The 72,089-nt window shown below is 34.6% G+C and overlaps 3 protein-coding genes, 1 long non-coding RNA gene and 1 other non-coding gene across 8 annotated transcripts; 3 read left to right on the top strand and 2 right to left on the bottom strand.

Moving 5' to 3' along the window:
• The first annotated feature begins 8,285 nt into the window (after window positions 1–8,285).
• Window positions 8,286–8,389, top strand: LOC127900494 (small nucleolar RNA R71). The gene has a single exon (XR_008052677.1). It is a non-coding gene; the product is annotated as a small nucleolar RNA R71 (small nucleolar RNA).
• Window positions 8,390–28,696: 20,307 nt separating this feature from the next.
• LOC102626262 (isoprene synthase, chloroplastic-like) lies at window positions 28,697–32,359 on the bottom strand. Its single transcript, XM_052434937.1, has 6 exons — window positions 32,095–32,359; window positions 31,568–31,837; window positions 30,844–31,252; window positions 30,090–30,308; window positions 29,543–29,744; window positions 28,697–29,435 (listed from the first exon to the last, which is right to left on the bottom strand). The coding sequence occupies exons 1-6, from the start codon at window positions 32,357–32,359 to the stop codon at window positions 29,106–29,108; spliced, it is 1,695 nt and encodes a 564-aa protein (XP_052290897.1). The 3' UTR covers window positions 28,697–29,105.
• Window positions 32,360–34,154: 1,795 nt separating this feature from the next.
• Window positions 34,155–35,061, top strand: LOC127900369 (uncharacterized). Its single transcript, XR_008052427.1, has 2 exons — window positions 34,155–34,471; window positions 34,530–35,061. It is a non-coding gene; the product is annotated as an uncharacterized LOC127900369 (long non-coding RNA).
• Window positions 34,857–36,839, bottom strand: LOC102626558 (60S ribosomal protein L8). Its single transcript, XM_006469679.3, has 2 exons — window positions 36,308–36,839; window positions 34,857–35,396 (listed from the first exon to the last, which is right to left on the bottom strand). Exons 1-2 carry the CDS (start codon window positions 36,745–36,747, stop codon window positions 35,054–35,056), a joined length of 783 nt encoding a protein of 260 aa, XP_006469742.1. The 5' UTR covers window positions 36,748–36,839; the 3' UTR covers window positions 34,857–35,053.
• Window positions 36,840–61,237: 24,398 nt separating this feature from the next.
• On the top strand, window positions 61,238–65,737 carry LOC102626852 (geranylgeranyl transferase type-2 subunit beta 1). Of its 4 annotated transcripts, none has more exons than XR_003063975.2 (11): window positions 61,238–61,543; window positions 62,228–62,284; window positions 62,791–62,844; window positions 62,948–63,098; window positions 63,313–63,429; window positions 63,743–63,809; window positions 63,889–64,037; window positions 64,313–64,450; window positions 64,528–64,626; window positions 64,758–64,833; window positions 65,316–65,478. XR_003063975.2 is itself a non-coding variant. In XM_006469680.4 (11 exons), exons 3-11 carry the CDS (start codon window positions 62,791–62,793, stop codon window positions 65,411–65,413), a joined length of 945 nt encoding a protein of 314 aa, XP_006469743.1. In that variant the 5' UTR covers window positions 61,240–61,543; window positions 62,228–62,284; the 3' UTR covers window positions 65,414–65,737. The 4 variants fall into 4 exon arrangements, 3 of the variants coding, with proteins under 3 accessions (XP_024951136.1, XP_024951135.1, XP_006469743.1); XM_006469680.4 differs by having other exon boundaries at window positions 61,240–61,543; window positions 64,313–64,446; window positions 65,316–65,737; XM_025095368.2 differs by lacking the exons at window positions 64,758–64,833; window positions 65,316–65,478 and having other exon boundaries at window positions 64,515–64,624.
• The last annotated feature ends 6,352 nt before the right edge of the window (window positions 65,738–72,089 follow it).

Raw genomic sequence — 72,089 nt, 5'->3', positions numbered from 1 at the left:
TTCAAACTATAGTTCCCTAAAATCAAGAAGGACTTTTATTAGGACGTAACGTAGGCTAGGGATATGGCTAACAAAGAAAGGAAATAAGGAAAACAAAGTATATGTTTGAGAAAAATGCAGAGAATTTTTTTTTTTTTTTTTGAAGTTGCAAGGTGGATTTCACCTATTTTTATTCTTTTGAAACAACAACTTTTGTTTTTGTTTTTGTTTTTGTTTTTTTGTTTTTTTTTGCTTTTATTTGGCATAACTTCACTGAACAAAATAATTATTTGCATTTTCTCAAACATAAATAGGTGATGGAACTTATAAGATATCGGGTAATACTCCAAATCGGAGTGGGTCAAGATGATAAGTTGACAAAGAAAAGGTTTTTTTTTTTTTTTTTTTAAAGGCTCAAAAGGGTTAACTATGGATATTAAATAAAAGGGATGGCTTGAAAGGCTCAAACGGATCAAAGATGGCATCTCCATCGTCTTTTAGGGCTCTAAATAATCTTCCATATCTACTAGTTAGATGGGTCTCCAAATGTAGCAACACACTCTTTTTTCTTTTTCTTTTTTCTCTTTTTTTTTATTTTACAATTTTTTTTTAAGGGTTAACTCAAAAGTAATTTAGAGATCGTGTATAAAATAATAAACTGCTAAGCTGTATAAAGAGTGGGCAAAAGGGTTATTCTCCAAGAAAAATAATAGGCTAAAAAACTCACTTGGTACTTATTATGACATGTTCATTCCTTCAAGCAACTCACATTTGTCTTCGACATCAACATGTAAAGTAGCAAACATAGCGTAACATCACTTAAGACCAAAGATAATACAAATACTAAAATTTGAAATTAATCATGTCATCCAATGTTAAAACAAATCACACAATTTTTTTTTTTTTTAAACATCATTCTACCCCCCAACCTATTCTAAACATGAAAGGAAAATATGCATGCAGAAATGTGAAAATGATGCATAAAAACTAATTAGAAAAGTTACAAGTAAAATGATAGAAAACGAAAATGATTTTTTTTTTTTAAAAGAAGATGCGTTTCTAGAGGAACTACACTCCATATTCAGCCATCTTTGACTCAAAAGTTGGAAAATGTATATTTATAGAGGAGAAATTAAAGAAGAAAAATAAACATAAACACATAATAAAGAAAAAGAAAATGTCTGAAATTTTTTTTTTTTTGAATTTTTTTTTTCAAACAATGAAGATGCGTTTCTAGAGTAACTACACTCCATATTCAGCCATCTTCAACACAAAAAGTTAGCAACAGTTAGTTTCTACAACAAAAAATTAGTAAAAACTTAACCAAAATTCCACAATTGTCGACTATTCCCTCCCCCCAACCAGAACGAAACATTGTCCTCAATGTTTGAAATGAAAGAAGTAGAGTTTAGAAGACATCACCTGGGTGGTGCAACACAGAAGAAAATATTTACAGGCGGAGAGTTAAATCTAATTTGTACTTCTTACTGCGGCTACTGTTAGCATCATTATTTGGACGCTCCAACACAAAGGTCCAGGGGTCTGGCTCCGGTCGATAAGCTTGTAACATATCAAGTAGCTCATTAGCAGTGTGAGCACAAATAAAGAGTTTTTTCGCATTAGAGGGAATGAAATAGTTTTTTATTGCATGGTTAAGAAATGCGATAAAGCCATCATAAAAGTTATTGACATTTAACAAACCGATGGGTTTCTGGTGAATGTGTAGATGGGCCCAAGATGCTAGTGTCATAAGTGCCTCTAGTGTTGCAAGATCTCCTGGAAGGAAAATAAAAGCATCAGCATAATTAAGCATTTCAGTTATTCTTTCTTGCATACCTGAGACGACTAACTCTTCTCCAGTTGATGAGTCAGACGAACTGCCCAATGGTTTTAGGACTCTTGGGATGATGCCTAACACTTGACTTCCTCTGATAAAAGCTGCTTCTGAGACCATTTTTGATAACCCTCGATTACCTCCTCCATACACCAAGTGTAATTTTCTCGCTGCTATGCTTTGACCAAGATCTATGGCTGCCTCAACGAACTCTTTATGTTTGCCATAGGTAAATTCAGAAAGCACACAAATGTTCTTGAATTGTCTATTGGGAGTAGCTGCCATTGTGATACTTCTCGAAAATAATTTGTGAGTGCTTGACAAAAAAAAAATCACATTTAAGAGTCTCGGTGATAGTGGGTCATGGTTGTGTATGAGGTAATATGTTAGTGTCAAATAACGCGTAAAGCACGTGGCTCGCAAGTCAAAAAGAAAACAGTAAAAAGGAAAAAGCAAACAGTAATAAAATTATTAAAGACAATAATGCAAACAATAAGACAATAGTGAAATAAAATAATAAAGTAAAAGGATATTTACAGGTAGTTGCAACTGTGGCTCACATCTTTCTCTGGTTTTACGTCCAGAAACGGCTTGCACGCCCTCTATGGGTCGAGGATAGGCTTCTTATCCAGTTTTCTTATAAACTGGCAAACAAGGTCGTTTATAGTCAGATTCCCGAGACTATATCGTGCATGCTCTTTCTGGAATAATGGCCATAACTGGAGAATCGCTCCTTGCACATATCCTCTGGGATGCGTTTCAAGAGACAAAAGGATATCATCCAATGACTCCTTATTCAAGCCATCCCTAATGAATTGAATCTTATCTTCCCTGTTATCAGACACCATTCCTAAAGAACATGGGTTTTTATTGCAACTCATTCTGGCACACTTATGACAAGCAACAGAAATTCTTCGAGCTCGTCGTTTTCTTGCATAATTTCCTTTACCACAACCAGGCATGTATGCAATAAATTTTGGAGGTAACTCACCTGCCGATCGTACTTTAGCCTCGATTAACCAACGGATGTCAGCAGGTATGTTATTCCTCATGAGTAATCGCATGCGTTCGGACCGAGCTTTATAGATCGTAAGGAGGGCATTCTGAGGAAGTGAAGGGAATCGCTTGTGAAGCTTTGCTAGAATCTCGTTTCTGTCCATACTTTCGCCTCAGAATATCAGTTATTATGGGAAACTGAAGTAACCGACTTGATTGTCACGGAGTACCGTTATCCGCCACTTCACCGGGGTAACAAACTAAAGCACACAAATAGAAAAACAAATTAAAACACACAAAGAAAATTAAAATCGTCCTCTTATTGAATTTACCTCAAGCTCCAACTGGATGTCGTAAACACTTCTCTCAATGTCTCTGAGTTGGTGTTCTAAACCCTCAACATAGGCTACTAACTCTGGTGGTTGTAGAGCCCAAATGCGATGTGTTTTACAAAATTGAATCTGTCTTTTGAGATGAGTTTTGACACGTTGAAGTGGTTTAAGAATGTTCAGGAGGAACGGTCTAAGTATGAGACTCATGATTAAAAATGATAAGAGAAAACTTAATGGTAAAATAAACACACTTATGCAAAAACAATTTCAATTAGCAAAAGAATAATAATAAAAAGAAAAAAAGAAAAATCAAATCAACGAAAAGAAAAAAAAATCAATTCAAATTTGGTGGGTCACTCAAATTTATTTCGGTGTCTTCTTCATGTGGTTGGTACTCTAGATATGGCTTTAATCTTTGACCATTAACTTTAAACGTGACACCATTCTTTGGGTCTCTAATTTCAATTGCCCCATGTGGAAAAACAGTATGAACAATAAATGGGCCAGACCAACGAGAGCGTAACTTACCTGGGAATAGGTGCAAGCGAGAATTGAATAAAAGCACTTTCTGACCTAGAGTGAAAGATTTTCTCATAATTTGCTTGTTATGGAAGACTTTCATTCGTTGCTTGTAAATCTTGGCATTTTCGTACGCGTCATTGCGAATTTCTTCAAGTTCTGCCAGCTGTAATCTTCTTTCTGAGCTGGCTTGCTGCATGTCAAAATTGAATTTCTTGATGGCCCAATATGCACGATGCTCGAGTTCCACAGGTAGGTGGCAAGCTTTTCCATACACTAGCCTGTAGGGTGACATCCCAATCGGGGTCTTGAAAGCCGTTCTATATGCTCATAATGCATCATCAAGTCTTAATGACCAATCTTTCCTGTCTGGCCTCACCGTCTTTTCTAATATGTGCTTTATTTCTCGATTGGAGATCTCAACTTGGCCACTGGTTTGCGGATGATACGGGGTCGCCACTTTGTGTGTGATTGAATACTTTGTCAAAAGAGCTTTGAATGCTTTGTTACAAAAGTGGGCACCACCATCACTGATTATTGCTCGAGGGAATCCAAAGCGTGAAACAATGTTGCTTTTCAAAAATGCTATCACCACCTTGTGATCATTGGTCCTACATGGAATTGCTTCTACTCATTTCGATACGTAGTCAACAGCAACCAATATGTATTGATGGCCAAAAGACGGGGGAAAAGGTCCCATGAAGTCGATACCCCATACGTCAAAAATCTCAACCACTAAAATTGGATTTAGTGGCATCATGTTCCTTCGTGTAATGCTTCCCATTCGTTGACACCTATCACATGAAAAACAGAAAGTGTAAGCGTCTCGAAATATAGATGGCCAATAGAAACCACATTGTAAAACTTTAGTCGCTGTCTTCTTAGCACTGAAATGGCCTCCACAAGCTTGTTCATGGCAGAATGAAAGGATATTCTGAATTTCACTTTCTGGGACACATCGTCTAACAATTTGATCCGCACAATACTTGAACAAATACGGGTCATCCCAAAAGAAATTCTTTATCTCTGCAAAGAATTTAGCCTTGTCTTGCTTGGTCCAATGCTCTGGAAGTTTACCTGTAACAAGATAATTAACTATATCAGCATACCAAGGTAATACTTCCACACTCATTAATTGTTCATCTGGAAATGACTCATTTAATGGTAATTGTTCTATAATTGTGTCAAAATGGAGACGAGAGAGGTGGTCCGCCACAACATTTTCTGTCCCTTTTTTATCTTTGAATTCCAAGTCAAATTCCTGCAAAAGTAACACCCAACGAATTAGTCTGGCTTTTGCATCTTTCTTTGTGAGAAGATATTTAAGAGCAGCATGATCTGTGAATATAATTATTTTACAACCAATGAGATATGATCGAAATTTTTCCAATGCAAACACTACTGCTAGCATTTCTTTTTCAGTAGTTGAATAGTTCAACTGTGCATCATTCAATGTCATACTAGCATAGTAAATAACATGGGGAATTCGATCAACTCTTTGTCCTAATACTGCTCCTACTGCATAATCAGATGCATCACATATTAGCTCAAATGGTAAGTTCCAGTTTGGGGCCTGAATGATGGGTGATGATGTCAACAATTGTTTTAATTTTTCAAACGCCATAAGACATGAATCATTAAAGATAAAAGGTACATCCTTAGCAAGTAAATTGCATAAGGGTCTAGAAACTTTGCTAAAATCTTTAATGAAACGTCTATAGAAACCAGCATGCCCAAGGAAAGATCTTACTTCTCTGACTGTTTTGGGTGGAGGAAGATTAGAAATGAGATCCACCTTGGCTTTGTCAACCTCAATACCTTTGCTCGAAATGATGTGACCGAGAACAATACCTTATTTTACCATAAAATGGCATTTCTCCCAATTTAAGACCAAGTTCTTCTCGATACATCTCTGCAGAACTAGTGTTAGATGATGTAAACATTGATCAAACGAGTCACCAAAGACAGAAAAATCATCCATAAAGACTTCAAGGAATCGTTCCACCATATCAGAAAAAATGCTCAACATGCATCGTTGAAATGTAGCAGGTGCATTACATAATCGAAATGGCATTCTCCTATATGCAAATGTGCCAAAAGGGCAAGTGAAAGTAGTTTTCTCTTGATCTTTTGGTGCTATGGGAATCTGATTATATCCTGAGTAACCATCTAGAAAGCAATAAAATTCATGGCCTGCTAATCTATCAAGCATTTGATCAATAAATGGTAAAGGAAAATGGTCTTTACGTGTGACAGAATTCAATTTTCTATAATCAATGCATACACGCCATCCTGTAGTCACTCTAGTGGGTATCAATTCATTATCAGCATTGGTAACTACTGTGACTCCTGACTTTTTAGGGACAACTTGTACAGGACTGACCCATGAACTATCAGAAATTGGGTAAATGATACCTGCATCTAATAGCTTAAGGACCTCAGTTCTAACAACTTCTTTCATGTTAGGATTTAACCGACGTTGCATCTCCCTAGTAGTTTTAGCATTTTCATCAAGGTGAATGTAATGCATGCAATCTACTGGGTTTATACCTTTAATATCTGCTATGGTCCATCCTAATGCTTCTTTGTGCTCTTTTAAAACATCCAACAACTTACCTTTTTGTTCGTCATTTAGGGATGATGAGATGATTACCGGCAGAGTACTTTCTTCTCCCAAAAACGCATATTCCAAAGTGTTGGGCAATGGTTTGAGCTCGAGTTTCGGTGGTGATTCTGATGATGGAATGAGTTGCTTCTCTGATGGTGCTAGTTGCTCAACTCTTGACTTCCATTTATTAGTGTCCATAGATGGTGCTGAGTCAAGCAGGGCGTTGACCTCATCAACTGATCTGTCAATATCAAAATCAAAACCAAAGTGAGTTAAACATGTTTGTAAAGGATCATCACTAAGGTTTGAAAGAAAAGTGTCATCAACTAATGCTTCAATTAAATCCACATCAACAATTCCATCATCTGCACTGTGAGGTTGTTTGGCAATGTTGAAGATGTTCAGCTCCATAGTCATGTTGCCGAAGGACAACTGCATATTTCCAGTTCTACATTGAATGTGAGCATCCGCAGTTGCCAAGAAAGGTCGGCCTAGAATAATGGGGATGTGCTTCCTTGAATCCTGTATTGGTTGAGTGTCAATTACAATGAAGTCAACAGGAAAATAAAATTTGTCTACCTGGATAAGCACGTCCTCCACAATACCACGAGGTATTTTTGTGGACCGATCTGCAAGTTGTAACACCACTGGAGTTGGGTGTAATTCTCCCAGTCCAAGTTTCACAAACACTGAATAAGGTAACAGATTTACACTAGCTCCTAAATCCAACAAAGCATTCTCAATTGTGTGGTTCCCTATACTACATGAGATAGTGGGGGAGCCTGGGTCTTTGCATTTTAAAGGAATTTTATGTTGGAGTATAGAACTAACGTTTTCTGTTAAAAATGCCTTCTTTTGGACATGCATATTTCTCTTTTTAGTACAAAGGTCTTTAAGAAACTTGGCATAAGATGGAACTTGTTTAATAGCATCAAGCAAAGGGATGTTAACACTTACCTGTTTGAAGATTTCAAGAATCTCACCTGTGGATTTTCCCTTTTTTCCTTTAGCTAACCTCTGAGGAAATGGAGCTTTGGGAACATATTCCCGTGGGTTGGTTTCTTCTTTTTCCTCCGGTGGTGAGTCCTCAACATTCACAGGTACGATTTGATTTTCTTTTGTCACCGGCATCTCCACTTTGTTGTCGACTTCTTTTCCTTTTCGCAAGGTCATGACTGCTTTGACTTCTCCATGCTGCTGTGGTGAACTGGTACTTGCTTCATGCACTCTTTTAGGGTTAGGCACTGGTTGACTTGGAAACTTACCTTTCTCAACGGTCATTGCCAAGGTCTGAACTGAAGAAGCAAGTTGTCCCACCATCTTCTCGAGGCTTGAAACCGATTGAGCTTGTGAGTTGAAGCCTGCTCTCAACTCATTTCGTAGTCCATCAATGGTGCGGTTCTGTTGCTCAATCGTGGAGTGAGTAACATTCCTGAAATTCTGGAATGCATCCTCCCATGGTCTAGGTTGAGAGTGGTTCTGGTTCTGATTGTATGGTCTAAATGGTGGCTGAGAGGCTTGAGGAACTTGAGGAATTTGTTGCATTGGTGGAGCTGGAGCTGCTGGTCCATTCTGTTGGAATCCTTGAGACCATGAAAAATTGGGGTGGTCTCTCCATCCAGGATTATATGTGTTGGAGTATGGGTTGTAATTTGATGGCTTTCTCATTACACCTATGGCATTGGCTTGATCTGAGTATGAGTCATGGTCATGTGGCTCTGTTGATTTAGCAGTCGATAACGATGCTATTTGTCGAGCAAGACCTTCAACCATCTCCTTGACTTCTTTGATTCCCGAAGTTGACTCGCCAATTTGAACCTCATTTACTCCTTTAATTCTTCTAGTATTCCTGAGTGATCGACTCCGTTGTTGGGAATTATCCGCTTGTCGCTGGAAGAATTCCCAAATTTCTGATGCACTTTTTGACATTAGCTCTCCTCCACTTGTTGCCATTAGCCATTCTTGCACATTTGGTAGTAATCCCTCCAAAAAGTATTGGCATTGGTGCCATTTCTCGTACCCATGATGTGGACACTTCAAGAGTAGCCCATTGAATCGCTCCCATGTTTCGAAAAATTGCTCGTCCTCTCTCTGGGTAAACTCTGAGATTTCCCTGCGAATAGCATTGGTTTTATGCACTGGGAAATATTTATTCAAAAATTTCGTTACCATTTGTTCCCATGATGAAATGCTATTAGCAGGTAAAGTATTTAACCATGAACGAGCTCTATCTTTTAAAGAAAATGGGAATAGTCTAAGTTTAACATCATCATCTGAAAAATTCTCATATTTGAATGTTTGACAAATGGCATGAAAATCATTCAAATGATTATATGGATCCTCATTTTCTAGGCCATAAAATGTAGGGAGACAATTTAACACACTAGGTTTTAATTCAAAACTCATAGCAGCTACATTTGGGTATCTTATGCATGACGTGCTCAAATTAGCTAAGGGACTAAAATAGTCCTTAAATGGCCTCTCCTGTGGTGCTTGTAAATCCATTTTATTTTTAACGTGTTTGTGTGTGCGAAGTGTTTTTTCTAATTCAAGGTCTATAGGTTCAAGATTAGGTAATAATGACCTACGACCATGCATGCAAATAAATAAAATAAAAATAAAGATGCAAACAAAACAAAAAAAATAAAGAAGAGGGAGAAATTACGATACTAACCTTATTGCGCTATTACAACCTTTCTATAAAAATACACAAAAATAAATACGTGAAAGAAATTAACTAAAAATTAAATTAATAAGATAAACAAAAAAAATTACAAAGAAAAATAAATGGAAAATTAAATTACAGAATTTTAAAGAAGAGAAAAAGAAAAGAAATACTAACCTTTAAATGTAGATTCACTTTTTTTTCTTTTTTTTTAATTTAAAAAAAAATACAAGAAAAAAAATAAAAGAAATTATTCAAAAAAATTAATTCTATAAATTAAAATTACTTACCTCCCCGGCAACGGCGCCAAAAACTTGTTGTGCAAATTTTAATGTACTCGCAAGCGCACGAATCTATTGTAGTATAGACTAATGGTGACGAGTGTCGATCCCACGAGGAGGTGGATTTTAATTGTGTAGAATTAATTTTGTGAATGAGTGATTATATTTGTGGTGGAAATGATTGGAATATGCTAAAACTTAAATTAAAATGGAGAGAATAAATTCTAAAATTGGTATTGAAATGGTGAGAATAAATTGAAGAGAATTCTATTGAAATGACGTACTTGGGTATCTGGATCCGTATCAACATGCATCATGGGCTAAATATTCCTTATTAATGCCAATTAAATCATGAGGGGGGAATCCACACCTCATGAACCACGCTCTAATCAATATGGTGCTAAGGGCTTATCGTGCCAAATAATAATAACCTTATACTAGAGGGCCGGTGAAACCAAGGCGGTACTAGACAAGATTAGTATTATTTGTCGACGAGAAGTCAAAACATCCACAAAAACTAGAGGGGAAGAGAAAATAAATTTACCAAATTAAGCCCATGACACATGTTGAGACTTCACCTTCAACCCAAGCTTGAAAGAAAATTAGCCACTCATAGTTGAACTAGGGGCAAAATGGGAATTTATTAAAATACGAAGAAAATACAAGATGGAGAGGGAATTACAGAAAATGGATCCCAAAAATGGATTCAGAGATATCAAATTAGGGGGGAGAGGCCCCCTTTTTATAGATACATGGAATAAATCATGGCCATCGGATTAAAAACAGTTTGGACGCTCAGGATTTCGCCACGTCATCAGTCAACAGTTCACGGTTTGACCACGCGGATGAACAGTAACACGGTTTGACCCGACTTTGAACAGTAACGCGGTTTGACCCGGATGAACAGTAACGCGGTTTGGTTGAAAATAATCCTGTGTGATGCATGCACCGTACACGAGATTTTTCGTCCACTGATATGCTGCCACGTCACCATCAACAGTACATAAGAATTTTAGTCCAACAGGATCGTGACACCTCATCAGTCAATGCCACATCATCGGTCAATGCCACATCATCAGTCAATGCCACGTCATCATCCGTCTATGTGAACAGTGTCACGAACAGTAACGTATACAGTACCGTACACGTGAATAGTACCGTACATGTGAATAGTGTCATTTTTCCTTTTATGCTCCTCCTAAGGTTTTTGACCGTCCTGAGTTCAAAAGTGATGTCCGTTTTGCCGTCTGATTTCTTCTTTATTGTGAAATGACTATAATGCCCCTAAAATACATAAAATACTTAATTAAAATAAAACACATGCAATTAAATCACAAGAAGGTTAAATACATAAAAGTAAGGGTTGTTAGTAAGACTTAAAATGTAAAATGACGGTTTTCTCCTTTATAAATATGCATTTTCTAACACTCAACAACTATCATAGGTAACATTATTTTCCTTTCTAATTCATCTGAAGGTGTTAATTTGCAGGGATTTTTTCTACTACAGAACAGCAACAAGACAGCCCCTATAGATTTCTAGTGGTTGTTTTCACTGCACAACAGCCCTTACAGATTTTTGGGGCTGTTTTGTTGTTATTCTAAAGTCAAAACAACTCCTATAATTTTTTTGGGCTATTTTGCAATGAAAATACTTTCGAGGATTGTTGAGGAAGGAGGGGAATGAGAGCGGTAGTTTTTTAGAAGGCTTGATGAGGTTTCATAAATTTGACAAGTTTTATGAGATTAAAGTGAAACAAGTTTATGCTAAGGCTGAAAGTTTAAGTGGGCAAATGGATGTTTTGATTGTAGCTCTCTGTTGTTTGATTATAAAAAATAGGAAGGTTTTAATTAGATTGACTTAGATGTTTTGTTTTCTGTGATTTGTAGCAGGTTATCCAACATAGCTTCTTCAGACAACTTAAGCTAAGGTTCTTTATTTCTATAACTTTTAGTATTATTGTAATATTATTTCTTATTGTTTTATTAGTTGTTGAAACATCCTTCAATTGCTTTGTTTAACTACTCGCAATCAATTTGTTTTCCATAATCTATTTCCATACTAATTGATTTTATGCTGTTGCAAGTGGGAAAAAAAATGAAGCTGCAGATGGATGTTGAGTGATGTTCTTGTGCTTCTTTTTGGTGGAAACTAAATTAGTACTTTGTGGTTGTTGAAAACTTAATTTAGTACTTATATTTTTCTTTTCCAGATAGTGGTGTAGTTGAATCATGTGAATTTGAGTGATGTATTTGGGATATTTATTATGTGAATTATATTGCGACATTTTATATATTTAATAGATTTTGAGCTTTCTTTTGGTTATAAAACAAACATAAAAAATATAATTAGAATAAAAAAAATTTTATTAACCAATCCTGCATAACATTACTAAATACTGACACTAAATATTTAAATTGACATGAATAATTTTTGATATTAACACTATCGTATCATTATTTTGGTGATACTATAATGACATGAATTACTGATACAAAAATCGCTGACACTAAAAAAGTGTCAGTGTGCTTTGACTTGAGCATTACTGACACAATTAACAAGTGTCAGGAAAAGTATCTACTGACACTAATTTAGTGTCAGTAAAGCCCATTTTTATAGTAGTGTATGCAAAATTATTACCTCGAAATTTACTCCATTTATGCTTTTAGTAATTTTTATATATACAAAGATTTGGATGTCTGCATAAGAGAATATCAGCATTAGGAAAAAAAACTCTTCCTACAGAATACATACAATTTGATGAGTTTTCAAGGATTGTAACGGTTCATAATTCCAAGGGAGGGCTGGTAATTGGCCGATCATCGATTAGCTGTTAACTGGGACTTTTTAGAGTTCATCGAAAAGCAGACCTTGAAAGCCATGACAGTGCCATGCCCATGGAGGTTTCTTTGTTTCAAAACCCTACTTGGTTCGTAAGCCAAGAAGCTTGGATGGTTAAAGCACAAGAGATTAGTCACCATTGCCACAAATGCTACTGTCTATCTGTTTTGCCTAGAGTCTCTAATTGGATTCCTGTATTGCATGTGTATGAGTCTAATATAGACGCTGAAATTATTGTAATATTATAAAGCGAAAATCTAATCTGGACAATATATATATATATATATCCTAATCTACATAGTCGATGCTCTCATCTTCAGCAACAGTGTGGAAGAACATGCTGAACACCTGTCCCAATTTAAGGCACTAACGGATCCTCCACATCAGAAAGTTGTTGGATACTGATCCACCTGACTAAATTTTCCATTCCTATTAGTTACAAAAGTGAATTCTGTAAGGTGTGGCGCCCCTTCACACCCAGGGGTTTCCTTTTGGGAAATCTGGCTCTGATACCAAATTGGTTACTCCTTGAATACTGTGCAGAAGTACCAAACCAGTTTTGGGCTAGAGAACAACATTTTGTATCTCTACCATACAAAGGAGGATGGACCATGCCTCACCAGACGGCCTCTCATCCAGGCATGCCTCATGATGAAGAACTGTGCAAGTCAGAGATCCAAATTTTCTGTAGTCGATTACCAATCGCTTTTTTTCCCGTATTTGTTCTGGTTGGGGCCAATCTTGGAGGTCTAGCCAATGGGCCATTTACCATGAAACCTGATGAATCTGCCTTAGCCATTCACCACACCATGACCGAATTCTGTAAGGTGTGGCGCCCCTTTGTAAAGGCCAGAGAGCCGTGTTTTGGGGCAGAATCCTGAGATGGATTTGTACACCTCATCCATTCGATTTTGGAATTCTGACGGGGCATTCTTAAGGCCGAAAGGCATCACGTTCCACTCATAATGCCCATGGGGGACCACAAATGCTGTCTTGTGCCTGTCTTCTTTTTTAATCCCAATTTGCCAAAAGCCTGACTTCATGTCAAACTTTGAAAACACCTTTGCACCAGCAATGCGTTTCAAAAGGTGTGTCCTCCGTGGAATGGGGTATCTCCTTTTGTTCTCTGCTGAGCTTTCTTCCCCACCATCGTCTTAGTGATCCGACGAATCCAGCTACTAGCCTCATTGCTGCCGATCAGAGGGCCTGATGAGTTTTAGATCCATAAGAGCTTGGATCTTTGACTTGCACACACTCATAATGCCCATGGGGGACCACAAATGCTGTCTTGTGCCTGTCTTCTTCTTTAATCCCAATTTGCCAAAAGCCTGACTTCATGGCAATCATTCAATTTTCTGTAGTCGATTACCAATTGCTTTTTTCCCCGTATTTGTTCTGAATGCTTGTTGACATAAAATGCTGGGCTAGCCCAATGAGATTTAGAGGGCCTGATGAGTTTTAGATGACCCTCTCGGTGCTGTCTACACAATGGATGAATATCCTCTTTCTAACAACGAGGATACAGATTCCCTTTCAAGCACTACCAGTGATTCTGAAGATGACCCTGTCATGACCATCCATGAACCCCTCCAAGCTAACCTGGCAATGGCCTTGGCCAAACATGGGAGACGACATGGATGCAGCATCCGAAGAACGATGGAACCACAGGTCAGGACGTAGCACACCAACAAGTGGCAACTCTGGACTGTAGCGGAAGCTTAGTGGACCCTACAGTGGAAGCAATGGTGATAATATTAGTGTCAGAACCAAAAATGAAGATAGGCCTTGACGAGATAGACTTCCTGGGATTACACATCAAACAGGGATTCATCATTCCTCAGCCACACATTGCTGAGAAAATATCCCAATTCCCGGACGAGTTGTCAACCAGAAAGCAGATCCAACAGTTCCTCGGGATAATCAATTATGCAGCAGACCATGTGCAAGATCTGTCCAAAATGACAAGTCAGATATCCAAGCACTTAAAGAAGAATACCCCACAATGGTCGGAAGAAGCAACTAAAGCTGTGACAGACTTAAAGAAAAAGTGCCAGGCACTTCCACCATTAAAGATACCTGACAAAGGACAGCTCATCTTGCAGATAGATGCAAGTGACAATTATTGGGTAGCATTATTGATAGAGGAATCCGAGGGAAACAGGAAAGTTTGTGGCTATAAATCTGGCCAGTTCAACGATGCTCAAAGCCACTACCCCTCCTCTAAAAAAGAAGTCTTAGCAGTCGTCAAAGGAATAAAAAAATTCCAATTCTTTCTCTCACTAACCCCCTTTGTGATTGAAACAGACTACAAGTACCTCCAAGGATTACTCAGGAGAAAGGAAGGAGAAATCCCAGACCCACAGCTTGTAAGGTGGTCCGAATCTCTTTCGAGATTCAAGTTTGAGGTAAAACATATCAAAGGAAAATCCAATACGGTAGCGGATTTCCTCTCCAGACCTATCACCATGATCAGAAGAAGGAACCTTCCCAGAAGATGGGACGAAGGCAGCTCCAGTGCTCATGAAGCTCGAGCACACTTCCTAAGAGATCTTAACACCTTCATTGCCTGGCTTCCTTCGGAAGTACAAGACGACATCTTCGAAAAGGTCATCTGTCACAAAAGAGACCCAGAAGATCAAGCCCTGACATGGCGGGTATGGCAGCTCATGGCCATGCAAGAACACAGACCTGCCAATAATAAAAAATGTCAGAAAGCTTTTGATCCGCATCCAAATCCCGATCAGATGCATGAAACGATCTTCAAAGTCGGTTGCACCTTCCACTATGTAATAGACGAGAACTCCAACTGGGGTCACTATGTTATCTGCGACATAACCCCACAAGCCTATTACATAACCTGGTACTGGCTTAACATTTACCTTGTTGCAATCCTGTTTGAGCCACATATGATCCATACCAGCAGGCGATATGGAACAGGAAGATGGTTCGACCGAATGTTCGCTCCTATCTTCGAAGACATCCTAACTCTCCGGCTAATCAACGGTTATCACGTCACTCACTCTACTATAGTGATTGTGAAACTCACAGACATCTGGGGAAGGTACAAGCAGCCTTTTGTGCAGGTGGTCCAGCATGACCACTCCCATGAGGAAATTGATTCCATGTGGACGGGATGCTAGAATGCTAGGAAGGCTTTAGCTGAGGTATACGGAACTGTTCCAATGTATAATACTCATAGCCCCGTATCCCCACAAGTCTGCAGCACTCCGGACCTCTACTACAGAGAGGAGATCAGGAATCTCAAGCTTCATGGCGAAGAAGATGAAGCAGCAGACTTGCAGCACCGGTATAATGATTACCTCACTCGCCATGGCAGGCCAAGAGAAGTCACTTATCTGGATACTCCAGAAATTGACAGATGGAGGAACGAGCTTGAAGAAATGGCCCATTGGCTAGACCTCCAAGATTGGCCCCAACCTGAATTAGACCCCCAGCCAGATAACATTGAAGATCCCATTTGGCCAAACATGGGAGACGACATGGATGCAGCATCCGAAGAACAATGGAACCACAGGTCAGGACGTAGCACACCAACAAGTGGCAATTCTGGACTGTAGCGGAAGCTTAGTGGACCCTACAGTGGAAGCAATAGTGATAATATTAGTGGATGGACCATGCCTCACCAGACGGCCTCTCATCCAGGCATGCCTCATGATGAAGAACGTTGCTTCTTCCGACCATTGTGGGGTATTCTTCTTTAAGTGCTTGGATATATATATATATATATATATATATATATATATATATATATATATTTCATCTCGGTAGATGTAGAACTATTTCCAAGCAGTAAAAATCTGCATGCATGGTGGAGGTTCTTTGTGAAGAGGGGCAAAAGGAAAAATCTACCCACGTTTCATGATTCGAAGCTCCCAAGTAATGTGCTACGTTAATAGACGTAAAAGACAGAAATAGACAATCTAAAAAGAAAATGGAACAACAAATTATTGCATATACCATGAAAATGATTGTACCTCGCAAATGAAAGAACTTTTTTGTCGGTTGCGGTGACTAGAAAGAAATTATGAAAATGGAACAACAAATTATCAATTCCATCATATTGATATATAAAAAGAAAACGGAACAACAAATTATTGCATATACCATGAAAATAATTGCATATACCAATAACATAAACTATGAGAAGAATGTGGATAAAGGAGTTGAAGCTAAGTTTATGGTGAATTGGGATCCGACGGTGACAGGGAAACCTTCGGCAAAGTTAAGGATTTCCCAGTTTTGAGAGTCCGCGCGCAAGTGGCTAATTTTCATACACAAAAAAAGGGTAAAAACAATTTCTTATAATCTAATTAAACTCGACAGGTGTCAGGCGGTCCTAATTGGCTCTATTCGTAAAACTAAAATATGAATAATTTATAAATTTCGTAATTGACATATTACGAGTTTTTCACAACGATGAATCGTGATTAATTAGATTTCTTCATGTGATATGAGAGACCCACCGCGACAGCTCTGCTGTATTTGTTTGTTACTCGAAGGGTATTGATTCCTTCGTGTGGCCCAACAGTATCTAATGAACAATTGAGAGAGCATTGAATTATGTTGATCCCAAAAAGAAAAAGATAGTTATCAACGACAAGTTTCAGATGGAAATGCCTACAACATCAAGTGTGATTTTTTGCAATAGGAGTGGCATGACATTTGAAATAATAATAGTGTGAAGATATGAATGTGTTTATATAAATAGAGTGTAACGTCAAAAATCCCAAATTATACTTCAAAATTTTATCTCGAATAATTAATGCAAGATACATGAGTCATTCATCCATGAATAGTGATTTAGTTTAGTATTGTAAACTTCTATCTTGATGAAAGATACATTTAAAATGTTTAAGCTTGCGCATAAATTAACAAGAAGGAGAAATTATAGAATACCTTTGATGTATTACAATCAATTGATACATATATGACATGTGTAATTGAATTTAATATAACCACCACTTACATGATAATTTTTCAAAATAAATACACACATATCATAACATCAGTTACTTATTATACGGCTGATATGTTAGCTCTAATCTATTCTAATATTTCTCAACAACAAGAATAATCAGCCGCCAAGCTCACGAGCATCCAAAATCTCACCAGCCATCAAACACCATCAATGCGTCGTCATTGTCTCTGACCCACAGTATTGTTTAATTACCATCCCAAAATTTATTCTCCATAAGGATCTCTCACCCTTTTATTTGGAGGTGTTGGTCTAGATCTTCCCTTCAATCTCCCTCATTTGTTTTGTTTAATTCAATGAGTTAATTCATTTTTTTAAACATTAATTTAATTCTTTCGGTGGAATCTAGGCAATTAAAGGTTTCACTGTGATGTAATAGTGATTTGGAATGATCTTAAATTGCCTCAATTACTTGTTATTTAGCTTCAAGCTTTATTACTTGAGTTCTTCTTTCTTGCAGTTTTGTCATTGTGATTAAAGAAATTATGATCAGGTAGTAGATGTTTGTTCAAGGATTATAATTTTAATAATTATTATGTAAAATTTGTGGGTTAATTCAAACACATCTAACTCTTATTCTTTTTTCTTCGTGGCTATTTGCGGAAAATCATTGCTTCATACACGGGTAGATTAAGCAAGTTATATGGTAAATCAATTGGTACTAAGAAAAAAAAATCTTAAAGTGATATTGCATGACTTTTCCGGAAGAGCAAAGGGATTTGAGTTTATGATAAGTTTTTGCTACAACAATAGCAGAATTGATATAACTCCTTCCAATATTTCCCTCCTACATTCTGGTGCACAATTCATGGAGATGATCAAGTCTGTTTCTGAAAAGCACAATTTATTGGAACTGTTGATATTTGTGCACATTCAACATTTGCTTAATGGGTCCATTAAAAAAAAAACATTTACTTAATGGGAGATCCAAAAGCGTACCTTCTGATTTCTGAATGTGGAAGCGAATTAAAATGAGGTTATGTCACTGTTAATTTAATTAGAGACCAAGGATAATTTTAAGGAAAATTTTTATGTAGTTGTATGCTTACGGTTGGAGGATAGTCATAATAATAATAATAATAAATCCCTAAGTTTATATTGTAAAAACCTGCTGCCTTTTTCTCTCGTTTTCACTCTATGTATTTTCTTATACGTTCCATGTATTTTTCATGTCTCTCACACACCAATTTTAAATATAATAGGTGCATTTACATAGAAGCTCATGAGAGTGATAGAAGTTAATTAAAAGACTTCATAACTCATAGAGTTCAGTTAGACTTATAATAGTTATAGGGAACTCTATCTGAAAGAAGCTTCTAGATTATTCTTTATGTTGGGCCAGTCCAACTCATCATGGGTGCAAATTCAAACATCTCTCAGTTGCACGCACGCGATGGGATGACACTAGAAGCAGAGCAACGAAAGTGATTCAGGCTAAATCCTTAAATGCAGTGTCACACTGGCAAATACAATATGTGACCATGAAAAATAAGTTGGAGTTGAAATAGTAAGAAATCTCAATTGTAAACCAATGCAAGAGATTCAATATACATTCGTCATATATTCTAAATGTTATTTTATTACTTTGGTCCAAGCATACTTTGGTCGACTGTTAAATACACAAATCACATGTAAGAAAAATAAATCTTCTCTTCCTACTCACATTTTAAAAATTTTCGGGTAATTACTTTTAATTCATATTTCATAATGTTGTATAAATTCATAGCCATAGGTAATACCTCAAAATTTAGTTGACAATTACTAAGGATAACAACGAGGTCGTATTTTACCTTGAAGGAACTCGCACAATGAGGAAGTAGGGATTCATTCATTCTTTTCTTCACTCATTTTCTTTATTGGTCATAAGGTCACATGGTAAAAATTATGTGCTACAGCAAATTCCTTTTAATAAAAGGCATTTGTCTAATTGTTCACTATGTAGATCGTAATTCAGTTGCCAGTAAAGAGCCTAACTTGAGTTTTCCTACTCACATTTTGAAAATTTTGGACTAATTACCTTTTAGTCATATTTCATAATGCTGCATAAATTCATAGCCATAGGTATATGCTAAAACAACAAACATTAATCTTTTACCTCAAAATTTAGTTGACAATTACTAAGGATAAAAGCAAAGTCGTATTTTACCTTGAAGGAACTTGCACAATGAGGAAGTAGGGATTCATTCATTCTTTTCTTCACTCATTTTCCTTATTGGTCATAAGAAGCTCGCATGGTAAAAATTATGTGCTACAGTGAATTCTTTTTAATAAAAGGCATTTGTCTAATTGTTCACTGTGTAGATCGTAATTCAGTTGCTAGTAAAGAGCCTAACTTGAGTTTAAATAAGCTCGCTTTCACAAGGTGATAAACTTATATATGGCTAAAATCATGATTCCATGATAGTGAAGCATATTATAGTCGGTCCAATAACTTACTTATTGTGACTTCATCTTGAACTAGTCAAGCTGACGCATTTTTTAGAATACATAAGCCCTTTAACAATAGACCATATATATAATTTTTTTTTTGTAATTCTCACTACAAGAAAACTGATAATAGATGACAGAAAACTTATGACAAATTCTAGGTAAATTGGCTTATATCATAAAATTATGATAGACTTGTGACATAATTTTCAATCTATCATGAATTAATGAAGACTTTGTAATATAATTATTTTCTATTATGGATTAATGATGGTTTTATGATAGAATTATTTTTTTTATCATGGATTAATGATGGGTTTGTGATAGAATTATTTTTTATCATGAATTAATGATAGTTTTATGATAGAATAATTTTTTATCACAAATTATTATTTTTTACTTAACCACGTGTTGACTTATAATTCGTTACTTAATATGTGAACAATTACACTATACAATTTCTAAAGTATAAAATGAAAAAGTGAACCATAAATCTAACTTAATTAAACACACTACTTGCTAAGTTGTTGTCGCCACTCCCCTGCTGCTCTTCGATTTCATTGCTGCCACTGCTCTGCCTTCATCAAGCTTCAGCCACTGACTACCAAACTGGCCACCATTATGTAAGTTGCTGACTTGTTGCCGCCACTTATCTTGGTCATAGATGTCGCTCCTCTACCATCACGTCAAGCTTCAGCCCAGCCAGCTGTCGTTGCTTTACCACCACTGTTAGTTTACTGTCGAGATCAATACTATTCCTCAATGGCCTTCTAGAATTTTCCCCTCACGCTTTCCACACTCACTATTCTCCTTCTTCACTAACATCACTTGCGAGAACGAGATATCGAAGGAGTTGCAGATATATTGCTATACAGGTATGCTTTTCTATGAATGGACTCTTCCAGTTTGATGAAGAATGAGAAATTCAGTTGATGCTTATTACTGTCAAATTTTAGTTTGTTCTGTTTGATGATGTTGTTATATGTATATTAACCTATGATGCATGTTATATTAAGGGCTTTTTGTTGTGCTATTTCGCTGTTTTTTGGAGTACGAGAAAGCCAGTAGTCCTGTGGTATAACTTTGAGTGAACTATTCTTCTGTTAGCTTTTGGGATTTAATTATTACTAACTATAACTTCTCTTTTTAATGTTTAAATTTGCTAGATATAGAAAGGAAGACAACATAAATCTTCTTTAATTACTTTTTGCATTAGAACGTATGAATTGTTGAATAACAAAAGCCTTTTGTAATTCTTTACAATTGTATTTTCCCTATGTTAATTACTAATCTGCATTTCATGTTATAGTAGAAAATAAATCTGGAATGTCCGCTAGGGTTATTAGATTAAATACTCGTCAAATTTGTTATGTTTGGTGCTATAAAACTTTATGAGTGTTCCAGTGATGTTGTTGACCAAGTGGTACTGTTGAAAACTAAGAAAAGGTTGGTTGATTCTTAGAAAACCTTAAATTGATTGGTTGTAGCCAATCCTACGCAAACGCATTTGGAAATTTTAGTAATTTTAGGTCATTTGTTTTTAGCTCTTCTCATCCATGTATTTGAGAGTGCTACTAAATTTGGAAGCTAGAAATATTAATGGGCTAAATATTATTTATTTTCTTTTCAACCCTGGTGAGGAAATTTATTTATTGTAGTCTTATTGTGTTTTTAATGCTTTCATTACTGCTGCATTATGACATTCTCTATTGATTTTTTTTTTGCAGGTACTCTGGCAAGCAAGAGCAGGAAGATGACTTGGTGGGCCTTGTCAGTACTAGTTTGTGTATGTTAGTTTGTTTAGGTGGTTATGATGAAAACTTAGAGCTATCGTAGACTTAGTTATAACAGTTAAATCAAGTACTATATGTTGGTGTGGGAATTTCATATTGTTGTGAAATTATGGTTTTGGTTTTGCTTTGTTTCAAGTTACTTGGTTAAGTTTGTTTCTAGAAATAACCTTGGTTAAGAAGCAGTGAAAGTTTTATCGATCGTTAAGAGTACCGTTCTTGTCACCGGTGTTGGTGGTCGAATTGGTAATTTTTTTACCTTTTTTTATTTGTTTTTCCTAATTATGTGATTATTCAAATTAATTATCATTTTCAAGCTTGCTATAAAATCCTATATCCCACGATCATTTTTCGCTGGCGTCAGAGTGCGTAAGCTGTTCTTAATTCTAAATTTTCAAATCTGATGAATACAATTAAGTTGATAAATTAGGAGCCTAATTGTTGTGTTTAATAGTCTATTTAGTACATGATTGCAAAACAGTGACTAAGCAAAACTACTTCCATCAATTGAAATTTGGCCAACATGAGCTTGTTAGTTACCTACTCAACAGTATGAGATTTTTTGTTTTTTTTCCTTTTTCTTGATTCTGTGCTGAATTTTTGATGAGGTAAAATTACAATTAGGCTCTAAATATGTAAGCAGGTTACAGGCCTAGAATTGGTGCTGTTGGTTGAGATAAGCTTGTCAAAATCGGTTATTTGGTTTCCGTTTCATTGGTTGATCAGTTCAGGTGGATCTAGATGCCATTACTTTTTATGACTTTATGATCTATTTTTGTCTCCTCACACTAGTCTATTGTTGTGGCTTCCTTTGTATTTTTAGCTAGCTTGCTGATTTTGATAAATTCCCATTCACCAAAAGTAATTTTAATCCATTGAGTATGTACATTTTGCTCATTCCATAAAAGTGAAGTCAATTTAAATCAAATAGATTACTATATTTGATGTCCACATGTATTGCAGCCTCTTAATTTTCCTTATTCTACTTGGTGTTTGATTTAATTTTGTTCACCGGAAGCTTGCAAGTCGCTTTGTAAGTTTCAATTTTCGTTTAGAGTGTTATCGGAAAATGGTATTGTTGCTAGAATTATTTACAGGAAGGATTACTAGAAATCTTATTGTTGGAGTACTTGCATTAATTTTTGGAAGTTTTGTTGGGTAACTTGGGTTGCTGGCCGGAATTATTATTGGTTTTCTTAGAGTTTGATTGGAATTTGACTGCCATTTTATACTTTGGGATGGCTTTTTCAATTTGGGATGTTTTATTATATATTGGTGGAAAACACATTGGATATTAGATGTATTTCTTTTTAAATTAATTTTTGGATTGAATGAATGTTAATTGATATTAATTTTTTTATGATATTTGTTTTATTAATTAATTAAATTTGTAAATAGGAATTCATCAATAAATTATAATTATAAGATAATTTTAGGAAAAAAATCAAAACTTTATGGTGGAAAAAGACATCATATATTCTATCATAAATAATTTCCCACCAAAATTGAATAATAAAATTTTCAAATAATAATTGAATTTCACACTAAAAATTTAAAAAAATGGTGCGAAAATTTAAATAAATTTAATTTTTATTTTAATTATTTTTTACATTAAAATATTGTGTGACAGATATATGACTATGAAATGCTATCATGAATTCATGACGGAAAATATTCTATCATAAATTAATGACAGTGATATAAATAACGGATGAACTGTCTGTCATATACCCCTTTTTATGACAGTTATTTCCCGTCATCTATTGCATGTTTTCTTATAGTGTCTATGTGTCTCATCCAAGCTTGCTACTACAGCAACTAAGGCAACCTCTTATGTCAAAAAGTAGGTCTTAACTTGACGACATATCTTTCTATAATCTTGTATGTGTGGTTATACTAGCTCCACGTTTCAAGTAATAAGTACTTTATTGTTAGCAACACAGTGTTATAAGAATATCCAGTGATGGCATTCTTAATCTGAAGCAATGAGCTTGAAGATTCCTAAAAGATCAAGTTTGTGATGATTAAGCATCTCTAGTCAAATCTTTCTAGCGATCAATACCTTGTTATGTATAAATAGATATTGTTAAACTTCAATATTTTGTTGTATCATTATGTCTCTACGTATTTTGGATTTTATGGTACATAAATATCCTCTATATGTGAAGCTGGTTTGTTTGGTTTATCATTTTCAGTCATTAGTCTCTAAGTACTTGTGATAATCTTGAGATGTTACAAAAAATACTAAACAAAAGATTTCTCACATAGCGATTGAAACATGCATACAAATATAACTCGCACTATGGAAAAAGCTATGCATGATTATTATCTCACTACCCTATATAATAGCACTAATGCTATACAAAGTTTTGCATAATATGTTAAGGTCAATTTTCACTCATTTAATTGTCATTTTATTAGTGCTCAAGTGAAAATTTCCTTTTGATACAAAGAGTATTTCACAATGCCATAAAGGTATTCTAAAATCCTCTTTAAGCAACTCATTATCAATCTCATATCATATTTCAAACATTGTACATTCAAGAGACTCTTATTGAGAATACTAGCCATCTTCTACTTTTCCCCCCCTTAGAGTTTAGTAGGCACGTCAAGGCTAAGAATTTGTGTTTTTCTGTAAGAGTATTCATTTGGCTTCCAATTTGCCATTTTAAATCTTTTAAGAATATTTCTAATATAAATATAACTATTGTGACCAGGGTTAGAAGTTTCTTAAAGGATTTTATTTGGATTCAAACTCCTAAAACATGGTCATATTTCATTAGATGACCAATACCAATGGTTTTGACAAAATCTTCTTTATTTTTAGTCATCTAAAAATATTATCCACATGTATAAATACAATGACTATCTTAATCATCAAAGACTTATAATTAAGGGAAATTATCATTCGTATACCCTAAATTTATTTTGTTATAAAAAATACTAAACACTTTGAGGGTGTATTAATCGTCCACCCTAAATTGACAAAAACTATCTGTCAACCACTAATCCGTTAGTTACCGTTTGTAAGTTAACAGAATTGTAAGAAAATGATGATTTTGCCCTTAAAAACTCAAATTAAAGTAAACAAACATAATTAAATATTTAAATAAAATTTGATTAACATACAGAAATAGTCCCTTTTTTAAATTAAATTTTAAATGATAAACGAATGATAGGAATTTTTTTTTTAATTTATGAACAGATAAATTCCTCATTGTCTACATATGCGAACTATAGTATCTTAAGAATATAATGAAGGGAAAATTGGGTAGGATCACATACAGATAATACTCATTATTTTTCTATCACTCCTTTAACAATACTACACTAACTTAACAAGAATTTCAAGTGCAATAAAGTATATCACTCCTTTAACAATACTACACTAACTTAACAAGAATTTCAAGTGCAATAAAGTATAACTCCAAATACTATAAGAAACAACAGAGGAAAGAATTCCTACAAACCAAATTAATGTGGACACTTTGTAAATACTTGTTAACTCTTTTGTTTTTATAATAATGATTTTGATGATAAGAAATATGTTTTCAATTGATAAGTTTTAAAATTTTTTATTAATTGGATCAATTTTTTAAGCCGTATATTATTCAAAGCAAAGCAAAACCTTCTGGAAATAAATGACAAACCGTTTACAGAAAACGGCAAACCGTTTACATTCCAGAGAATGAATTTCTAGAAAATGGTAAACCGTTTACAGAAAATGGTAAGCCGATTGCATTAACCATTTATGGCTAACGGTACACTAAAAGCATTACAGAGAGAAAATTTCAGATATCGGCAAACCATTAACGAATAATGGTAAACCGATTTCATTCTAGAGAGCAAATCAAAGATAACAGACAACTGTTTGTAGATAACGGTAAACCGATTTCATTCCAGAGAGTAAATCAAATATAACGGACAACCGTTTATGGATAACGGTAAATCAAATGCATTCTAGAGAGCAAATCTCAGATAACGGTAAACCGTTTATGGATAATGGTAATCTAACTGCATTCCAAAGAGTAAATCTTAGATAACGTCATACCGTTTATTGATAACGGTCCACCAATAACATTCTAGAGAACAATCATCTTGCAAACGGTAAACCGTTCATGTCAAACGGATAACCGTTCATGTCAAACGGATAACCGACATCTTTGAGCTAGTTTCTAGAACGATAACGGTAATTTGACTTCTTGCAAACGGTGATCCGACAATTTAAATTTCGACGCAACGGTAACTTGCCAAAATCAAAACGGCGATCCGATAAGTGGTAAACGACGATCCGACAATGTGCAGAAAGTCAATAATGGCTAGTTTTAAGCTCCAACTATAAATAAGTTCAATCAAATTCAAACAAAGGTTGATAAAAACGTTATCATTGAGCTTGTAATCGAGAATATAACATTCATTGAGCCTTAAATTCATTCTTGTTTCATTTATTCACACATTGAGCATTGATTTGTACTCATATATTTTGTGTGAGAAAAAAACAAATTTATAATCTTTGTTTTGAGTGATTGTAAGTGTTGGGATACACTTGAGTTAAGAGATTGGGGATAATCTCTTGGTGTAAAGGTTGATTGACACTTGTGAAGTCAATTGTAAGTGTTCTTGAAGCTTTAGAGGCTTGACTAATGGAATCCTCAAGTCTGGTGATCTTGGAGGTGTGGACGTAAGTAAGGTTGGCCGAACCACATAAAAATATATGTATTTGAATTTCTCTTCCCTTATCTCTTTACATTGTGGTTGATTTATTTATTATTGTTTTAATTCATTTAAGGTTCGCATTAAGTTTTGTTCAAGCATTACATATTTTTTAGAAACCCAATTCATTCCCCCTCTTGGGTTGTTTAGATAGTATTTTAATACTGTCACCATCTCATGTAAGAAGTTTATGTTTATTTCAATTTGATTTTTTTCAATTTTTTAAGTTATGGACTTTCTAGTGAAATGACGCCATTTCATATGGTGCAACGATGCCATTTCACTTAAATGAAATGGCATATTCGTCCAGAAACAACATGTCGTTTTTGCTATTCTTTATAGGACGATATGTCGTTTGATATGGGAGACATGTCATTTTTGCCATTATGTACAGGACGCAAGTTATTTTTTTTATGAGGATGACATGTTTTTTATTGGAGCTTCTTCCTTAAAAGACTAAATTACCCTGACATTAGCACTTATTAACATTGACCATCTTTTCGTCAAATTTTTTACTCTAAAAAATCTATGAAATGAGTGTTTATTTACAAAATATATATAAATGCTAAAATCTTAAGTTATTTTCTTCTTATTATATAGTTTATATTTTCATAACTCTAAACTCTTATAATTTTTTCCAAATTTTTTTTATTAAAATATAAATATCAATTATGAAATGGGATGGGTTGTAAATGTTTGTTAAAATAATAATTTATAATTTATTTAAGTGTTTAATTGAATTTCCATTGAAAAATAAAAAATAAATCAAATTACAAACGATTATTTAAGTAATTTAAATCAAAAAGGAATTTTACAAGGAGTTTTAAAGGGTGTCAAAAGGCCTTCTCTTGAAGAAATAAGGCTTCAGGCTTTAACTCATATATGTAAAATGTAAATTACACTAGACAGAAAAGCAATAGATCGATACTCAGTATAGTACGAGATTCATGTTGTGCTTAAAAAATTAATTATAAATTTTTCTTGCAAGCGCATAAAATAGATTTGTTGAGAAAGAGATCAAATCCATATTATCGCAATAAGAAAAACTAAATCAAATTTGTATCAATTTGATTATAATCTAGTTAAAAAGATTATTTTACCAAGATTTAATCATTAATGCACGTGTGAAGTTTCTAAAGTAAATTCTCATTTACTTCAAAAGTATTCTATGTATTCATTTTGAAAAATATAAAATCATAGATATAATAATTAAAAATTACCAAACAAGGCTTAGATTTATAAAAAATTATTCTACAAAATACTAATAGTAAAAAGAGTTTCATTTTGTACAAATCATGTGAAGCCAGAATTATAAACATTAAAAAAAAGAATTTATTTTATTAATAGGACTTCATCGGAAGAAAATTAGTTCATAACTAAATAAAACAAAGACAATAGAGGACTTATAAAATTTACCAAATCTTTACAAATTCATAAATTCTCACTCTTATTTCTCTACTTTTCTTCCTTGCCTCTCAAACGAGCAAGCAACCTTTATTTATAGATATGAGAATAAGAAAATACAAAAAAACAAACACTTGGATTCTTAGCTGGCAACAACATGATATTTTTGTAAAATATTTGACAATCTTAAGTACCCATGAAATTGTGATGAACTTAGCTTGATTTGTATGGTTATGTAATCTGCTTAAATCTTGGTAAGAATTGGCTGAAGAGTTGAGCTATTAGCACTCCTCTAAAGTCCTCTTAAAACCCTTACCTAACAACATCCCAAAAATAATTGAAATAGATTATACTTTTTATTTACACCCTTTTTTTATTCCTTAAATACAATTAATTCCATCTTCTTCGCTAATAAAATCCCACATTTCCTTTGCACAAGTATGCAAATACCATAATATGGCCTTCCTTCTTTATGATTTTTTTTAAAAACCCATTAAAGTTTTGTGTGTGTATATAATATTTTTTTAAATATTATTTTTTGTAATTATGATGTGTAATTTTCAAATATCTAATGATATAAAGTGCAGTAGTGACAACAAAATTACTGATTGAATGAGTGAAGTTGTTGATTTTATAGGGAGTTATTAGATGTTCTTGGCTCTTACATAGAAGTAGTCAGTAGTAAAGAGATGATTATTTTCATTTCATGTATTTTAAATTATGACTAAAATGGGAAATTTAAAGGAGGGTGTTTACAAGGAGTTTTACGGGGAGCCAATAGCTACATTCTTGGTTTAAAAATAACTTATATTTTATTGTTGGGCTGAGTTTGAAAATTGTATGGATAATGGGCTGCTAGAAACAGAATGGGTCGTATACAGTTGGATGTGTACCTGAGTTTACTGACATCATCAGTTATGTCATGCTGACACTCGTACCTGTAACCCCCATCCATATTAAAGATAAAAGAATTTTTCACCTTACCACATAGCATTTTTGAGTGTATAATGCAAAGATTGATTTATAAGTTTAATACTACAGCTTAAATTCCTTTAATTTATCCATATATTTATGAATATGTTGAAAAAGTTCTATTAAGAATTCTTTGAAGAGCTTAGTCAAAAAAAAAAAAAAAATCTTTTGAAGAGCATAAAAGAAACATCTCAGAATGGTAGAATCTCAATTTTGACATCAAGTCATAAAAATAAACATTATTAGCAACAATGATAATCATGCATTATATTGGATGCATAAAACTCTAATTATACTCCAAAGCTAGTTTCGACAAATTAACTCAAAAGAAGGGTCTTATTGACATTGTCCTACTTAGAGTTTTTCTCATCTGTTCTGTTATTAACTAATTATTTAGGACATTGACATTTGCATAATTTCCATGAGCGAAATCAATGGGCTCAACAACTAATGACAACTCTTTTCTTTGCTCTCCCATCTGGAGCTCCGTGCTCATCTCCATATTGGTATGTACATTGAGCTATCCGAGCAAGATTAAAAGCTGTTTCTACAAATGGTTCAACAAATGGATGCTGATCATTAACCCATTCCTTATTCATTTTCTTCCAGCAACTGTCAATCATATTCCTTAAATGTTGTCGAGCAATCTCTTCGGATAAACCAGTCTCATGCATGTAACATAGTATCGAACTGGCAGTTTTGCCTATCTCCGATTCAGGCATTCAGCCTGTGCGTCGCATTAATATTGTTAACGAATTAACGAATTAGAGCTGCCAGTTAATTGATAGAATTTGTTAATGTCTTTGAAAATGATGGATTCGAACAATACCTTTGAGGTGGCTAAATCATTGGAAAGTCGAAAAATTGTGGAGGGCCAGCGAATGAGATTGTGGTATTTTCCTAAGGACTCAAGTGCCTTCTTGTTAATACTTCGACTTACTAAGAAGTAGGAATGAACTAAAGAAAGTTCTCCCGATGATGATCGCCACGCATTCTCAAGATATTCCTCAAACGTTGGTGTGTATTCATTGTAACTCCATTTCGCTTCTTGTAAAAATGATTTGCACAAATCAGCCCACTGAATGATGAAATCAAAATTAAAGTTAGTTAGAATAAATATATGTGATGAATTAAAAATTGAATATTATAGGCAATGAAAACCATTAATTCTAATTAAGTAATTACAGCTTTTGTCAGATATGGAATGATGATTTCTCCATGTTGTTTGAGAATATCATAAGCCATCTCATTGACAGTGTTGTAGAGAGCCGGAAAGCTTATATGCTGTTTGAGAATATCATAAGCCATCTCATTGATAGTGTTGTAGAGAGCCAGAAAGCTTAATTTCATATAGTTTGGAAGATCATTAACAGCATTGATATCCCATCTGGCAACATCACCACTAAGCTAGTTAGCATTCAAATATACGCATTAAATTTATACAACGGTAAACTTTACTTCATCTCTTAATAGCATTGACAATATTCAATTTATTTTCAGAAGTATTAATATTTCAACTTACCCTCCTTTGGTTCAAAAGATGATGGTAAATGGAGGGCATATTGATGACCTTTTTTTTATAATCTTCATAACAATAAATGAGAGTGAATTAAAATTTTCATACTTTCTAAGGGTAAATTGAAGATTGTCATTCTATCAGGATAAATTAAAGTTTACCTTACTATAATAATATAAATAAGTTGTGTTATTAAACTTAAAATTTTGTACAAACCTCTCAACGGCATATGTAAAAAGCTCCAGTTCGTCTAAAGTGCCATACACAGCATATATGTAATCAATTATAGTTACAAACGCTGCCACCTTCGTTAGCGCTCTTCGGCAATTACTATATTGTGGTTTAGGTACCATTCCAACACTCCAAATGAAACATTCCATTAGCCTGTCCCTTGCAAACTTCAAATTTTTCGCCAGATCAATGTCCTCCCACCACCTAATTCACAAGAAAAAGAAACCAAATTAGTTTATGACATTGAAGGTGGCGAGCCAATTTATAGTTACTGTAACTTCATCGCATATATATAAATGGTGTAAGGGGAGATTGTCAATTGTCCTTTCACTAAAATCAATATATATCACTTATTCTCTTACTGTTTTGATAATATCCAAGAATTCCTCTACTAACAAAAACTTTAAATGAAAAGAGAGATAAATGAGTTATCTACTTAATAATTTATCATGAGAATATGAAATACTTATTATAAGAAAAGTGTTTAAAAAATAAGAAAAAATATAAGAAAAATATCTTACTATTTATTTTTTATTTACACCAAAACATATTTCGTATTTTTAGTATTTAAATTTTTATTTCTATTTATTTAATAAATATAAATAAATGTATATTTAAAAATAAATGTATCATGCCCCCAATGAGTTATTACCTGTTATGAAAATAGTAAGGGGTAAGTGATATAGTCAGAGAAACACCAACAATCTTGTTTAATAGTATATATTTAGTTAGAATGGACCTTGTCAAATTTTTAATCTCTTCTTGGTAGCTTGATTGAACCCTGTTGAAATCCAGCTTTGCAAATTCAAGTAGCATGCAATTTGCGTCTTTTTTACGGTATGCTTCGGTATACCACCGCACTTCCAGCCTTCTCATTCTATAATGCCGTGGAAGCTCCAATGAGTGACTAACTAGTTCTGACATATATGGGTTTAATTTTGTTTTAAGTTGATTAAGATGTGTTCTTGAGAATGTTAGGGCCTCGTTCAGGATGTCTTCTCCTTCAAAGGCAAGATATGATGCCTCGTTCAAACTTAGCACTCCTTTGACATCCTTGTGAACAGTTTCCGTGAAGTTGCCTTCAGGCTTCAGTGTCCATGAATGTCTTAAAGATCTCTGTACCTCAAAACAGTATTGTAAGTTATTTCCTTAAACCAATAAGATGAAAAACCAGTTAAAACTATCACCTTCAATTGGAGGATATGACTGAGATTGAGTGCATGTGCGCCGCTGTAAGATAAAACTTTCAGGTATCAAGTAAAAATAAAGATGTAAGTACAACAATTAGCACAATATATAGGTGCTTTGGCCTTTATAACTCAATCTTAAAAGCAGTTAATAAAACGTGTTCGAAAGAGGATTCAAGCACACGATCAAGTGATAAAATTAAAACTCACTTTAGTAGACTGTGTTAAATTAATTTTTTGGCTCAAGGTATCAATTCATAAGGAAAAATTCCAAACCTTGAGAAATATCAAACCCGTGTTGCCTGAGCAGCCTAAATCTGAGAGCAGTAACATGGAGGTCCTTTTCGGGGTTAACATGATCATATCCTTGCCACGACAAAATTCTATGAAGGGCTCTCTTTATCTCATTTTCAAAACGGTATCCCAAGCCCAGCCGTTGGACGTCATCAATCAATTCAAGAATCGGCAACATCTCTCCGTTTTCATTATTTATCATAAATTTCACCTCCTCCTCTAGCTCCTTTGCCCTCCTCTGGTACTTGTCATCTATGAAATTTAAAGCACAATCACACAACAGTTAGAAAACCTTATAATATGCAGATCGTAACTTAAAATTTTATATTAAAATAATGTGACAAGTTTAAAATATGTCATAAAGGCTCCTTAACAAATAATTGGATGCATAAAATTTTTTAAATAGAGTGGTCTGCAATTCTTAAAAATATGAATGCGACCCAAAAAAAGGCAAAATTAATGCCGAAATTTCCTCTACTTTAATTTTATATATACAAAGATTTGGATGCCTGCATTAGAGTAAAACCCTTTGTGCAGAATACTTACAACTTGATGAGTTTTGAAGGACTGTAACAGTACGTATTCCCAAAGGGGTGGCTGGTAATTGGCCGATCGTCGATTAGCTGTTAACTGGGAAGTTTGAGGGTTCACTGAACAGCAGACCTTAAAAGCCATGGCAGCGCCATGCCTATGGAGGTTTCGTTGTTTCAAAAACCTACGTGGTTTGTAAGCCAAGAAGCTTGGATGGTTAAAGTACAAGAGATCGGTCACCATTGCCACAAAAGCAACTATCTATCCTTTTTGCCTAGAGTCTTTAATTTGATTCTTGTATTTCATGTGCATAAGTCTACACAGGTATATATAGATGGTGAAATTATTGCAATATTATGATTATTACCCAGCGAAATTGGAGAATTTTTTTTTTCTCTTTTTTAATTTTTTGTGCATCTCGGTAGATGTTAAGCAATAAAAAATCTGCATGCATGGTGGAGGTTCTTTGTAGAAAGGGGCAAAAGAATAATCCACCACCGTTTCATGATTCGAAGCTTCCAATATCATGGTGATGTACTACGTTATTAGACATTGAAGACAGAAAGAAACAATCTACAAAGGAAAATGGAACCACAAATTATTGCACGAATTTTATGTACCATGAAAAATAATTGCACCTCTTAAATCAAAGAACTTTTCGTCGGTGGCGGTGACTAGAAAGGACCATCAGAAAAATGTGGCCAAAGGGGTTGAAAGCTAAGTTTATGGTGACTTGGGATCCGACGGTGAGGGGGAAATCTTCGGATAAGTTAAGGATTACCCATTGAGAGTCCGCGTCCAAGTGGTTAATTTTAATACACAGAAAAAAAAAGTAAAAACAATTTCATATAATCTAATTAAGCTCGACACGTATCAGGTGGTACTAATTGGCTCTATTAGTGAAACGTAAATATAAATCGTCATTTTTAGCAACAAAAAAAAAATATGAATCGTCATTAATTAGATTTCTTCATGTGATATGAGAGAACTACCACAACATCGCACCTCTGCTGTATTTGTTTGTTACTCGAAGGTATTGATTCCTTCGTGTGGCCAACACCCAGTGAACAAAGTCGTTTGGCAATTGGGAGGGCATTGAATTATATTGATCCCAAAGAGTTAAAAATTGTTATCATCGAGAAGTTTCTCATGAAAATGCCCACAACAATAGAATTTAAAAATATGTACTTGGTCTTATCGTTTTTCTGATTTTTTTTTTAATTTTTCAATTCTTTTTCTAAATAATTGGCTACCCTTTGTAGATATCTTATAGTCCTACTCTACTTCTTTTTTCTTTTTTTTTTTAATTATTGTGGGAAGTAGTTACAAAAGGTTAGTGGCAACTCTTGAGTTATTTTTAAGGGTTTGAATGTTGCAATTTTTGGCTATCTATTCCAAGCCACTAGGAAATAAAAAGTAGCGAAGTTTCATTCCAGCAATTCAAGTTACAGGGGTGATGGGTTCCTCAATCAACCCAACGAATTTCAATTACTTTTTACTTCTTCACAACAAGTTCCTGCAAAACAAAAGAGTAACAACTCCCAATACGTACCACATGACATTTAAAACAATACTGATAAGATATAAATGTATTTATATGAATAAAATATAGTGTTAAACATCTCAAATTATATTTTAAAGTTTTATATCAAATAATTAGTGTAAGATATGAGGACTCCCCCTCATTCATCAATGAAGGGTAATTTAGTTTTTTTGTAAAATTCTATTTTGTTAAAAGCTACATCTAGGATGTAAGCTCACACACAACCTAGCAAGAAGAATCATTATTAGCCGCTAAGCTCACAAGCACCCAAAATCTCACCAGCCATCCAAAATTCTAAACCATGTACCAGCCACCGTCCCTTTAGGCTCCGACACTTGATTTGTGGATTTATTATTATTATTTGGATAGGACTATTTAAATTCGATAATTTCCCTCAACATCCACTTTTTTTATTAAAATAAGTACTAAATTATAACTTATAATTTTTTTATTAATTTTTAAAGATCATAAAATTATTCTTATTTAACTACTCTCTCCTCAGCGGTAACAATAGTCAAAACTTAGATAAATTTCTCAATCTTTTAATTTTTCTTTTTTATTATTTTTTAGTAAATCAACTTGATCATGCTTGCCATTCCAATTATTTCTTTTTAATTATTTTTTATTAAAATAATTTATTATGCTTGCCATTTTTTTTTTCTTGTTAAATCAACGTTCTCATGCTCGTCACTTCCACTTGCCGTTTAACAACTTTCTCATGCTCGCCACTTCCTCTTGCCTTAACACTCTGTTCGATTTCGATAGAGCATTGATTCATGACAGAAACCCAAGGAGTGGGTTTCTCTCTTTCGGTCTCTTATTTTTTCTTCATTAATTTTCTTTTTATTTTTCATTACGATTTATTTATAGGTCTCTTATTTTTTCTTCATTATTTTTCTTTTTATTTTTCATTACAATTTATTTATATTAATATTTTGTTGTTCTCCTCCTCGAGAATTTTGTTTCTATGAAATATATAAAAACACCCCCCCCCCCCCCTTCTTATTTTAACATTTTGCTAATATACTATAAATTAAATTGCAGTCACCAACCCTAGGATGCAGCTAGATGCTTATTAAAAGGTGAACGAGAGAGTTATTTCACCTCTGTCGATTAACGGATTCAAAAGACAACCTAAGTCCCAGTTTCTAAGTCATCAGCAGGAGAAATGGAGAAAATTAAATTCAGCATCCAACATACATAACCTGATGAAGTACATATAACAAATAAGTAACGAACAAAACAAAAACAAAATACTCTCACTTTCAATGTACTAATCACAAGAAGTTAGTAACCTTCCAAAATTGCAAACCAAAATCTAATGCTAACAGATAACAACCATATGAAGATGTTCAACAGCACAAAACAAAATTAAAATGAGCTCAAGCGAAACTCTAAGCCTTGTCAGCCTTTGCAGCAGTGGCAGCTGCTTGTCCTCTAAGACGACCAGTCCTCCTAGCAGCAATAAGACCAACCTTTTGGCCAGGGGGTGCATCACGGCGAACCGTACTTGCATGCCCAATGTGCTGGTGGTTACCACCACCATGGGGATGCTCAACAGGGTTCATGGCAACACCACGGACCTTGGGCCAGCAGTTCCTCTTCACCCTGAACTTGTGATAAGCATTTCCTGCCTTCAACAATGGCTTCTCTGTTCTGCCTCCACCGGCAACTTGACCAATCATAGCACGGCACCCACTCGGCACAATCTTCTTGGCACCAGATGGGAGCTTAATCCTATCCGTATATACACCAACACCATCCAAATCAACAAATTAAAAGCCATTTAACAACTAATTCAAATAGAAAAATCAGAAACACCAAAAGAAGTACAATTAAAAACCATCTCATCTGCAAACTTCAAGCCAAGGGTTTTATCCAACTTAGCCAATGCCTCACTGTCGAAGCCACAATGTTGCTATAGAAAGAAATTTATTCAAAAATTCCAACTTCAAAAGCTCAGAAAGTTGAAAATAAACACGTACAAATCTCACCACTCCTGAATACAATTTAATTGTTGCTACATCGCAAGAACATACTTAAATGATACGCGACCAATATTATTTCAAAGTCCAAAAACTTTGAATGAACAATCCAATCCTTAATACATACATACATATACACATTAGAATCTCTCTCATCAAAACCAGACATCTCAGAACAACAAAACAGATAAACATTAGAGAAGACAAAATGATAGATTACCCACTGCTGAATAACTTGAACCATAAAGTTTATTAACCAAAATTACAGGTCCCAAAAGATGAAAGCCTCAATAGCTAACCAGCTCAAAACAATCAAGCACCAGTCCGATGGAACAAAGAGAATATAACCATCCAATTTACTCATTAAAAAATTTAAAAAATTAAACCATCAAACACTTCAAATTAAAACCCCCCATTTGTATTGTTCATAGATATCAAGGAACCAGAAAATAAATTAAAAAAATTGCTTACAATCCATTCGTCGAACAAGCTCATGATTCACCGAATTAAAGTTAAAATAGTTGGTCACAAAATTCTACCAAAACCCACCCATTAAAAAACTCTTACGAAGAAAAAGAAAAACAAATACAATCAAACCAAATACCAAATAAACCAAAAAAAAAGGCAATATCTTGAAGTAACAAAACAAGAGAGAGGCAGTACCTAGTAGTGTCGTTATCAGGATTATGACTAATGACAACAGCATAATCACCCGAACATCTGGCAAAGACACCGCGATCACCCACGTGATGCTCCACATTACAAACCACCGCTCCTTCAGGGATCGATCGCAAGGGCAACACATTTCCGACAACCAAAGTCGCCTTCCTTCCGCAGTACACGAACTGCCCAGTGTACATCCCTTCAGCCGCCACGAACAGCTCCTTTTGGTGCTGGTACCTAAACGGATGACGAAACGTGACCCGGGCCAGCGGGGCGCCGCGGCCAGGATCATGGATGATCTCCGTTATGACTCCCTTCAGGTAGCCGTTGCGTTCCCCGAAATCAAGCGAGCGGAACCTGGCCGGGCCCTTGCGGTGGTGTGTGTGCGACTTGAAGACGGAGCCCGCTCCCTTACGCTGTGCTCTAATGACTCGTCCCATTTGAGTCGATTCGCTGTGACTCTCTGTCTAGGGTTTTGGGGTTTTTTGACAAGTGCGGCTGGGACTCCAAACGGAGATAGTGCGAAATGCTGATTTATCTATAAGAAAGGGTTTTCTAAATTACCATATTGCCCATATGTGTGTGTATAAATTTTTTTTTTTTGGAGAGAATTTTTTTTTATATTAAGCCACCAAGAGGTGGACGGGTTAGGCGCGGACCCTGCATGTAACGTTGATTAGTAAATGACAAAATACAAATGGAGGCTATATAAACCTAAACCTCCAAATTAAAAAGTTAATATAAAAGAAAAATGCATCAATTAAAGCAAAGTCTAATATCTGAATTACTATAATCGGTTGATAACTAATGAAGTCTATTAGAAAATTGCTTGTGATACTTACAACCTGTAAGTAATTTGAAATTATTCCTAGAATGTTATTGAGTAATACTAAAGTTAGGGTTTAGATCATGTATCTCGGTGTCCTCAGGTGCAGATAAAAAAGAACCATCATCACCAAGTATTCGTCAGAACTGCAATCTTCATTTGACTGAAATTTGTAATTTAAAAGGTACCCAAAATGTTTGTTCTCATCCCTTTCTTGTATCCTTATCATATTGAGCAGGAATACAGGTAGAGTGGTTATTGAAACCCACAACTGTCGTGCCAAAATCATCTGATAAAGATCGGAAGCCTGTAGATACCCGATAATCTGAATTCTCGATAATTTGATAGGGAGATATGCCATGATCATATGGGTCAACTCGTGCTCCAGCATCCTGAACTTGCGACTCTTGAACGACGGTGACCGGTAGAGTGGGTATTGAAGCCCACAATTGTCATGCCAAAATCATCCTGAACTTGAACGGCTTTAGTAATATCAGCTTGGTTTTCCACAGGAGAAATCATGATGATCGGAGACCTAGTATCCACGATCTGCAAAGCTAAGCTCGAACGCTCTAGGCTCTAGTCTGGAGTATACCGTGGAGTGGTTGAAGGTGAAGATCTTGTTTCCTTACCCTTTTCCGTACTGGTCTGACGGGCCCCATTTGGTCGTTGCGGGCGAAGCCCTAGATTGGTTACATACATGTCTTAACAACATGACTAAGATGTTTTTAGGAAGTATAGAAAAGTGGGATTTTCACGTACACTACACTTTGCCAAAAACCGGAATCACCCACACCGATTCGAAATCCTCGCTACAGATGGACGAGTTAATGAGGCAGTGGCTTGGTCAATTCGAAGCGGCTTAGCAACTGCTGATGCAATAGAAAATAATGCTTCATTGCATTGTACAAAATTAATTAGCAAGTAAGGAAATGATATTCATATAGGAACAATAGGCGACTCCTCAGAACACCAGAAATCTGTGGTTCATTTAAATATTCTCATGGCACTCTCATTAACATATCATGTTTGCTTAACCCACAGACGGGTGTAGTCTTCCTCGACATTCAATTTAATTAAAACATGACGATTATCCAATAGAGAAATTTGAGAATTTCTTTTTAACCCCAAGGAGGTAAAAAATTTCTAAATTAATTCCATACGAGGCGATTGTAGGAAAACTTACCAACTAATGTCAGCTTGAATGGTATAGCCATCGCTTTGACTTCCTCCACAGAAAACTACATGATTGGTTCTCCCTCAAACGAAGAGACGGTTTTGACAAAAATCGTTGGGGGCGTGGGACCATTCATAATTTTGGCAAAGGTTTTTTTTTTTTTATCGGCTTATTTGGATTCCAATTAGAAGCGGAAGCCAAAACTAAAGTGTATGTCGGAATGGAAGTGGGCTGAATTTAAGGTTGGTTATGGGTTGGTGGATTGGAGGAATCATTGGTTTGGGCGTGATTTTGAGCTTGTGAGCTAAAATTGAAAATTCCTTTTTGGGGTTGAAAAGGTTGTGGTTGGTCTTGGCCTTGTGGGTTAGGAATTTATGTTTTTGTATTTAAGGGATGGGCTTCCGATTGTTGAATTTGGGCTTGACAGTTTAGATTTGGTTGGTTATGTGGTGGTCTTCCATTATAAGAGTTGGTTGGGATTTGATTAGTAGGGGCCGAAACATGTGAAGGAATGTGGGTGGTGGGGGCCGAATCTTGAGTTTGACTAGTGGGAAAGGCTAGCGGGACATGGGAAATGCTAGTGGGGGACACAATTCATGTGCTGCCGAAAGTGGCTCATGAGCATGGGGATTGCCGCAAGCGTGTAAACTTTTGGGCCAGTCTTGGTTGGATGTTTGCTGACTTTGATTGGGTTCGATGGTGGTTGTATGCAACTGACATTCGGTGGTTAATAACTGCAGCTGTCGGTGAGCACTTTCCCGAGTGCTTGCTTGTGATTTACATAAGATTTTTTGGCGTGTGGGGGTTGTTTGTGTCAGTGGTGATTGTGGCTGACTAGTGGTTACATCTTGAACTGGTTCTTGAAACAAATGGCCATAGGGCACGGGCTGGTTTTGAGGGTGCATAGGGGTTGTGACAACTGGATGTGCATCTCTCGAGTGGTCATGTATGACTTGTGTTGGCTGCAAGCTAGAGGTTGGTGGTTGGTTGGCTTGAGATGATGAAAACTCATTCACCAAGTCTGGTGATGAAAACTTGGAGTTTGTTGTTGAAGGGATGACGATGGCGGTTGATTGGCTGTGTATACGGAAGTTCGGGGTTGTTGGGGTTGGGTAGCTGGCGATTAACTCCTGTACTTTGAACGGGTTTGCCTTTGAGATCTCCTAAGAAAAGGAGGTTCATTTCTGGAAGTGGGGGGAAGAGCCAATAGTAACTGGCTGCCATTACCGTTAGCCGGTGAGATGAGAGCCAGCTCGTCTCGAGCACTACTTTCTTCCCCTTCTTCTAATAAATGGAAGGGTGATTGATTTACTACCTCACGACAGCATTCATAGTCATTGATGCCACAATTAATTGACATTTCTTTTTGTTCACTTACGGCATTAAGGTAGCGTTTACTTTTTGAATTGGATTGAGAATCTTGGAGAGTGAGAATCCTAGGGTTGGGAGTGTGGAGTGGGAGTGGGAGTAGGTTGTTTACTTACACTGGAATGGAAGCATGGAATGGAGATCAGAATCCAATTTATGTGTTTACTTTGTCTTGAATTGGGAGTAAATAGTTTTAAATTATAATTTTATCCTTATTTAAAGAATTATAATTTTTAATTACAAAACTAATAAAAAATATATTTAATGAATAATATTTATTTTATTATATTTGTAAATTTATTATAATTATTAATATTCTTAATTATGAACAATAAATTATTAATTGGAATTTTAATATAAAATGAAATGTTATTTTATTTTATTTAATATAATTATATTAAATTTATTATTATATAAAATAATAATATAATATTATTTAGTACAAAATTAATATTTTCTTAGAATAAAGTATTTATTATTATTATTAAATAAATATAGTACTATTATTTTTAAAATAATATAATAATATTATATTTATTAATTCTCTATTAATATAATAATATTATTTTAAAATAATTTAAACTTAGAATCAATGTAAATTATTATTTAGTTAAATATAATATTATTATTTAAATAAATATAATATTATTATTTAAATAAATATAATATTATTTATTTTATTTTATTAATTATAAAACATAAAATAAAAAAAGGGTAGAAATGGGAGAGGTGGGAGTGGATTCCCACTCCCACCTCCCCCAATGGGAGTCCCACTCCCACTCCCCACTCCAAAAATGGGTGGGGCCCACGAAGTGGGACTCCCAATCCCTCCCCATTTTAAGTAAGTAAACGCTGGAGTGGGAGGAATCCACACTCCTCACTCCTACTCCAGCAAGTAAACACAACATAAGTGTGGTTGAAGGTTACTGAAGTTTCGAGAGGATAGAGGCAGTAGATGTTGGTGGTTGGTTTGCATGGGGTTGGATTTGAGATAGAGGGTCTGCATGAGAGTGGTTTGGAGAGATGTGCGGTAGTTGTGTGGATGGATTGTGGACAGTTTGCCGCTGGAGCGGTTTGATTCGCGGTGGTGGCAGCTGGACATCAGGGGATGGGTCATTGTTGAATTTTGGGGGTCGTCTAAATGATTTCTTAGGAGGGTTCAAACTCAAGTTAATTCATTCTTCAGTGGAGAGGGTGGAGACTGGTGATGGCTGGTTGCCATCTCTAACAGCCGAAGACGCCATTAAGGCCGTTTAAAGCTATTGGGGGGGGGGGGGGGGGGGGCTCTGTGTGTGTATATATATATATATTGGTAATATTTAACCTTTTCTTTCTTTCTTTGCTTTTGGAAAAATATATGTGTGTATGCACACATACACCAAAATTTATGATATCATGAAGTTAAGTAGGTTTGACTTTTGATATTGTAAATTATGTGGCTGGAAACAATGCATATTATATTGACCCCAAGAAAGAATATGCATTATTGTAATTTGCAATGTCACTAATTTTTTTTCAATTTCTAAGATTTTTAATTATTCATATTCTATAAATACATACTATCTAAAGTATGGCTTCGTCTATAATGCACCAGTTACACTATACCTCTTTTTTTTTATAGTCTGGTACGAGAGTTACATATGCATCTTAAGCATCATAACATTCATAGCTAGCAAAACTACATTAAATCACATTAATGTCTTTATTTCACCTTCAAAGCATTCAGATTTCTGTAGTTTCTTCACAATACTCTTCACTTCCTTCACATTATTATCTATCATACTGCTGACATGAGAATCCACCATACTACCCACATTTCCTTCAAAAATAGCCACACTATTGAAATCGTCTCTTTTAGGAACCTACCACTCGAATAACCGCATTTGAGTTTGTTCAAGCATGTATAATAAAGCTGATATCTTCAATTGAGTTCTCATATGGCATTTGCATATACGATTTAAGAACCTATTTAGCCTCCCATTAGCCTCCCATTAACCTAATTTCTCCAAGCTGACTCATATTCTTGTTGCATGTTTGACTGCATGATGTGTTTGAGCTTTGAGAATCCATGTTCTTGTTGATGTGTTTTAGTTTTTAGGTTGTTAGTGCATGGCAATGGTGGAATTTGACTGTATTTAAAGGAGTATTGAAAAAAAAAAAATTGATCACTTGTTGTAATGGTGTTGCTATCTTTTGCTTAAAAAGAGATGCGCAATCGTGATGGGGGCAACTAGTTTTGTTATAGCAATATAAATAAGGGGAGTTCAATGGTAGTATTGATAACTTTGATTATTTTTTTCACGAAAAAATAATTGATATTATTGGTCAGTGTACATTTGTTATATAATAGGGGTATTTATGACTTTTACCACGCTTGTAAGTTACTCATTTCCAAATTTTGAGTGTCAAGATACACTTCTCTTTAACTTAATAATCTAAAAAGAGTATTTTGGTCATTTTGTTTGTCTATTAACAGCCAATGAGTATTCATACTAATAGTAGGGGAAATAAGTGAGGATACAATCAATTTCGCCATCTAACTATAACTATCCCAAACTTTAGGAGAGATATCCAAAAATAACTCGTTTTCCATAATAGTCTGAATGCTTTGAACTCTTCCATCGGCCATCTAAAATAGGATTCACAAGTAAAAACTCTAGAAGACCTCGACTTCCACACTCTTTTACCTTTATCAATTATAACACTATTAATCAAATTCATAACAATAGCAAGCTCTTGAATTTCTCTCTCTCTTTCAAGTTTCTTTAGAAATTGAAGTTCAAATTCCAGTTTGAAAAAGAAGAAAATTGCACAAAAGAATGGATTGCACCATTTTTATAAGAGCAAAGTCTGTAAAGACAAGGTGCATACTCACACAAAAGAGCATCTCCCCATCCATTTATCATCTCAAAATCTAATAATTTTGCCATTTCCCATAATTAACTTAGTATGACTAAAGTAAGATTCATAGTCCTTAGAAATAACTTTCCAAGGACTTCTAAAGCTCACACAACTAACCATTTTTGCATCCTAACAATTAGAATGAAGGCAAGATTTGCTTCTTATCAATTAATGCCTCAAATAATCTTTCTTAAAAGAAAATCTCTATAACCATTTCAATAAAAGAGCCCGATTTTTGTTACCAATTCCTCTACCCCTTCCTCCTTTTCTTTTTCACCAAAGCAACAATGTCCCTCTTAGCAAAGTGATAACCATTACCATCAATCTTCCACACAAGGAATTTTGAATAAACAGAGAAAATAGATTGAAATAGCCGATTAGACAAACTCAAAGTGAGCTTTTCGCCTTTAGAAAGAAAAGCTCTTTTCCAACCAGCAAGTCTTTTTTCAACTTTTTCAACCACCGAGTCCCAAAAAACTGAATATCCAGGATTGCCACCCAGATATGGACCTAGATATTCGCGAGGCCTAGTACCAACTAACAAGCTAAAATGATTGGTCAAGACATTCATCTTCTCCCACAAAGAATTGATTCCCACAGTAAGACTTTAGACACATTAGTTATTAACATTGAGGCCGGAAATACGGCTAAAATTTTCAATAATTTTTAGCAAGTTATCAATTTCTTTTGTTCTTTCCTATAAGAGAAAAATAAAGTATCATCTCCAAATTGAAGATGATAAACAAAAGTCTTTTCCTTCCCCAAATGAATGCCCAAAACCAAATTAACTTCAATAACTTTGTTCATTAATCTACTTAATCCATATTCCAGAACGAAATGAAAAAAAAAAGAGAGGAGATCCCCCGCCGAAGACCTCTTGAAGCATCATCAACCGACCTTTTGATCTCCCGTTGATTAAAATAGAAAAATTTATAGAATGTAAATAGCTCATAATCCACCTTCTCCATCTGAATCCAAATCCGGAGTACAAAATCCAGAAAGTTCCAATCTATAAGATCATGCGCTTTCTCAAAATTAAGTTTTATAACCATTTATTTTTCTTCATTCTGCACTTCTCCACTACTTCATTTGCCACCACACTGCATCAAAGATTTTTATATCTGTAATAAAAGCAGATTAAGTAGTAGAGAGTTTCTATTTAATAAAAGCATATTGAGCAGTAGAGATAGTTTCTATTAATACTTCTCTCAACTAAAAAGATAGAATTTTGGCAATAATCTTATAAAGATTGGAAACAATGCTTAAAGGCCTAAAGCTCCCAATATTGATCGAGTCATTCTTAGGAATAAGGCAAATAAATGTGGCATTGGTGATTTTGTTTATTATTATAGAATCTCTCTAGCACTTTTGTCAAGTTGTCTTTAATAATCTCCCAACAGTTTTGGTAAAAAGCGATAGTGTAGGAGAAATGTGCATTTGGAGTTAGCTCGGGTAAATTTTTGGGGTTCCTAGTAAGCCACCGAGGGATCGAGACTAACACGGAAAAAATACAGGCAATAACAGAAATGAAGTCCCCCCGGACAGTTAAAGAAGTGCAGAGCCTTACAAGAAAGCTGGCAGCATTGAACCATTTCATCTCGCGAGCCACAGATAAATGTCACCCTTTCTCCTAAACCATAAAGAAAGGGAGGAAAATGGAGTGGACATCAGAATGTGAGGAGGCATTTGGGCAGCTGAAGGAATATCTTGCCCATGCCCCGTTACTATCGACTCCGAGAGAAGGTGATCAACTGTATTTGTATTTGGCTATCTATAAATGGGCTACCAGCTCGGTACTGATTAGAGAAGAGGAAGGAAAGCAACACCCTGTGTATTACACTAGCAAGGCCCTGGTGGACGCAAAAACTAGATACCCACTGATAGATAAATGGGCGCTAGCTTTAATAACGGCAGCACGTAAGCTCAGACTGTATTTTCAGGCCCACCCGATAGTAGTAATGACTGACCAACCTCTTCGGCAAATGCTCCAAAAACCATATGCATCTGGTCGGCTAGTAAAATGGTTTGTAGAGCTAAGCGAGTTCGACCTATCTTACAGACCACGAGGAGCAATCAAAGCCCAAGCCCTGGCCGATTTTATGGTTGACCGTATTGAATCAGGGGAAAAAGTTCAAGAGGAGCAACTAGGTGAACATGAGAAACCAAAGGGGGTATGGCTGGTAATGGTTGATGGGTCACGTAGTGAACATGGATTCGGAGCAGGAGTTGTAATAAGAAGCCCAAAAGGGGCAGAAGTACCCTATGCAGTGAAATTCGAATTCCAGCTCACTAATAACCAAGCCGAATATGAAGCCTTCATCACTGGGCTCGGGCTTGCACACGCATTACGAGCAGAAAGGGTAAAAATCCGAGCAGATTTTCAGTTAGTCTGTAATCAGCTCAGCGATCAATTCCAAGTGAGGGAAAAGAAGATGGGGCTTTATTTGAAAAAGGCGAAGCAGATGGTTGAGCTTTTCTAAGAAGTAGAAATAAAGCAGATATCCCAGAATAAGAACTACCGAGCAAATATGTTGGCCAAAATGGCCGCAATTGTGGATTTAAAGTTACCCAAGTCGGTTCCATTGGAAGTGAGGACTTCTCCAAGCATAGTAGATGAGATATAAGTAATACGGGTGAGTACCGAAAAATCCTGGATGGACCCGATTCTTTCATATATCCGTGATGGCATCTTACCAGAAGACAGGAAGCAAGTAAGGAAGTTGAAATGTCGGGCAACAAGGTATACGCTGCTCGATGGGGTACTGTACCGCCGAGAATTCACCTTGCCCCTTTTTAGATGTTTGGATGACGAGGAAGCAGATTATGTGTTGAGAGAGATTCATGAAGGAATATGTGGCAACCACTCGGAGGCAAGGACTTTAGCCTTCAAGGCACTTCGGCAGGGGTACTTTTGGCCGACCATGCACCAGAAAAGTTGACCGTAATGTCATCCCTATGGCCTTTTGCCCAATGAGGAATTGACCTGATCGGCCCATTACCCAAAGGCCGAGGAGCCGCAACACATGCGATTGTGGCTATAGATTACTTTACTAAATGGGTAAAAGTGAGAGCCCTCAGTCAAATCACAGAAAGAAAGACTACAGATTTCATCTGGAATAATATCATCTGCAGATACTGGATCCCCTATACCGTCATAACAGACAATGGGAGGCAGTTTGACAACCACAACTTCAGAGAATTTTACCAAAACTTGGGTGTGGATCTAAAGTTTTGTACCCCCGCACACCCCCAGGCAAACGGGCAAGTGGAAACAGCCAACAAGGTAATAAAGAAACTCCTAAAAACCAGGTTGGGAGAGAAGAAGGGAGCTTGGGTCGACGAGCTATCAGGGGTGTTATAGTCCTACTGGACAACCCACAAAACTACCACAGGAGAAACCCCGTTTGCCTTAGCTTTCGGCCATGAGGTGGTAATCCCAGCAGAAATCGGAGTGGGAACACATCAGATAGAGTATTTCAACGATGAGCAAAATGATGAGCAGATCTGCATGAGCCTGGACCTACTGGAAGAAAAAAGAGAAGGGGGCTCGCAGAGAGTGGCCAAATGCCAGCAAAGGATCATGCGTTACTACAATAAAAATGTACGCATGACACAGTTCCGAGCAGGAGATTGGGTACTTAGAAAAGTGAACCAAAACACAAGATATCCTAATCATGGCGTTCTTGGCCTGAAATGGGAGGGCCCATACAGAGTAGTACGAACAACTGGCCCAGGAGCTTATAAGCTGACTTACCCAAATGGATGAGATGTGAAGAGGTCGTAGAACGCTGAGCACTTGAAGAAATACTTCCAGTAAGCAAAGTGCTTTACCAACTTTTTATTTTGATAAGTTATTTCTGTTAAAAGCATGATGAATTGTGGCACATGTATATATTTCGCCTTTTTGTAATCCATATAAAGTTCAATAAAGATGAATTTAGCATAAATTCCCTCACTAGGCAAATTTTATTAAGGCAAACAAGTGCCTAATCCTGCTCGGTCGCCTAAAGGACCAGCAGGCAAATCTATAAATTTTACTAAGGCAAGCAAGTGCCTATTCCTGCTTGGTCGCCTAAAGGACCAGCAAACTATTTCACAAAAGTCGTTAAGGCAAGCAAGTGCCTAATCCTGCTCGGTCGCCTAAAGGACCAGCAGGCAAATTTACAAATTTAGTTAAGACAAGCAAGTGCCTATTCCTGCTCGGTCGCCTAAAGGACCAGCAAGCTATTTCATAAAATTTGTTAAGGCAAACAAGTGCCTAATTCTGCTCGGTCGCCAAAAGGACCAGCAGGCAAATCTACAAATTTTACTAAGGCAAGCAAGTGCCTATTCCTGCTCGGTCGTCTAAAGGACCAACAGGCTATTTTACAAAAGTCGTTAAGGCAAGCAAGTGCTTAATCCTGCTCGATCGCCTAAAGGACCAGCAGGCAAATCTACAAATTTGGTTAAGGCAAGCAAGTGCCTATTCTTGCTCGGTCGCCTAAAGGACCAGCAGGCAAGTTATATAAATTTCGCTAAGGCAAAAAAGTGCTCGTTCCTGCTCGGTCGATTAAAGGACCAACAAGCAAAGTCAATTAAATATGTTAAGGTAATTGGCAGTTCAATGATTTGATTTTTTTTCTTTCTTTTTACTGTTCTTTTGCTAAATGAAATTATTATTTTTGCATAAGTGTGTTTGTTTAACCATTAAATTTTCTCTTATCATTGTTAATCATGAGTGTCATAGCTAAACAGTTCCTCCTAGACATTCTTAGACCACTTCAATGTGTAAAATCTCATCTCAAAAAGCAGATTTAATTTTGTAAAACACATCATATTTGGGCTCTATAACCACCAGAGTTAGTATCCCATGTTGAAGACTTAGAAAGCCAACTTAGAGACATTGAGAGAGGTGTCTACAATATCCAGTTGGAGCTTGAGGTAAATTCAATAAGAGAACGATTGTAATTTTCTTTGTGTGTTTTAGTTTGTTTCTTTGTTTGTCTGCTTTAGTTTGTTACCCTGGTGAAGTGGTGGATAACGGTACTCCGTGACAATCAAGTTGGTTACTTCGGTTTTCCATAATAATTGATATTCTGAGGCGAAGGTATGGACAAAAATGAGATTCTAGTAAAGCTTCACAATCGATTCCCTCCACTTCCTCAGAATGCCCTCTTTACAATCTATAAAGCTCGGTCTGAATGCATGCGATTGCTCATGAGGAATAACATACCTGCTGACATCCGTTGGTTAATCGAGGTTAAAGTACGATTGGCAAGTGAGTTACCTCCAAAATTTATTGCATACATGCCTGGTTGTGGTAAAGAAAATTATGCAAGAAAACGAAGAGCTCAAAGAATTTTTGTTGCTTGTCATAAGTGTGCCAGAATGAGTTGCGATAAAAAACCATGTTCTTTAGGAATGGTGTCTGATAACAAGAAAGATAAGATTCAATTCATTAGGGATGGCTTGAATAAGGAGTCAATGGATGATATCATTTTGTCTCTTGAAACGCATCCCAGTGGATATGTACGAGGAGCGATTCTCCAATTATGGTCATTATTCCAGAAAGAGCATGCACGATATAGTCTCGGGAATCTGACTATAAATGACCCTGTTTGCCAGTTTATAAGAAAACTAGATGGGAATTCTATCCTCGACCCATAGAGGGCGTTCAAGCCGTTTCTAGATGTAAAACCAGAGGAAGATGCGAGCCACAGTTGCAACTACCTGTAAATATCCTTTTACTTCATTGTTGTTTTATCATTTGCATTATTGTCTTTAATAAATTTATTTTATCATTTTTTTCCTTTTTACTGTTCGCTTTTTTACTATCGAGCCATGTACTTTACGCGTTAATTGACACTGACATGCTACCTTATACACAACTGTGACCCACTATTACCAAGATTCTTAAATATGATTTTTTGTCAAGTGTTGTGCAAATTTTTATGTACTCGCAAGCGTACGAATCTATTGTAGAATAGACTAATGGTGACGAGTGTCGATCCCACGAGGAGGTGGATTTTAATTATATGTAGAATTAATTTTGTAAATGGGTGATTGGAATTGTGGTGGAAGTGATTTAAATTATTCTAAAATGGGAATTGAAATGGCGATAATAAATTCTAAAATTGGACTTGCAATGGCGAAAATAAATTGAAGAGAAATCTATTGAAATGACGTACTTGGGTATCTGGATCCGTATCAACATGCATCATGGGCTAAATATTCCTTATTAATGCCAATTAAATCATGAGGGGAGAATCCACACCTCATGAACCATGCTCTAATCAATATGGTGTTGAGGGCTTATCGTGCCAAATAATAATAACCTTGTACTAGAGGGCCGGTGAAACCAAGGCAGTACTAAACAAGATTAGTATTATTTGTCGACGAGAAGTCAAAACATCCACAAAAACTAGAGGGGAAGAAAAAATAAATTTATCAAATAAAGCCCATGACACATGTTGAGACTTCACCTTCAACCCAAACTTGAAAGAAAATTAGCCACTCATAATTGAACTAGGGGCAAAATGGGAATTTATTAAAATACATAGAAAATACAAGATGGAGAAGGAATTACAGAAAATGAAGTCCAAAAATGGATTCAGAGATATCAAATTAGGGGGGAGAGGCCCCTTTTTTATAAATACATCGAGTAAATCATGGCCATCGGATTAAAAACAGTTTGAACGCTCAAGATTGCACCACGTCATCAGTCAACAGTACGCGGTTTGACCACGTGGATGAACAGTAACATGGTTTGACCCGGATGAACAGTAATGCGGTTTGATTGAAAATAAACCTGTATGATGCATGTACCGTACGCGAGATTTTTCGTCCACTGATATGCTGCCACGTCACCATCAACAGTATATAAGAATTTTAGCCCAACAGGATCGTGACACCTCATCAGTCAATGCCACATCATCGGTCAATGCCACGTCATCGATCCGTCTATGTGAACAGCGTCGTGAATAGTAACGTAGACAGTACCGTACACGTGAATAGTACCGTACATGTGAATAGTATCATTTTTCCTTTTATGCTCCTCCTAAGGTTTTCGACCGTCCTAAGTTCAAAAATGATGTCTGTTTTGCCGACTAATCTCTCTTTTATTGTGAAATAACTATAATGCCCCTAAAATACATAAAATACTTAATTAAAATAAAACACATGTAATTAAATCACAAGAAGGTTAAATACATAAAAGTAAGGGTTGTTAGTAAGACTTGAAATGTAAAATGACGGTTTTCTCCTTTATAAATATGCATTTTCTAACACCCAACATCAAGCACTCATAAATTATTTTTTAGAAGTATCCCAATGGCAGCTACTCCTAATGGACAATTCAAGAACATTTGTGTGCTTTCTGGATTTAACTATGGCAAACATAAAGAGCTCGTTGAGGCAGCTAGAGATCTTAGTCGAAGTATAGTAGAGAGAAAATTACACTTGGTGTATGGAGGAAGTAACCGAGGCTATCAAAATTGGTCTCAGAAGTTGCTTTTGTTAGAGGAAGTCTAGTGTTAGGTATCATCCCAAGAGCCCTAAAATATTTGAGCAGTTTGTCTGACTCATCGACTAGAGAAGAGATAGTCGTCTCGGGTATACAAGAAAGAATAATTGAAATGCTTAATCATGCTGATACTTTTATTTTCCTACTAGGAGATCTTGCAACTGTAGAGGCACTTATCACATTAGCATCTTGGGCCCATCTGCACATTCACCAGAAACCCATCGGCTTGTTAAATGTTAATAACTTTTATGATGGCTTTATCGCATTTCTTAACCATGCAATAAAAAACTATTTCATTCATTCCACAACGAAAAAACTTTTTATTTGTGCTCACACTGCTAATGAGCTACTTGACCTGTTACAAACTTATAAACCGAAGCCAAACCCCTGAACATTTGCGTTGGAACGTCCAAATAATGATGGTAATAGTAGCCACAGTAAAAAGTACAAATTAGATTTAACTCTCGGCTTGTAAATATTTTCTTCTGTGTTGCACCACCCAGGTGATGTCTTCTAAACTCTACTTTTTTCCTTTAAAATATTGAGGATAATGTTTCGTTCTGGTTGGGGGGAGGGAATAGTCGACAATTGTGGCATCTTGGTAAAGTTTTTACTAATTTTTTGTTGTAGAGACTAATCGTGGCTAACTTTTTGTGTTGAAGATAGCTGAATATGGAGTGTAGTTACTCTAGAAACACATCTTTTTCGTTTGAAAAAAAATTAAAAAAAAAATTCCAGACATTTTTTTTTCTTTATTAAGCTTTGACAATTATTTTTTTTTCTAACTTCTTCTTTCTAATTTCTCCTCTATAAATATACACTTTCAAATTTTTTGAGTCGAAGATTATTGAATATGAAGTATAGTGCCTCTAGAAACGCATCTTCTTAGTTAAAAAAAAAACTCATTTTCTTTTTCTTTCATTTTAAGTGTAACTTTTCTAATAAGTTTTTCTACATCATTCTCACATTTTTGCATGCATATTTTCTTTTCATGTTTAGAATAGGTTGGGGAGTAGAATGTTGTTTGAAAGAAAAATTGTGTGATTTGTTTTAACATTAGATGACATGATGATTTTTAAATTTCAGTATTTGTATTATCTTTGGTCTTAAGTGATGTTACGCCATGTTTGCTACTCTACATGTTAATGTCGGAGACAAATATGAGTTACTTGAAGGAATGCACATGTCATGATAGATTCCAAGTGAGTTTTTAAGCCTGTCGTTTTTCTTGGAGAGTAACCTTTTTTTTCTCATTCTTCATACAACTTAGTAGTTTATTATTTTATACATGATCTCTAAATTTCTTTTGAGTCAACTCTCTAAAATAAATTGTAAAAAAAAAAGAAAAAAGAAGAAAAAATAATGTGTTGCTACATCTGGAAGTCTATCTAACTAGTAGATATAAAAGATTATTTAGAGCCCTAAAAGACGATGGAAATGTCATCTTTGATCCGTTTGAGCCTTTCTAACCATCTCTTTTATGAAATATTCATAGTTAACCCTTTTGAGCCTTTAAAAAAAATATATTTTCTTTGTCAAACTTATCATCTTAACCCACTCCGATTTGGAGTATTACTCGATATCTTACAAGTTCCATCAACTATTTATATTTGAGAAAAATGTAAATAATTATTTTGTTCAGTGAAGTTGTGCCAAACAAGAGCAAAAAAAAAAAAAAATGTTGTTTGAAAAAAAAGAAAAAATAACAAAAATAGGTAAAATCCACCTTGCAACTTCCAAAAAAAAAATCTCTACATTTTTCTCAAACATACACTTTGTTTTCCTTATTTCCATTCCTTTGTTAGCCATGTCCCTAGCCTACGTTACTTCCTAATAAAAGTTCTTCTTGATTTTAGGGAACTATAGTATGAAGTAGAAGCTAATTATATGAGCTAAAAAGATATAGCGGTGCATAAAAATAAATAAATAAATAAATTGGGCTGACTAACATTTTTATTTGACTTGAGATCGTATTATTTCTAAGCTGAGTGTATATTTCTTTTATCTTGGTGAGAGCGTGTGATATCACTTCTTTATTATTTTTATATATCACTTCTTTATTATTTTTAGATATCACTTCTTTATTATTTTCTCTTAATTACCATTCATTGGAGTGACTATTTTTATTGGGTTTAATTTCTTCATGAGAGTGTCACTTATTTCCAGTGAAATTTTGGGGTTTAACATGTCATTCTTGAAAGTAGCTGTGACAAAGTCTACTGAGCTGATTCATGTGGATGGTTGATGTGGGTGTGATGTTTCTTTAGACTGGAGATAATGCTTATACTTTTATTTGATTATTATCATTAGTCTGATTGAATAAACACGATTGTTTAAAAAAAAAAATCATTTTGGGTTTGAATTTTGTTTTTGCTTTATTTGCTAGAGATTAGCAATAAGTTGGTTGGGGGGTGTGTTGAGTATTAGAAAATATATATTTATAAAGGAGAAAATCATCATTTTACATTTCAAATCTTACTAACACTTCTACTTTTATGTATTTTAGTCTTTTGTAATTTAATTATGTGTGTTTTATTTTAATTAAGTATTTTATGTTTTAGGGGCACCATGGTCATTTTACAATGAACGAGAGTTCAGACAACAAAACGGACATCACTTTTGAACTCAAGACAGTCACAAACCTTCGGAGGAGCATAAAAGGAAAAATGTCACTGTTCACATGTACGGTACTATTCACATGTACGGTATTGTCTATGTTACTATTCACGACACTGTTCACATAGACGGATCGATGACGTGGTATTGACCAATGATGTGGCATTGACTACTGAGGTGTCGCAATCCTACTGGATTAAAATTCTTATGTACTGTTGATTGGTGACGTGGCAGCATGTTAGTGGATCAAAAATTGCGCGTACGATACATGCATATACACAAGATTATTTTCAACGAAACCGCATCACTATTCAAGCCGGTTGACTGTTCAAATTGCGTGGTCAAACTGTGTTACTGTTCAAACTACGTGGTCAAACCACGTACTGTTAACTGATAACGTGGCACAATCCTGAGCATCCAAACTGTTTTTAATCCGATGGCTATGATTTACTCAATGTATTTATAAAAATGGGGCCTCTCCCCCCTAATTTGGCATCTCTGAATTTATTTTTTGAGTTCTATTTTCTGTAATTCCTTTTCCATCTTGTATTTTCTACGTATTTAATAAATTCTCATTTTACCCCTAGTTCAATTATGAGTAGCTAATTTCCTTTCAAGCTTGGGTTGAAGGTGAAGTCTCAACATGTGCCATGGGCTTTATTTGGTAAATTTACTTTCTCTTCCCCTCTAATTATTGTGGATGTTTTGACTTTTTGTCGACAAATAATAATAATCTTGTCTAGATACCGCCTTGATTTCACCGGCTCCCTAGTACAAGGTTATTATTATTTGGCACGATAAGCCCTCAGTACTATATTGATTAGAGTGCGGTTCATGAGGTATGGATTCCCCCCGCATGATTTAATTGGCACTAATAAGGAATATTTAGCCCATTGTGCATATTGATGCGGATCCATATACCCAAGCGCTTTAATTATAATAGTTTCCTCTTTAATTTAATTCTGCTAGTCCAATTTAAATTCTAGAGTAGTCTAAGTCACTTTCACCACAAATCAAACCACTCACTTAGAAAAATTAATTCTACACACAATTAAAAGTCACTTCCTTGTGGGATCGACACTCGTCACCATTGATCTATTTTACAATAGATTCGTGCACTTGCGAATTCAATAAAATTTTACAACATCAGGGATAGCAAAATTTGGCTTCGGTTCTACATTTGGCCTTCCCGGATGATAATTTATTATGCCGGACCTAGGAACAAACTCGTATTTTTCTACTTCGGGTTCAACATGAAAAAGTCTGGGTTCCTAGATTGCGGACTCGGATTTTTTTTCTCCCAAAATTAATAGCTTCAACAAGCTGCATCTCGGTGAAACAAATAAAATGGAAAGACCAGTCCATTAAATCAACTATCACACACAAAGTTCAAGTAACTAAGCAACCTTTTTAAAATAGTAAAGAAAACAAATCACAAAAGCATTCATAACAAACACAAGAAGAACTTTCCATTCTTAGATGACCCACAAAGCCTCAATTATCACAGTACCTTGATAACTCTATGAAATGAGAGTTATTATGGCTATACCTCCTGCCACTATCGAACAAAAACCTAGAGCAACCATACTCTTGCTCAACTTCAGCAAGCCAAAAAATGTTAGACATGCCAAAAGCGGCTTGCATATCTAAGGTTTCCTTATCAATCTTAACTTTATCAGTTTTAATAATTAACTCATTGTGTACAAAGTCCACACAATGTTCATGACCCATATCAGATTAAGCTACTGTCTTAAAGAAGAGAGACGATAAAGCAGAGAAGCTTGACATATCAAGAGGTTACAGAACTGGTGTGGTTAGAGGAGGTGGCTGCCTTGATGATGGGGGATGAGGAAGATGAGAGAATGCAGCTGGTGTGAGCTTATAAGGCTTAGATTTTTAGGGTTGCTTTTTTTTCACTTACTTTTTGCTTTATATTTATAATTAACAATTAAAAATTTTATTTAAATAATTAAAAATGATGTAATCTGAATCCGGGTTTAGTAAACCCAGAACCAAACTAGGATACATTCAGGTTAGAAAAAATGCATTCGGATTTTGGATATTTTATGTATTCGGTATGGGTTAAACCCGGACCGGATCATTTAGGTTTATCTGGGTCCAAGCCGAGTTCGGATTTGTTTGTCATCCTTATTCTTGGATTTGAAACCTACAATTGGGCTATGATCTATGTTTTAATTATTCAGTCAACAAAGAAATCATAGAAAAATAAACTCTTAAATCCACCATAATTTTGTTAGCTTGTCAATAAAAGTTAGTTGGTCATCTCACTCTTATGTATTAATTAGTACTACTTTCAATCTATTTTTGTGGACTGATTGATTACTTTAACAGTGCATTTATTTGTGAGATTAGTAGGATTTAAGAATCAAAATTTGGAATTGAAATAATTAAGGATATTTTCTCACTAAATTAGAAGATGGAATGGAAATCAAGTATGTGCTTCCTACATACTTTTGGGATTAGAGAATGACAACTAATTTCCAAGTAGGTGAGAATTTTTTGCTCCAACTAAATTTCTTAATTCCTATTTTGTCCTTGATTTAAATAATCAAAAAATAAAATTAAAAAACTAAATGGAAATAAAACCCAAATCCCAAATTCTAAATTCATCAAAATTAAACCAACATCAGCATAATTTGATCCTATTGCGCAAGAGCACTCCTCGACATCACGTTGCCACTCATTAAACTAGTAGCATCGATTGTGTCAAACTAGCAGTGCACCACGTTGCTGTCATCGCTCACTGCCACTGATGATGATGATTATTATTATTAATATGATCATCATCATCATGATCATCACCATCATCATCATCATCATCATTATAATTATAATTATAATTATAATAATAATAATAATAATAATAATAATTATTATTATTATTATTGCTGCTGGTTTATTATTATTGTTGTTATTGTTGTTGAGTTTTTTGAATAATAATAATGACAATTATTATAAAAGTAATAACAATAATAATGAAAATAATTAACTAAAGATATTATAATAACTCGTAACAATCCATTCCAATTCCAAAATAAGGTAAATACATTAATGACAATATAGCTTTTTTCAATTTCGACTCTTATAGTTTAAGTGAATAACTACTTTATATTGAAAAATGTCTATAACATTTAACATATTGTGAATTTGTGCATAAAAGGATTTAAAACAATCATTTTCTTGCAAAACATAAAATCGAATCAGGAATTCTGCATCCATTGCAAAGATGGATTCAATATTCATCAATAATAAAATGTAATAGTATTGAAACAACCTTTAATTCACTTTGTTCGAGGTAAATTTGGAATGATATTTTTAAACCAATAAATGAATGACACTCAAATTCTACCAAAATTTTGGTAAAACACACTTAATGCTACCGTTCCATTAAATATCTCACAAGTACTCAGTTATTTGATTTGATTTAAACCAAAATTGAATTGACCTAAGCTTGGCAATGGGTTGGGTTGGGCTCAGACTTATCCAGTGTTACAATTAAAATGAAGGGTCCTTTCCCTTAAAAACTTCAACCCTTTAAACTAAGGGTTAGGTCTTTATCCGAGCCTGGTCATAATTTTTTTTTTACTTTTTTTTTTTAATTTTTAGATACCTTTTTTTTAATAGGATCCTAATTCTTAATTCTTTATTGATAAAATTGTATTATTATTGTTCCATTTTTATTTTGAATTTGGTTGTAAAGAATTTAATAAGTTATTTATATTTAGATTTAACAACAATACAATATGTAACAATGTAAATAATTAACAAGTAAATAGATCAAAAATAAAATATTAAATGAATATGAAATAGAGATAAATGTTAGTAAAGTGGTTGTGGCCATGTGTATGGTCTATGTGTTTTAATTTTCAAGTGTTATAATTTTTTTAATTTTTAAAAAATTAATTTAAAGTCAAGAGTCATGTCAAGGCTCTTTAGTAAGGCTCGGACCCTGATCTAAAAGTAATCAGGCTTGATTCTTCAAGCCCTAACTTAACTATCAACCTCTTAAATTCAAATCAAAACTCTAAAAATTAGGGTTGGGTCAATCGTGCAAACACAAAATCGAGTCTTCTTGCCATCTTTAAACCGAAACAATAAATCAAAGAGATTTAAAAAAAAATTTTAAAAAAAAGAGAAACCCAAAATAAAAGCTTGAATATATTCAGTAAATTATTAAACTTTAAAGTGGTGTTTGGTTAGAAGAAGAGGAATGGAGAGAGAAAAGTGATTTAAATTCCTTTTCTTTTTTCTGTTGTTTGGTTGACCATAATTTATATTAGAATTTAATATACATTATAATATAGAATTTAGATTTCACACCAGAAAGTGATGAATTCGAATTCCTCTTTTATTGGAAGCCAAAACATCTAAAACTACTCCTTTAATCTTTTATTATATATCTTGTTTAATGTTATCATATAATTATTATTTATAATTTTATTTTATCAATTTATAATTGTAGATAATTAATTTTATATTAATAAAAGTTAATGTAAGGATTTAAACAATTAAATAAAATTACTTTATTTATTTAATTAATTCACAAAAATAAAAATGTAATTTAATAGTCATTGGAAAGTCGTCGCTGCTATCGACACTAGCATATGGAATGTTACCGTTGTTATCATTGACTCGTTGGCCAATAAGCAACGTTATTATATTGTCATAAAGGTCAAAAAATGAATTTAATTTTTTTCAAATCTAGTTAAAAAAGTTTGAAAACTTTCTAACTTTTACAGATGCAGATAGACTTCACGTATTTCATAAGTTGCTTCAATTTAAAGATCGTGAATTTTTGATAATTTTGATATCATTCTTGAGTTGAAATGAGATGGTACAGTGGTGATCGATTGCGACGAGTGACGGCGACTTGCTTCCTTTTTGGTTTTTCAATTAAAATTTTAGAAATTTTAATATATTAAACAATTTAAATTAAATTAATTATAAAATAAAATTATGTTAATAAACTTTTTAAATAGAATTTAATAATATATATAAGTATACTGTTTTAAAATAATTTTTTATTAGTTATTTATATAGTATATTAAATAAATATTTTGCTCAATTTTTTGAATTATATTTATGATAAATATTGAAAGTTTAACACTGAAGAATGAAATTGTCCAAATAAAAAGTAAAGCATTTCCTTTCTTTATTTAATTCTATGACAAATCAAACGTTGGAAAAAAGTTTTCAACGTACTCTCCGCTATTTTCTTTTAATATATGATTGGATTTGGTTTTTTCTATATAGAACCGAGCAAACCAAAATTCTAGGTTTGGTTCAGTGCGGTCTCAACATGGAAATATTGAATGGTTTGTTTGGAATACATGTGAATTTCCACCATTTCAAGTGTGTGTGTAATAATGATGTCTTCCACCACTTCATGTAATGGCAAATGACACATGCCCCATTATATTTACACTATATAAATGAAAAAGAGATGAAAGTAATGTATTCTTCGATGATTACTCCTTCCTTATTATGTTCTCTCTCTCTCTCTCTCATGTTTTTCTTTGTATTCACATGCTAATTCTATCAACGTCTTCTTTTATTGCATCACTACTAAGCTAACAATCATCTGCCTATATTCATATTAATGAGGTTCATAATCTATAACAATATTAACGAAGTTCCTAATTTATAACATGTTATCAGCATGAATTTCGCTCTGGTACATGAAGTATTCTATCCATTTACTCTATTATTTTCTACATATTTATTTAAAATTATTCGTACAAGTAAAGCTTAATATTTACGCTCTTTTCAATATTTATTATACTAATTTTTGTTTATTTATTTGTGATAATGTCTCACTTGACAAAATTGGAGTTTAAGGCCTTAGATATATTTGAGGAGAATTATTTATCCTAGATCCTAAATGCTGAAATTCATCTTGATGCTATGGGCCTTAGTAACACGATAAAAATAATAATGACTCATCCACTTAGGATCGAGCCAAGGCCATGATTTTTATACGACACCATCTCCACCAATCAATTAAAATGGAATATCTCGCTACAAATGATCCATATGTCTTGTGGAACAGTTTGTACGAAAGATATGGTCGTTTAAGGTCAGTTATTCTTCCCAATGCTCGTAGTGAATGGAAGCCCTCAAGCTACAAGACTTTAAGTCAGTACATGAATATAATTTTGCACTGTAAAAAATTACTTCATAGTTAAAACTGTGTGGAGAAAATATTACCGATGAGAATATATTGGAAAAAAACATTACAACATTTCATGCTTCCAACATGGGTCTACAACAACAATATAGAGCTCGTCAGTATACAAAATATTCTAACTTGATTGCATGTCTTCTTATGGCAGAGAAGAATAATGAATTATTAATGAAAAATCATCAAGTCCATCCTACTGGTACAAAACCAATTTTTGAAGCAAATGATGTCTTACATTATCGTGAAGGCAATTATAAAAATAGGCGTGGCCGTGGGCATAATCGTGGCCATAAACATAGTTGTGGCCATGGCCGTGGCTATTATCAAGGTTGAGGACATAATAAAAATCATTATTATCTACCTTGTGGTTGGTATAAGAACCACAAAAAGGAGAAAGTAGTGATGAGTTCTAAAGTAGATTCCTTTGGGATATATATATATATATATATCAAAATCCCTAAAGGATTTAAAATGCCATAATCTTGTCAATCATCACATTTTAGCTTGTATTCAATAAAACTACAAAAAAAATTATATGGATTAAAACAATTTGGGCGCATGTGGCATAATCGCCTTTGTGAATATTTGATAAAAAAAAATGGATATATTAATGATCCTATTTGTCCATGTATTTTTATCAAGTAATCAAAATCTGAAATTGCTATTGTCGCAGTTTATGTTGATGATTTAAATTTAATAGGAACCCTTGAAAAGCTTAAAAAGATTGCTAAATGTTTGAACAATGAATTTGAAATGAAAGATTTGAGGAAAACTAAGTATTATCTCGTGCTGTAGACCGAGCACATACCTAATAATATCTTTATTCATCAATCAACTTATACTGAAAAATTTTTAAAATGTTTCAACATGGATAAAGCTTACCCATTGAGTACCCCAATGGTAGCTCGGTATCTTGATCCTAAAAATGATTAATTCCGTCCTAAAGAAGATAATGAACAGATATTTAGTCCTAAAGTACCATATCTAAATACAATTAGTGGTCTAATGTATTTATCACAATGTACAAGGCCAAACATAGCATTTTCTGTTAATCTGTTAGCTCTAATTAAATCTGAATCAACTAGAAGACATTGGAACGGTGTCAAACACGTTTTTCGTTATCTTCGAGAAACAATTAATTTGGGTTTATTTTATTATAATGAACTAACAAAAAATCCAAATCTTATTGGTTATGCTGATGTAGGTTATTTAGATCCCCATAAAGCTCATTCACAAATGGGATATGTTTTCACTTTTAATGGTACAACAATTTCTTGGAAGTATACAAAATAGACTCTTGTTTCAACATCCTCCAACCATTCTAAAATTCTTGCACCATATGAAGTCAGTTGAGAATGCATGTGGTTATGATCTGTAATCCATCATATTTAAAAATACGTGTAGAATATCTTCAAGTTCATATATTCCAACAATGATATATGAAAATAATGCTGCATGTATAGCTCAACTTAGAGGAGGATACATTAAAGGGGACATAACAAAACATATTTCACTAAAGTTCTTCTATACTCATGAACTCCAACAGAACAAGAAGATCAATATCAAACAGATACGCTCCACGGATAATTTAACAGACATATTTACAAAAGTTTTATCTACATCTACATTTTATTAAATTGTATATAGCATTGGCATGCATTGTTTCAACAAACTATCAGATTAATATATCTTACCATCAGACGAAGTATTCATCAGAAGAGTACTCATTAGAAGGAGCATTAATATGGAGGAGCATAATCTGAGCATATGTGCACTGTACTCTTTTTACCTTTTGACGAAGTTTTTCCATTTGATTTTGTACGAGCAAAGGTTTTTAACGAGATAGTATTAAGCATATCTAATTAAATAAATAGTGAATTTAAGGAGGAGTGTTGTGGAATACATGTGGATTTCCACCATTTCAAGTGTGTGTGTAATAATAATGTCTTCTACCACTTCATGTAATAGCAAATGACACATCTCCTATTATATTTACAGTATGTAAATAAATAAGAGCTGAAAGTCATATATGCTTCGACGATTACTCATTCTTTATTATCTTCTCTCTCATGTTTTTCTTTGTATTTACATGCTAATTCTGTCAACTTCTTCTTTTATTGCATCACTTCTAAGCCAACAATCATTCACCTATATTCATATTAACAAGGTTCATAATCTATAACAATATTACCGAAGTTTCTAATTTATAACACGGTTTAAATTTTATGAACCGAGGGGTTTGTTTTATATTTTGGCTTTAAACCGAATCGAATGATAAACCCACGGTTCATGTAATTTTAATTAAAAAGAAAAAAAGAAAAATCACTAAAAGCCTAAAACCAAATCCCTAATTCCTAATTTCTAATTCTAGAATAGCCCTCTCTCAAGCAGCAGCAGCCTGCCAGCCCCCGTCTCTCACGCTCACTCGCACTCTCTCCTTCTCCGGTCACCATCTTACTCTCACGGTCTCTCAACGTCTCATTCTCTCAGCCTGACTGCCGTCAGCCCCACCTCCCCCAGTTTCCTCAAGAACTCGACTTCCGCTAGCCCCAACCGTCGCTGGCTGCGTCTCCTCCTCAGGCGCATTCCAACGTCAGTAAAGCTGAGGCCTTCCCTCAAATTTTGGCTGAAGTGGCTAAAGAAAGGTTTTTTTTTTTTTTGGTCATTTGCATAATTTTTGGTTACTGAAATTTTCGTCTTTAGGGATTTCGTTTGTGTCAATTTTGTGTTCAGTAGTAGTTTGTAGTTAACGTTTTTTTCTATTTATTTATTTATTCTGGGAATTAGGGTCTACGGAAATATCATGCGAAAGAAAAATCTTTTTTTTTTTGTGTGTTGTTGTTGTTGCGGTGATTAAGGTATTTTAACTTGATTAAGACTGGGGTGTGGGAAAAGAAGAAACTTTCGCGGTTTCATTTCTTTGAACGTTTGTTGTTAGAAATTTTCACGTGATTGTCTCTTTCCCTTTCACTGTTGTTTTTTGTCCCTTGATGAGGAAAAATTGTACTCATCATATACTATATACTATGCTGAAGCTCTTGTTTTTGTTCATAGTTTGTTTACTTTTATGTAATCTTTGTTTATATTTGTACTTAATGGGGCAGTAGATTATATGCTTCTTGACTCTGCTTCACTCTGCTTGCTGAATTCTGAATTCAATTTGGTTCGGCTTTGGTTCATATTATTTGGAATCAATCGGTTTCGTTTCAGAACCGAACCAGGCCTACTTAAATCTGAAAGTAAAATAAACTAGTCTCCTTCCACAAACCCGCTCACCAGTCACCATTAGAAGCAAAACAAAAATTAGTTTATGTCGTCATGTTTTGCAGTTCTCATTTGCTGTTGTGAAGCCGCTGCCGCTGACATCACTGCTGCTGCATTTGGAGGTTAGCAATGTTGATTGGTTTTGGTGTTTTGGCTTTTTACAAATTTGTTAAAGTTTTTTTTTCTTTTAATTTAAACTTGTTGAAATATTGCAGTTGTAAGAAAGATGTAAATATGATCTTCTAAATGTTAAGAGCACAATTCATGGGAGAAAGTAATAATGGAAATCATTGCAGCAATTTGCAAATAAATCAAGTATCTTTCTGAGTTTTGGATCATTCTTGGTTCTTTGTAAGCTGACTGATTTGACGTGGAAAAGAGCGAATTGCAAATAATTTACCTGTGGAATGATTTTTATGTATTCATGTTATTTGCTTTATCAATTAGGAATAATTTAAGAAGAAATCAATTTATAAGTCTTGATTGTTTTCTAATAATATCTGAGGGGAGCATTCATGTAGATAATGTAATGTGAAAAGATGCCGGCTGACGAAAATCATTGTTTTGATCAAAAGTTACACGAAATTACCTAATGTTCAAAATGATTGTGTTTAATGTTGGATGACAGATGGGAGAGCTGGCTGCAGATAAACATGTGAAATACATTATTTCAGTTGAGAAGGTAGGTTTAATTTCACACTTCCTATATATCTTGTACTTTTACGGTGGTTAATAGAACTCTTATTGAAATTGGTTTTTTGCAATTTTCATTGATGTTTTCTCAGAAAAAGGATAGTTTTGAATCTGTGGTGATGGAACATTTGAGATTGAATGGGGCATATTGGGGGCTGACGACCCTCGATATTTTAGGAAAGCTTGATGCTGTAGATGAAGAAGATGTTATTTCATGGATCTTGAAGTGTCAGGATGAATCTGGTTTGTACAGAAGCTTTTTTCCTATACTTACTATTGTGTCTTTATGCATCAATAATTATCCAATTTGTTATTTCCTTGGCAAGTTCTCTTGTTTTTGAATCTGACTTTTAAGAACAAAATGACCGTGCATTTAGACAAAGTAAATCACTTAGTAGTACTTTTAGTTAAAATATCAAAATATAATGTGATGGATGAAAGAAATTTTTCTTTGCAGGTGGTTTTGCTGGTAATATTGGACATGATCCACATGTGTTGTATACCCTCAGCGCCGTGCAAGTTTTGGCCCTTTTTGATAAGTTAGATATTCTTGATGCCGATAAGGTGTCAAATTGTATCCTTATTACTTTGTCAAATTATTGGTAGGGATTCTTCAACCATTCAATATAAAGAGAATGCTTTGTTTCTTATAAGATTCACAGAAGTAACAACTTTTTTTATGACTATAATGATTTTGTTTTCACATATAGAAAATTTCACTCGACTAAAGAGTCTGATTTCTGTAATTTTATAATTTGTATGTTTTGGTAACTCCAATACCAATAGTAAACAGGCTAGCACATAAGCTGCATTAGATGTGAGGTTTTTTTTTTGGTATAAAACATTGCCACTTTAAGCATTCTTGTGGAACTTAACCTTTGAGTTAGATGTTGCGGGGCTGCAAAATGGAGATGGCTCCTTTTCTGGAGACATATGGGGGGAAGTGGATACACGGTAAATTTTCCTGGATTCGCAGATATCTACAGCTTGTGCTTGGCTTGAAATAATCTCTTTCTACTAATTGATTTTGTAGGTTTTCTTATATCGCTATATGTTGTCTCTCAATACTACAGCGGCTGGATAAAATCAATGTGGATAAGGCCGTGGAGTACATAGTGAGTTGCAAAAATCTGGATGGTGGATTTGGATGCACTCCTGGTGGAGAATCTCATTCAGGGCAAAGTATGTAATGCAGTTACTATTTTATGCGGCAGCTTCTAACCCATTGACATCAAAATGGAACATTGTGGGAGATTAGATTTCTGGAAATATATATTTCAACTAGTTTTACAGTCTAGATGGCAATTATATGTTCGAAGGCGGGTGGCATTTCTTTAATTTCGTCTAAAGAATTGACTTGTTTCTTTATTCCCCAATCCAGTAATACACGCATTAAGCACCAGATGTATGTTAAAAATGGACTCAAAATGTGTTAAATTTTTCTGTCGTGATTGCAGTCTTCTGTTGTGTTGGTGCACTTGCTATTGCCGGGGCTCTGCATCATGTTGACAAGGACCTTCTTGGCTGGTGGTTATGTGAGCGACAAGTCAAATCTGGAGGTCTTAATGGCCGCCCTGAGAAACTTCCTGATGTGGGTATTTTCTCTCAGCCCAACCTCATGATGGAACATTCTTGTAGGTCCTCTTCACAGTGATGTAGTTTAATTACTCAGGTTTGCTACTCCTGGTGGGTTCTTTCAAGCTTGATCATGATTGACAGAGTCCACTGGATCAATAAGGACAAGCTTGTTAAGTTCATCTTGGACTGTCAGGTTAGTTTGAGTGGAAATGGCTTTTTCCAAACCTCTGGCGAGCCAGAATTTGTTAATTTGTTACCTTATGGAGTCTTGAATTCCAGAGTTGCTGCCAAGACTTTATTACATTTAATTTTTCATATTTGCAGGACATGGAAAATGGAGGAATTTCAGATAGACCTGATGATGCCGTTGATGTCTTCCATACATATTTTGGAGTAGCGGGTATCTATTAGCTTTGATTTTGCTTATTGACCTTACTAACTTTTCTACTTTCATCCAATTAAGTCATTCTTTATTTAATTTGTAAAGAGTTTTGATGATCCTACCACTTGTGTGAATCCTAGTACTCTTGCCCTTTTTTAATGTAGCCTGACCAATTTCATATGTGGAATATGCTCTCAGCCTGTTCCACATTGGCTAGCCTTTCCTAGTTAAACCTGGATAACATTACCATCGTCAATCATACGCTGTCTATCCCATATCGGTAATTATAGGAAGATTCTTCTATAGATGTTTTGGAATTGTAAATCTTGAAGAAATGGTTAGGAAGACCAATTTTTTCTTTTTTCCTTTTTTACTTCATTTATTTTCTGAGGTGGATAGAATGTTCTCTTGTTGTTTGACTGTTTGCCTGGCAAGCGATACAATTCTTTTATAGATGTTATACTGATACTTAAGTGATTCAATGTCTGCTGTTGATGCAGGACTCTCACTTCTTGAATATCCAGGACTGAAACCAATTGATCCAGCCTATGCTTTGCCAGTTGATGTTGTAAATAGAATTTTCTTTAGCAAAAAATGAAGTTTTGGAAGCTGCCAGCCGCAGCAAATCAATGCATACTCATTACCCCATTGCATACTTGGATACCCTGGATCTTTCTCCATTTTTTCAGTTGACTCTCCGCAACAAAATTTCTATTCCATATATTTCGTTTCCTTAATTTATGTCATCAGTATTGCATCCTTGCGCCGTGTTAGTAATTCAGTCGTGCTACCATTATGTACTGGCAGCTTGTGTATTTTTGTAGTCGTTTCAACGGCTATTCCTAGATAATGTTGTCGGTGACATTCCGTAAATTGTACTTTTTAAGCTAATTAATAAGAAAGTTTAATCGAGTATGCAGAAGCAGAGATGATAAATTATGAAGTCAACTAGATCTTGAAAAGCGCATGTGGCGTCGATCCAAGCCCAAGAAAATGGCAGAAGCAACAGCCAAGACAAAAGTACCTGAAGTGAATGGTGGAGGGTTCTTGTGAGAGACAAGGGTGACCCTCAAATTCCTACAACATGGGAAGTTGGAAGGCATAACGTGCTAAATTTTTTTAATTCATTTTCCTTCGCCAAATATCACCGTCGTTAGTCTTCACCATAGCAGCAACTTGTGTTTTTTGAAACACATTTTGCATGGGGTAATTTTTAAAAACTTCCCTGAGATTTGAATTTGTTACAAGTAGATTGCGAGAATTCATTTAGTTGTAAAAAAATTTCTACCGTCAGTTAATTTTTACATTGACCGTTAGTTGATTGTGCAAAGACAACATTGTCCCCAGTGGCAGTTTGTAAACTGACACAGCTGAAAAAAATGCTGAGATTGTTGGCGTAAAAATCACAAATCTTTTTTTTGACAATTTTATTCCTATTAATTCCTAATATTTACAATATCATAAGTAAGAATTATGACTATTTTACCCTCATTAAATTATTGATATTTTCTTCAACTTCTTATAAGAAAGATAAAATTAAAAACTTGGAAAAAAAATAAAGAGGGTGTTGTATTATGACCGTTACAAACCAACGGTCATATTGCAAGTCTCCTGCTATTTAGAAGCTTGTAAAGTAATTTAAAACCTCACGCACAGCACACAAAAACAATTTCTGCTTCTCAACATGTTATTCTTCTTCCCTTATACTATAAATGGATTTTGAAGTTCAAATGCAACAACTAGTAGTAGGAACAATAGAAGCATAACAAGGTGGAGATCCGAGCTAAATGGAAATGTGATTAAGTTCACAAACAAGAAGTGTGGATGCAAAGTTCGTGCTGCTGTGCGCATATCAGAGTCTAAAGATAATGCTAACAAGTTGTTTTATTGCTGCCCTTTCAATGAGTGTGGCTATTTCAGGTGGTGGTACCCATCACCAAATGATCTCAATAATATTGCATTACTTGAAGGTCCTAGAGTAGATACAGTCCGTAGAGGCAGTGTGGATGATCAACAGCAAATGCAAGAGATGCTTGAAGAAATTCTTAGAGAGGTTGCTGAGGTTAAGAGAATAGTAAACAAATCTGAAACCAGATGGCTGAAATGTAATGTAATGAAGGTAATAATGTGTGCTAATGTCATTTTTCTATTTCTAAGTGATGTTGTGTTCTTCTATGGCCTTAAGTGAATAAGTTATGTGTATGTAGAGAAGGTGCAAAGCCGGCTATGATTGTTTAACTAATGTAAAACTTTTCTATATCGAGTATTTTAATGAAAATAATGTTTAATTTGTAGCAAAATGTAAATAGAAATTAATATTATATGAAATGCATCATAAATCAAAGAGAAATGCCAATGCACGTGAACTAAATGCATATGCAAGTAACTAACATAGGCAAATACATTTTTGTGAAGCTCATTCAATAGCATATATTGATTTCCGAGTAATGGCAGCAACTTTATAACCGGCATTTATCATCATGATCACAGATAATCACAACATTTCTCATCATCATCACAGATAACACACATGCAAAAGCTACATGTAATAAAATCTGTTTTTTTTTTCAAATGAAACCATCCAGCATTAGTACAATAGCAGCAGTATCAGTTATGGCCACTTTAAACAACTTTCAAACATCAGGCAAGAAGAACATTCATTTGTTTCACTTTTACAACTGATAACCCAACATGTGTTGTGCAAATTTTATTGAACTCGCAAGTGCACGAATCTATTGTAGTGTAGATCAATAGTGACGAGTGTCGATCCCACGAGGAGGTGGATTTTAATTGTGTGTAGAATTAATTTTCTAAATGAGTGGTTGGATTTGTGGTGAAAATGATTTGGATTATCCTAAAATTCGAATTAAGATGGCAAGAATAAATTGAAGTGAAAATCTATTAAATTGATGTACTTGAATATCTGGATCCGTATCAACATGCATCACAGGCTAAATATTCCTTATTAATACCAATTAAATCATGAGGGGAGAATCCACACCTCATGAACCACATTCTAATCAATATGGTGCTAAGGACTTATCGTGCCAAATAATAATAACCTTGTACTAGAGAGCCGATAAAACCAGGGCGGTATCTAGACAAGCTTATTATTATTTGTCAACGAGAAGTCAAAACATCCAAAAAAACTAGAGGGGAAGAGAAAATAAATTTACCAAATAAAGCCCATGACATATGTTGAGACTTCACCTTCAACCCAAGCTTGAAAGAAAATTAGCTACTTATAATTGAACTAGGGGCAAAATGAGAATTTATTAAAATACGTAGAAAATACAAGATGGAGAAGGAATTCCAGAAAATGGAGTCCAAAAATGGATTCAGAGCTATCAAATTAAGGGGGGAGAGCCCCCTTTTTATAGATACATTGAGTAAATCATGGTCATTGGATCAAAAACATTTCGGACGCTCAGGATTGCACCACGTCATCAGTCAATGACCCGGCTTGAACAGTGATGCGGTTTGGTTGAAAATAATCATGTGTAATGCATGTACCATACGCGAGATTTTTGGTCCATTGATATGCTGCCATGTCATCGATCAACAGTGCATAAGAATTTTAGTCCAACAGGATCGTGACACCTCATCAGTCAATGCCACATCATCGGTCAATGCCACGTCGTCGATCCGTCTATGTGAACAGTACCGTACATGTGAATAGTACTGTACATGTGAACCGTGCTATTTTTCCTTTTATGCTCCTCCTAAGGTTTTCAACTGTCCTGAGTTTAAAAGTTATGTCCGTTTTACCGTCTGATCTCTCGTTTATTGTGAAATGATTATGATGCCCCTAAAATACATAAAATACTTAATTATAATACAACACACATAATTAAATGACAAGAAGTTTAAATACATAAAAGTAAGGGTGTTAGTAAAACTTGAAGTGTAAAATGACGATTTTCTCCTTTATAAATATACATTTTCTAACACTCAACACACCTCCCAACCAGCTTATTGCTAATCCCTAGCAAATAAAGCGAAAATAAAATTCAAATCCAAAATGATTTTTTTTTAACAATCATGTTTATTCAAAATTTAAAACAATACTTGTTGATTTCAAAGTTCTCAAAACTTTTCAATATAAATTATAAACTTGAAAACAACTAATTTCATAAGATCATTTTCTTGTGTCAAAAAACATAATGTGTAATTCATTGTTTATCCCAAAATATATGGTTTATTATCATCAAAATCAACATTTTATACCCATACAGGCTAACAGCCTCCCTTTTTTTTATGATGACAAAACACATTATAAAAGTTTGATTTACTTATGAAAATTTCCCCTTAATAAATGGAAGATTAAAAACTGATTTGAAAAAAATTACAAATCATATCTCCCCCTTTATCATACAAAAGAGTATAATGCTCCCCCTATCAAGCATAAAAAACTCTAGATAAGTTTATTAGCTCCACATTATCTAAAACATAAGTGAAGGAAATAACAACCACCATATCAAATCCACATAATCCAAAATAGATACAAAATCCAGAATCATAACAAACATTCGTAAACACCCACATAATCTAAAATAGAAAATAAAAGAACATAAAGCAGTAAATGTTGGTGTGTCCAATCCAAGCATAAGAGAGAGAGAGAGTAAACAGTTTTTAGAGAGAGAGAGAGAAGCGGATTGCCGAATAAGAGGAAAAGGATAAATAGGATTAAAAACACGAATCCGGCTAGTCGTTTTCTATTAACCACCTAACCAGTTTCTATCTAGAAAGTGAAAATTGAAAAACGGCTTACCAGTTTTCCTAACCGGTTGATTGGTTGTTGCTAGTGAGGGAGTTTTACAGGAGCGGCTTACCGGTTTGTCTATCAAATTATTTGATTTTTGTCCAATGAGTAACCTTACTAAAACGGCTTGCCAGTTTTCTATATCTAGCTATCCGATTTTGGTCCAGTGAGTAACCATAAGAAAAACGGCTTACTGGTTGGTTACAAGTGGTATGTCGGTTTGGCCTTAGAAATCATTTTGCCTCTTAATGAATTTTGGTTAACTAGTAAACTTGTATTGCACACCAATTTATTTTTGACTTAAAACTTGGGTTGATTTTAAATAATTTTGTGATTCAAAACTTTTCAATAAGTCATTTAATACATGAAACATGAATGCACACAAGAGCAATCATATCCAACAATGATGGCATACAAAGAAAAAATCATAATGTAAGATACGACATTCATCATTCCAAGCTCATATCTTATCTTTATGAACTGCTCTTCACTAAAGGGTTTTATAAAGATATCTACAAGTTGATTTTCAATAGAAACAAATTTAATCATAACATCTCCTTTTTGAACATGATCTCTTAAGAAATGATGTCTAATCTCTATGTGCTTAGTCCTATGGGATTTTTCGATAGATTTATTGCATTAGTATTATCACACATAATAGGAATTTGTTCAAGATTAATGTCATAATCTCTTAGTGTTTGTTTCATTCAAAGAGATTGTGCATAACAACTACCTGCAGCAATATATTTTGTCTTGGTGGTTGAGAGTGCAATCGAATTTTGTTTCTTACTAACCATGAAACAAGTGAATGACCTAAGAAATGATTGTGCAACCGAATTTTGTTTAAGATTAATGTCATAATCTTTTAGTGTTTGTTTCATCCAAAGAGATTGTGCATAACAACTACCTGCGGCAATATATTTTTCCTCGGTGGTTGAGAGTGCAACCGAATTTTGTTTCTTACTAAACCATGAAACAAGTAAATGACCTAAGAAATGACAAGTTCCACTAGTACTTTTCCTATCGACCTTGTAACCTGCAAAATAAGCATATGAATAACAAGTTAAATTTATATGTGTTCCCCTAGAATACCAAAAGCCAAGATCTATACTTCCACTCAAATAACAAAAAATCCTTTTTACCGCAAGCAAATGAGATTCTTTAGGACATGATTGAAATCTTGCACATGATATCAGGTCTACTTACAGTTAAATAAAGTAAAGAGTCGATCATATCTCGATTTATTTTTATATCAACCTCTTTACCTTTTTCATCTTTGTCAAGCTTGATTCTTGTGCTCATAGGAGTGCTCTTGATCTTTAAGTCATCAATGCCAAATCTCTTGAGTAGATCTTTGACATATTTAGGCTTGGTTGATAACGATTCCCTCATTGTTTTGTCTGATTTGAAGTCTGAGGAAATATTTCAATTCTCTCATCATGTCATCTCAAATTCCTTACTTATCCAAGATGAAAACACTTTACACATAGACTCATTAGTTAAACTAAAGATAATATCATCGACATAAATTTTAACAATAAGTAAATCTTAGTTCTTATGCTTAACAAAGAGAGTAGCATCCACTTTTCCCATTGAAAAATCATTATCCAACAAGAAATTTTTAAGCGTATCATACTATGCTCTAAGTGCTTGTTTTAATTCATACAATGCTTTAGACAACCTATAACATGATTTGGAAACTTTTCATTTTCAAAACCAGGGGCTTGTTTCACATACGTTTCTTCCAAAATATAACCATTTAAGAAAACACTTTTGACATCTATTTGATATAAAATGAAATGTTTATGACATGCAAATACTAACAACATCCTAATAGATTATAATCTAGTTATAAGCACAAATGTTTCATCAAAATCAGTTCATTCTTCTTGGTTGTATCCTTAGGCCACTAATCCAGATTTATTCCTTACAACCACACCAAATTCATCCATTTTATTTCTAAATACCTATCTAGTGTCTATAATGGATTGATGCTCCGGTTTAAGAACTAATTCCCACACATTATTTCTCTTAAATTGATTTAACCCTTCTTGCATTGGCATAATCCAAGATTCATCATTTTCCGCATCTGCAAAGAATTTTGGTTCAATTTGGCTATAAATGTAGCATGCTTACATGTATTCCTAAGTGATGATCCAGTGATAACAGTAAGTGAAGGATCACCTAAAATTAAATCCTTAGGATAAGAGAAAACATACCTCCACACCTTGGAGAATGTTTGAGAAGTACCTTCTTGTTACTCCATATTTGTTTGTTCTTCTTATTTATCCTTTTGATTTTCTTGTGGTCTATCCTCTTGTTTATTTTTTGATAATTCTTCTTGTAAATCTTCAATTACATCATCGTTCAATACAACTTTCTCCATAGAGGAAGGGTTAGACTTATCAAATGTAACATGCATAGATTCTTCCACAAATAAAATTCTTTTATTATACACTCTACAAGGTTTGCTTGTGTCTGAATAACCAAGAAAAATATCAACATCAAATTT

This window comes from Citrus sinensis, chromosome 2 (genome assembly GCF_022201045.2).
Source record: "Citrus sinensis cultivar Valencia sweet orange chromosome 2, DVS_A1.0, whole genome shotgun sequence".
Taxonomy (NCBI): Eukaryota; Viridiplantae; Streptophyta; class Magnoliopsida; order Sapindales; family Rutaceae; genus Citrus; species Citrus sinensis.
The sequence above is the reverse complement of the archived record's forward strand: the minus strand, read 5'-3'. Positions and strand labels throughout refer to the sequence as shown.

What these genes read in the sequence shown, in the direction of transcription:
- LOC102626262 (XM_052434937.1), bottom strand. Translation starts at nt 32,359, where the DNA reads ATGGTGACCGATCTCTTGTACTTTAACCATCCAAGCTTCTTGGCTTAC. An exon ending in AGGGTTTTACTCTAATGCAG is followed by an intron (nt 31,838 to 32,094) that starts GCATCCAAATCT and finishes TAAATTTCATAG; the next exon opens with ATGACAAGTACCAGAGGAGG. An exon ending in GAGATTAAAAATTTGACAAG is followed by an intron (nt 30,309 to 30,843) that starts GTCCATTCTAAC and finishes CTTGTGAATTAG; the next exon opens with GTGGTGGGAGGACATTGATC.
- LOC102626558 (XM_006469679.3), bottom strand. Translation starts at nt 36,747, where the DNA reads ATGGGACGAGTCATTAGAGCACAGCGTAAGGGAGCGGGCTCCGTCTTC. An exon ending in CCTGATAACGACACTACTAG is followed by an intron (nt 35,397 to 36,307) that starts GTACTGCCTCTC and finishes ATATACGGATAG; the next exon opens with GATTAAGCTCCCATCTGGTG.
- LOC102626852 (XM_006469680.4), top strand. Translation starts at nt 62,791, where the DNA reads ATGGGAGAGCTGGCTGCAGATAAACATGTGAAATACATTATTTCAGTT. An exon ending in GAAGTGTCAGGATGAATCTG is followed by an intron (nt 63,099 to 63,312) that starts GTTTGTACAGAA and finishes TTTTCTTTGCAG; the next exon opens with GTGGTTTTGCTGGTAATATT. An exon ending in GCCCTGAGAAACTTCCTGAT is followed by an intron (nt 64,447 to 64,527) that starts GTGGGTATTTTC and finishes TTAATTACTCAG; the next exon opens with GTTTGCTACTCCTGGTGGGT.